The sequence below is a fragment of the Phascolarctos cinereus genome, unplaced genomic scaffold (genome assembly GCF_003287225.1).
Source record: "Phascolarctos cinereus isolate Bilbo 61053 unplaced genomic scaffold, phaCin_HiC Scaffold_5;HRSCAF=322, whole genome shotgun sequence".
NCBI classification, from domain to species: Eukaryota; Metazoa; Chordata; class Mammalia; order Diprotodontia; family Phascolarctidae; genus Phascolarctos; species Phascolarctos cinereus.
This window is the reverse complement of record NW_027555958.1, coordinates 21175493-21246022: the sequence shown is the minus strand read 5'-3', so window position 1 is coordinate 21246022 and position 70530 is coordinate 21175493. Positions and strand designations below refer to the sequence as shown.

The 70530-nt window shown below is 49.1% G+C and overlaps 2 protein-coding genes across 6 annotated transcripts in view; both read right to left on the bottom strand.

Moving 5' to 3' along the window:
- Positions 1–18156: 18156 nt before the first annotated feature.
- LIMK1 (LIM domain kinase 1) lies at positions 18157–50154 on the bottom strand. 2 transcript variants are annotated; one of them, XM_021005675.2, is made up of 16 exons: positions 50016–50154; positions 46474–46570; positions 38228–38366; positions 36821–36930; positions 35856–36062; positions 32946–33051; positions 32624–32811; positions 31526–31709; positions 30940–31026; positions 27183–27314; positions 26144–26203; positions 25602–25667; positions 24355–24511; positions 22068–22123; positions 21337–21494; positions 18157–21124 (listed from the first exon to the last, which is right to left on the bottom strand). In XM_021005675.2, exons 1-16 carry the CDS (start codon positions 50071–50073, stop codon positions 20962–20964), a joined length of 1968 nt encoding a protein of 655 aa, XP_020861334.1. In that variant the 5' UTR covers positions 50074–50154; the 3' UTR covers positions 18157–20961. The 2 variants fall into 2 exon arrangements, with proteins under 2 accessions (XP_020861334.1, XP_020861336.1); XM_021005677.2 differs by lacking the exons at positions 46474–46570; positions 50016–50154 and adding an exon at positions 43383–43487.
- A 7536-nt stretch (positions 50155–57690) lies between these two features.
- Positions 57691–70530, bottom strand: part of ELN (elastin) — a 72040-nt gene continuing 59200 nt past the window's right edge. For 3 of the 4 annotated variants that reach the window (XM_021005685.2, XM_021005681.2, XM_021005684.2), the window contains 9 exons: positions 69490–69576; positions 68722–68781; positions 67979–68101; positions 67380–67433; positions 66984–67055; positions 64591–64632; positions 63392–63421; positions 61399–61449; positions 57691–59276 (listed from right to left, as the gene is read on the bottom strand). In XM_021005685.2, the coding sequence (XP_020861344.1) occupies positions 59233–59276; positions 61399–61449; positions 63392–63421; positions 64591–64632; positions 66984–67055; positions 67380–67433; positions 67979–68101; positions 68722–68781; positions 69490–69576 (563 nt within the window). In that variant the 3' untranslated portion in view covers positions 57691–59232. The remainder of the gene's footprint in view (positions 59277–61398; positions 61450–63391; positions 63422–64590; positions 64633–66983; positions 67056–67379; positions 67434–67978; positions 68102–68721; positions 68782–69489; positions 69577–70530) is intronic. The other variant, XM_021005682.2, reaches the window with a different exon arrangement.

The following is a 70530-nucleotide window of genomic DNA, read 5'->3' as shown; positions in this document are numbered from 1 at the left end:
CCCCCCTGGTTCTTAATAAGAAGCCAATGAGATTTCTTGAGCAAGGAATTGTTGGAACTATACTTTAAGAATATCACTTTGGCAACTGAGTGGACAATGGAATGAGAATTGACTAATGGACTTTTGAGGCAGGAAGACCAACTAGGAGGTTACTGGACTAGTCTAAGCAAGAGGTGATGAGTGTCTGAATTAAGGTGGTGGCCATGAGAATGAGTTTTGCTCCAGTCTCAGAGGGTAAGGTAGTCTGCCATCTTGCCAATGGCAATCTCTCTACTTTTGCCCCAGACACCATCCACTCCTGCCTCCTCCAGGATCTTGCCTCATCAATCATCCCCTCTATCTCCCTAATTTTCAACATGTCCTTATCCACTGGCTCCTTCCTGCTGCCTTTAAAAACAGTCTAGATCAGTGGTGTCAAATTCAAATAAAAATGGATAAGGACCACATGCTGACTTAGAAAACCACAAATTAACATTATCTGCCATATTGTATTTTATTTATTTTGTCAAACATTTCCCAATTACATTAAAATCTGGTTTCAGAGAACTAAAGGGTGGTGAGTTTGACCTTCTCTGGCCCAGATTATCCCCATTCTAAACAAAAAACCAAAAAATCTTCACTGGACCTTACTCTCTCCCCAGGAAAACATTCGATGTCTTTACCCCTTTTCACAGCCAAATTCTTACACTCATGGAATCTACTTTCATATCTCTCACTCATTTTTCAATCTTTGTAATCAGTCTTCTATTCCCAAATCTCAGCTGAAACTTCTTTCTCTAAGATCACCAAAAATCTCTGTAGAAACCTCTCTGACCGACTCCCCCAGTTAGCCCTTGTACTTTTAGGTTGTGTCTCTGGAGGAGTAATTACTCTCAGGTTTTAGGCATAGGCCTATAACTAGCTACTCCTATTACTGTAGCTCTTGAGCCCCTACTAGTGCATTTCCCATTAACAATCAGTTTGTAGACTTCATCAGCTCTTAGCAAAGGCATTTATTCAAATGGCATAGCAAAATCACTAGTTAAAATAATACTCCTCCTCCAACCAAAACCTGGATTATACTTTCACACAAATGTGAAAGTAATATGGTAGTGAGCCACACACATATGGCCAAAGAGAGTCCTTAACTAATAATATGATGAGAATAAATTCTGTTACATGTATGAGACAGTTTGTCAAAAGAGCATAACAGAAGGGAGTCAAAACTAGAATCTGACAATATGTTGTTTACAAGAAACTTATCTGAAACTGATACACATGGAGTTAAATTAAGGGGCTAAAGTAGCATATATTATAGTTCAGCTGAAGGTAAAAAAAAGATTGTGGTAACAATCATGATCTCAAAGTAAAAGCAAAAAGAGAACTAATTAAAAGATAATCAAGGAAACTACATTTTGCTGAAAGTCACTATAGACAATGATTTAATATAAATATTTAATATATATGCACCAAATTGCACAGCATCTAAAATGTTAAAGGAAAAGTTAAATCAGTTAAGAAAAAAATAGACAGTAAAACTATACTAATGTGGGATCTTAATTTACTCCTCTCAGACCTAAATAAATCTAACCCAAAAGAAACAAACAAAAAAAAAAAATTAAGGACCTGAATAGAATTTTTGAAAAGTTAGATAGGATAGACTTCTGGAGAATGTTGAATAGGAATAGAAAGGAATATATCTATTTGTTATCTATGAATGACTCCTTCACAAAAATTGACCATATATTAGAGCATAAAAACCTCACACAAATGCAGAAAATCAGAAATATTAAATGCATTTTTGTAGACTAAAATGCAATAAAAGTTATATTTAATGAAGGGCCTTTGAAGCAAAGATGAAAAATTGATTAGAGACTAAGGAACTTAATTTTAAAGAATGGGTGGGTCAAAGAATAAATCACTGAAGCAATCAATAATTTCATTACAGAAAAGGACAATAATGAGACAACATATCTAAATTTTTGTGATGTAGCCAAAAGTACTTAGGGGAAAACTTACATCTGTAAACATTTTCATCAATAAAAGAGAGAAAGGGCAGATCAATGAATTGGGTATGCAACTAAACAAACAAATAAACAAACCCTAGAAAGACAAAATTTAAGACTGTCAAATAAACCCCAAAATGGAAATCTTAAAGATCAAAGAAGAAATTAACTAAATTAAAAGCAAGAAAAAAATGAATTGATAAATAAAATGATGGGCTGTTATTTTTTTTAAAAAATCAATGAAATAGATAATCTATTAGCTAATGTGATCTTTAAAAAAGAAAGAAGAAAACCAAATTTTCCAATATCAAAAAATGTGAATTCCCAACCAATGAAGAAGAAATAAAGGAAATTATTAGGAGATATTTTGTTCAATTATATCCTGAGTAAATTAATCATCTGAATGAAATGGATGAATATTTGCAAAAATACAAAATGCCTAGATTAATGGAACTGGAAATAAAAGACTTCAATAATCCTATCTTTAAAAAAGAAATTGAACAAGTCATAAATGAGCTCCCAAAGGAAAAAAAAAAACCCAGAACCAGAAGAATTTATAATCAAATTCTCCCAAATATCTAAAGAACAATTAATTGCAATACTACTTAAACTGTTTAAAAAATAGAGAAAAGGGGGTTCTATCAAGTTTCTTCTATGACTCAAATATGGTCTCTGTATCTCAACCAGGAAGAGTCAAATCAGAGAAAGAAAACTATAGACCAATATCCCTAATGGATATTGATGCAAACATTTTTAACAAAATATTAGGAAGGAGACTACAACAATATATCACTAAGGTTATATACTATGACCAGGCTGGATTTACCAGGAATAAAGCGTTAGTTCAATTTGAGGAAAGCATAAATATAATTGACCATATTAATAACAACCACGAAAACTTATCATTGTATCAATAGGTACAGAGAAAAGGTTTGGGGTTTTTTTTGGCAATTAGGGTTAAGTGACTTGCCCAGGGTCACACAGCTAGTAAGTATCAAATGTTTGGTCTGAGATCGGATTTGAACGCAGGTCCTCCTGACTTCAGGGCTGGTGCTCTATCCACTGTGCCACCTAGCTGCCCCCCAGAGAAAGTTTTTGACAAGATATGATACTCTTTTCTGTTAAAAATACCAGAAAGCATAGGCATAAATGGAGCTTTCTTTAATATGATAATACTATCTATCTAAAGGGACAACAAAGTAGTGCAGTGGATAGAGCATCAGTCTAAGAGTCAGGAAGATCTGACTTCAAATCCAGCCTTAGATACTTAACTAGATGTGTGACCCTGGGCAAGTCACTTAATCCCTATTTGCCTCAGTTTCTTTCCTATAAAATGAAGACACACTGGATAAGGAAATGGCAAACCACTCCAGTATCTTTCCAAGAAAACTCCACGGACAAAAGTCCATGGACTCATGTAGAGTCGAACATGACTGAACAACAATAATAACAATCCATTTAAAATGAAGAGCTGGCTCTATCTGTAGTGGGTATGAACTAAACTCTTTTCCAATAAGATTAAAGGTAAAAAAAAAATTAAAAGAATGTCCATTGTTACCATTACTATTCAATATAGTGCTAGAAATGTGAACTAAAGCAATAAGACGAAAAGAAAGTAAGAATGAAGAAAGAAAAAAGAAAAGAAAAAAAGAAATCAAAGGTTTAAGCAAAGTTGAAAAAGACAACAAAAGTATCACTTTTTGCAGATGGTAGAATGGTTTACTTAACCCTGGAAGGTCAACTAAAAAACTAATTGAAACAATTAACAACATTAGCAAAGTTGCAGGCTATAAAACAAACCTACCTTGACTGCCAGCATTTCTGTATATTTTACACACACACACACACACACACACACACACACACACACACACACAGAGTAGTTCATACACATCGGAACTATATGAACACAATTACCAAATAAAGGCAGATCTAAATAATTAGAGAAATATTATTTGCTTTTGGGTAGGCCAAGCCAATAAAATTAAAATGTCAGTACTACCTAAATTAATTTACTTATTCAGTGCCATACCAATCAAACTAAAAAAGGATTACTTTATAGAACTAGGAAAAATAATAAAAATTATCTGGAGGAAAAACGTATCAAGAATCTCAAGGGAAATATAGAAAAAAAAGTGATCACAAAGGAGGCTTAGCAGCACCAGATCTCAAACTATAGGATAAAGCTGTAATCATCAAAACAATGTGGTAACAGGTAAGGAATAGAAAGGCTGTTCATGGAACAGACTAGATACACAATATACTGAAGCAAATGTGTACAGTGGTCTAGTGTTTGAAAAATGCGAAGACCCTATCCATCAAAGCCAGAGCTCACTATTAATGAAAGACTTGTTGGGAAAACTGGAAAGTGGGCTGGCAGAACGTGGGTATGGACCAACGTCTCAGACAATGTAGCAAGACAAGCACTAAATGGGCATATGCTTTAGACATAAAGGGTGACATCATAAATAAATTAGAGGGATAAGAAAGAAATCATCTGTCAGATCTATGGGCGTGGGAATTGTTGTTCACTCGTTTTTGTCACGTCCAACTCTTCCTGGCCCCATGTGGGGTTCTCTTGGCAGAGATCCTGAGGTGGTTTGCCATTTCCCTCTCCAGCTCTTTTGACAGGTGAGGAAACTGAGGCAAACAGAGTAAAGTGACTTGTCCAGGGCCATGTAGTTAGTATGTGTCTATGGCCAGATTTGAACTCAGGAAGATGATTCTTCCTGACTCCAGGCCTGGTGCCCTATCCACTGTGCCACCTAACTGCCCTATGAATAGGAGAGGAGTTCATAGGGAAAAAGGGGGGTGGGGAGGGATAGAGAGTTTCACAGGAGGTAAAATGAACAATTTTTATTACATAAAGTTGAAAAATTTGTTCACAATTCTCCAACTGATAAATGATCAAAGGATATCAATAGACAGTTTTCAGAGAAAGAAAACTAAGCTATCAATAGCCCTATTAGTATATGTTAAATCATTAGTAATTAGAGAAAATGCAAATTAAAATAAATGAAGGATCATCTTACACCCATCATATTAACAGTGTTGACAATAAAGCAAAATGACAAATGCTGGGGGTGCTATGGGAAAACAGGTACACTAAAGTACTATTGGTAGAACCTTAACTGGTCCAGTCATTCTGGAAAGCAAGTGGAAGCTATGCCTCCAAAGTGACTAAGATATGCATGCCTTTGGGTCAGGCTATATTGGTATTTGATCTGCATTCCAAGGAGAACAAAGCAGGATGAGAAGGATCCAGATACACGAAAGTATTTATAGCAGCTTTTTTTTTCCAGGTGAGGGAGGGTGGGGAGTGTCAAAGAATTGGAAACTGTGAGGTTGCCCATCAGTGGGGGAATGGCTGAATTTGTCATGGTATGTGAACATAAAAGAAATGCTATTGTGTTATGAGAAACGTTGAAAGACATGGTCTCAGAGAAACCTCAAAAGATTTGTATGAACTGATGCAAAGTGAGCAGTATCAGGGGAACAATTTCTACTAATAACACCAATATCATAAAGACAAAGAACACTGAAATACTTAGGAACTCTGATCAACGCAATGAGCACCTAAAATTCCAGAGGACTCACGATGAAACATGCTACCTATCCTAGACGCAGAACTGATGGACTCAATGTAGGGTGAGGCATTTTTTTTTCTGGACATAGACAATGTGGGAATTCACTTACCTTGATTATGCATCTTTGTATTGGGTTTTGTTTAATCTTTTTTTCTCAATGGCAGATGGGTAGAGGAGAAGGAGGTGGGAGAGAGAGAGAATGCAGACCTAACAATCAAATAAAATTAATTTTTTGAAAATTAATTAATTAAAAAACAAAGAAGCTGCTTCAGTGGTTTCTGACTTCTCCAGCCACCCACAGCAGGACTAATGAGTCTGTTTTCTGTGCTAGCTCCCCTCCTGCAAGGGTGGGGGCATTCATAATTCAACCTCACCCCCCAGATCTGCATTCATACCCATCTCCCTGGTCTGACCACTTCTTGCACCCCTGACTTCCCAGGATGATTACAGGCGATACCCTGCAATGTTACTCTATACTCCACAGCAGACATCTGTGACCTCTGTAAGATTTTAACTCCACAGTTCAAGGAAGACCATTGTGTTTGGCCTCTCTATAACAAGAGGTAATGAAAAAGATTCAATCAATCAATCAATCAATATTTATTAAAAGCCTACTACATGCCAGGTACTGTGCTAAGCACTGGGGACACAAATGAAAATCATAATAAAGATGCTTCCTGCCCTCGTGGGGCTTACAGTCTAATGGAGAAAGACAACATAAAGAGGAAGCTATAAAGGGGGTGGTGGGGGGAGAGAAGATACCCTATGCAGGCTATACTGGAGACTTCTACAGAAATACCAAAGTGGCGTGTGCACCTCTTCTCCAACTCTTGCCCATGTTTCCACACCTCACTCTTCAACCTAATTATTCTCCTTTCAGCACTGGAATCCGCTCAACACTAACACTTCCTCCTAACCTACCAGATCAGAGAATTTCTTCCTCAATTAAAGTACTTTCTAGGACCTAGAACACAACCTTGTCCATCTAGACCTGGAAAATGCCTGATTTGCACACCACTCCCCCTTTCTCTTAGAGCTGATGCTCTCTCTCTTGGTGGAAAAGGAGGCCCAGCAGGATCCTCCTAACAGGAAAACTCCATTTCCCAGGGCTTAGAATGACCTTGGATCCAGAAAACTTCTTCAGGAAGTTCCTTGGAGAGGGGGATTGAAGGAGAGGCTTGGCCAAGGGGGAAACGTTACATCAACACCAAGGGTTTCCATTATGAACTTATTTTATTAAGTTTCTAGACCTAGGTAGTATTGGGATGGTGCAGGCCATTGTTGTAACTACTTTTATTGAGGCCTCTCATCATTCCATGTCTCCCAGGGCCATCCCTGGGCCACTTTTAAAAATTTTTATTAATTTATTTTGATTTATCAACTATCACTTCCATAAGCTTTGCAGTTTTAAATTTTTCTTTCCCTCCCTCCCCCCCTCCCCAAGACAGTGTGCAATGTGATATAGGCTCTACATATACATTCTTATTAAGCATATTTTCACATTAGTCATGTTGTAAGGAAGAATTAGAACCAATAGGAGGGACCATCAGAAAGAAGAAACAAAAGAAAACAGAAGAAAAAAAAAGAGCAAATAGTATGCTTCGATCTGCTTTCAAACTCCATAGTTCTTTCTTTGGTGGATAGCATTGTCCATCATGAGACTTTTGGAGATGTCTTAGACACTTGCATTGCTAAGAAGAGCTAAGTCTATCAGCATTAGTCATCTTATAACTTGGCTGTTACTGTATACAATGTTCTCCTGGTTCTGCTCACTTCACTCAGCATCAGACCATGTAAGTCTTTCCAGGTTTTTCTGAAGTCAGCCTGTTCATCATTTCTTGTAGCACAATGGTATTCCATTACATTCATATACCACAACTTGTTCAGCCATTCCCCAATGGATGGGCATCCCTTCAATTTCCAAATCTTGGCCACCACAGAAAGAGCTGCTATAAATATTTTTGTACATGTGGGTCCTTTTCCCATTTGTATGATCTCTCTGGGATACAGCCCTAGAAGTGCTATTGCTGGGTCAAAGGGTATGCACATTTTACAGCCCTTTGGGGGGGGCCACTTTTTAGAGGAGTTCCCACACCCCATTTCCCACCTCCAAGCCATTGTCCAATCTCATACTGTGCCCCCCCCTTTCCTCTCCTCCCATCTCTTCTCTTCTCATAGCCTTGTTCATGGACTGGGTACCTAGAGGCCAGAGCCCTTGTCTAGGAGAGTACATCAATTTCCTCGTTCTCCATGCCTCATTTAGGAAGTCTCTGAGATTCAGGTAGCTCCTACCTGGTGGCTCTTAAGGCTCAAGATGAGGAAGTTCAAAAGGGGTGGAACATGCAAATCTTGGCTTACCCAAGAGGCAAAGCAATGGGTAAGGGGGCACCCCAGAGTAGCTTTGTATTCAGACCAAATTGCTCATTTTTATGAGGGGGCTTCTTGACTTGCAGATTTGAGGGGTGATGTCCCTGTCAGCGTTTTGTACAGGAAAAACTGTGGTGAGTTGTGAAGGTATAGAATGAAGGGGGATGGCTGCATGTGGTTTAGAGACCTCCTGTCTCACCATGCCTTAGAGGCATGAGAGCCAAAGATGATCACCACTATGAAATATTTTATACAAATCGTTTTTCGTGTCTAAAGCCCATACATCTGTGATTGAAATTACTGTGAGTTTGACCTTGAAGAGGCATGTTAATTTGCTGGTTATAACTTTCACCTTATTTGTAGTAACGAGCCAAACACAACAGGAGGGCAGCTAGGTGGTGCAGTGAATAGAGCTCAGGCCCTGGAGACAAGAGGACCTGAGTTCAAATCCAGCTTCAGACTCTTATTAGTTTTGTGACTCTGGGTGAGTCACTTTACCCCCATTGCCTCCAAAACAAACAAAACAAACAAAAAACCCCCAGCTACATGGAGCTGGAGAAGTACCAGGGCTGTATTGAAGATGATGACATTTTTTGCATAACCAGGTTGCCAAAAGACCATTACAGCATTTGCCCAACAGGACTTGCCCTCGTGGAAGAGAACAATAAATCTTTTCCTTGTTAGAGGCCCTTCTCTGGCATCGGGGTGATACTTTCCCCTTCTTGTCACCAGAGAGTAAACCACCATTCAACAACAGTCATCAGCTGGTCCTCCAAGTGTTTCCTGGGAGGAGCTGCGCAGTGACCTCTAGGTACTGTGCTGGCAACAACTTGGAGTGGTCAGTCGGTTGTGGATTATAGTAAGCAAAGGACTGCCCAGCATGACGTGCCACGCGGGCAAAGAAGACGCTGTGTTCGAGCAGAATCGCAGCAGCTCAAAAGAGACGTGAGATGCTCAAATTTAGAGACGCCTTCGCTCCAAATGTTCACATGGAGTTATTTGTGCCCACCCTGGGTAGAGCCTTCCAATGTTGGTCTGATCAGCCACAGCTGGACAGGCTGTACCTTGACCCCAACATAGTGATGTCAGGATATTCATTTCTCCTCCCTGAAAAAAACTGGTTATCTGATTTGTTGCACCCTAAACCCGACAAATTGGCCCCATTCTCCTGTGGTGAATACACGTTGCTGTCGATTGTTTGAGCTGTGTCCAACTCTTTGTGACCCCATTTAGAATTTTCTTGGCAAAGATATTGGAATGGTTTGCCATTTCCTTCTCCAGCTCATTTTACAAGTGAGGAAACTGAGGCAAACAGGGTTCAGTGACTTGTACAGGGTCACAAGCTAGTAAGTGACTAAGGCTTGATTTGAACTCAGGTCTTCCTGATTCCAAGCCTAGCGCTCTATCCACTGTGCCACCTAGCTGCCCCCAGTGAATGCACAGTACCTGACTTAACCACCTTCCTCCTACTTAGGTTAAATACACAAAGTCTTGCTGTATACAGCATCCTTTAGCTGCACAAGCTCCCACGAATGTTTCACCCAACACAAAACTTAGGACTTTGCAGACCAGTTTCCTAGGAGAGACAGATGCCTCCCCCTGGTCCCTAAAATTCTTCTGGCTGGCTGTATATAACTCTAAATAGGCCTGAAAAAGTCAAAATCTGTAGCCTGTGGGCTGAATCTGCTACCTTCCAGCAAACAAACTCCTATACTTTGCTAATCAATTTCTTTTCTTTTCAGTCTAGCTGCTCATTTTATTTGTTTTGTTTTATTTTGTTTTTTAGGCAATTGGGGTTAAGTGACTTGCCCAGGGTCACACAGCTAGTAAGTGTCAAGCGTCTGGTCTGAGACCAGATTTGAACTCAGGTCCTCCTGACTCCAGGGCCTGGGCTCTATCTACTTCACCATCTAGCTGCCTCAACAATAAGTAGTTTTTGAATGAATAAATTAATCTATCTGGTAATGCTAATATGCATAAATAGGAGAATGCATCCTTATTTCTTATGTACCATATTTTAAGAGGCTTTAAATTTCTGTCATTGCTTCTCTTAGGAGCCAAATAAAGTAAGCAATAATATTAAATTAACAAGAATTTATTTAGCACCTACTATGTGTTCGGCAGTCAGCTAAGTGATAGTGATATAAGAGCAAGATAGTTCCTGTTTTCAAGGCGCTCACAGTGATGAAGTCTAGAGGTCAGGGGTGCTGGAATCCCAACATCATGACACGTGGGTCCTGCCGAAAGCATTCGACCCCAGCCTTCTTTCAGCCAAAAACAAGGTTTGTTGAAGATCTGCCATATTAGCTAGACTCTTAAGGAATCTGAGCATCTGCGGACTATTGGCTAGATTGTGAAAATCTGCGCAGTGGCGAGATTATAAGAATCCCAGCCTGCTCATTTTACGTGACCTTCAAGTTTGAGGATCTGTTGGTGGGTGAGATATTCCCAGGAGGCCAACTCCTTCCTCACTGTCAAATTCTGCAACAACACAGGTCCCTGTCTCTGGCCACTCTCCCACGCGCTGTAGGCAGGTATGGAGACAGGGCTCTACTACCTGCTAGCTGTGGGGTAGGCCATAGCCGGTAGTGAGAATAAGCTTCATTACCTGGATAAGAGAGTGGGAATAATTCTGTCAGTTTAGTGTAACTATTTTATGTAAGCACCCATTTTGTGCTGGAGCTGTTTTGAGTGAGCTGTTTTTTCAATAATAAGATAAGCGTGTATGGTATGATGTATTCAGTGACACGTGTGTTTTTAAACAACTGATAAATATGTTAATCTCTCTGGTAGGAGAGAACCCCAATGGAAAAATATGACAACCCACTTTAGCAGGAGCAATAAACTCCTAATCAAATGATATGGTAAATGAATTAGGAATGCCCATAGCTAAAAATTATAAGAAAAGCATCTGCAGGCAGGAAAGTAGAAAGTAGACCAAGCACTCCATTTCTATCTGGACAGAATTAGAGATAAGATTGTGTTCTGTGAAAGCTTTGAAATTTTTAGCCAAAAAGCTCTTAATTTTTCTGCCCTTTTCCCTTCAGCTGATTAAATCACAGGAAAAAGGAATTCTATACAGATGACCAAAGCACAGAATACAAATACTGCTGACAGGGGGTTATTATCATTATTATTATTAACACAGTTTATCATGTTTCAAGTCTTCCTTATATGAACCAACTCTGCATATAAACCCAACCTAGTGTGAGTGTAAAATCTTTCTAATATGCTGAAGCTTACTTGGTAATATTTTATTTAAAATTTATGTGGGCAGACTTCAGAAAAACCAGGAAAAACTTACATGAACTGATGCTGACGAAGTGAGCAGAACCAGGAGAACACTGTATACAGTAACTGCAACATCGTGTGATGACCACTGATAGACTTAGCTCTTCTCATCAGTACAAGGTTCTAAGACAACTCCAAAAGACTCATGATGGAAACTGCTACCCACATCCAGAAAAAAAGAACTATGGAGTCTGAATGTAGATTGAAGTATACTATTTACTCAGTTTTTTGCTTTGTTTGTTCTTTCTTGTGTTTCCTCCCATTGGTTCTAATTCTTCTTTACAATAAGACTAATGTGAAACTACATTTAATATGAGTATATATGTACAGCCTATATCAGATTGCATGCCACCTTGTGGAGGGAGGAAGGGAGCGAGAGGGAAAAATTTAGAACTCAAAATCTTATGGAAGTGAATGTTACAAACTAAAAATTAATTAATTAATTAATTTAAAAAGTTAAAAAAAATAAGATTTGTGTGTCAGTGTTCATTAGGGAAAAAGGCCCGTCATTTCCTTCCTGTGTTCCATCTCTCCTTGTTTTGGGTATTAAGAACATATTTATTTCATAGGAAAACATCCATAGTGTGTCTTCTATTCTTAATATGGCAAATAGTTTATGTATTTGGAGGAATGGTAGCATGTGGGGAGTTGTTTTTCCCATATAGATTATGTATGTCCACAAGAAGGCAAGAGCAGACGTTTCCAGGATCTTCTCCGCTGACCCTTCTTCAAGGAAGGTCTTCTGCCAGGAGAGGAAATAAGAATATGGGGCCAGAGGCTGGTTACTCTGCTCTGTTCTAAGAGGGGGATTACAGGATAAGAATTATGTGTATCTGCTCCCTTAAATATTATTAGTTTAGAGGACTTAATCTTCAAGGTAATCCCTTAATTACTATTTCTTAATGGGAAAGGAAAGCCCCAAGTTTTGTATTCAATGCTTGACTTCTTCCCACCAAATGCCAATTGCACGATCAATACACATAGCATATAGCATAGAAATCCATTTATCCAAGTCAATAGCAAAACAGTAATCAGAGAAAATAAATATATGAGAATATAAATATATGTGCCAGATAATGCAGATTAAATGAGTTTTCTCTTTGGGAGCAAGATAACTCATTTTAACCAAGAGAGAGATTCTAAGATCTCACCCAAAGGGAAATTCCCCAAAGTCTCTAGTGTAGGAAGCTGGGGATAGGGACATGATGGAGATTGCCAGCTCCTCTCATGCTGACTTCATTAGAGTGTGAGTTTCTTGAGATCAGGGACTGTCTTTTGCCTCTTTTTGTATCCCCAGCACTTAGCTCAATGTCTGGAACATAGCAGGGGTTTAATAAATGCTTATTGACTAACTGACATCCCAGAGTCTTTCTTTCCCTTCAAAACCCTGAAGAAAGGCTGGCATCATGGATCTTCTCTTTCAAAGCTGGAAGCCAGAAGAACCCCCGGATCTCACTTGGACACTGTTTTGGGGAGGGAGATGAAGCCAGGAGGACACAGGTGTTTTGCTTAGGAAATAGAAAAATATAAAGAGAGACAGAGAGGGGATGAAAGATGAGAGAAAGAGAGACACAGAGAGATGGAGAGAGGAGAGAGATAGAGAAACATAAAGAGAGAGAGATGGAGAGGAGAGAGACAGAGACAGACAGACAAACAGAGAGAGAGAGACAGAGAGGGAGAGAATGAGTAAGTCAGGGTTATACGCTGAAGGAAACTACAAGTTCTTGAAGGTGAGGAAGGTATGCATATGTGGGGAACCACATATGCAAATGCCCAGAGGTAGGAGATATAATCTTGTGTATACAGAATGGCTAGCAGTCCAGTTTGACTGGACCAGAGCCTGGAAAGGCAGGTAGGAAGCATGTTCTGGAGGACCTCAAATGCTTAGTTGAAGATTTTGTATTTTGTCCTAGGGGTAATAGGGAACCACGAAATTTTTATGGTGGGTGGAGGGGTAGGATTTGAATTTAGGTCTTCAGATTCTAAATTCCACATTCTTTGATTAGAGATTACAATTAGAATGTAAACTCCTTGAGGGCAGGGACTGTCTTTACTTTTGCTTCTGTTTGTATCCCCAGCACTTAGCACAGTGCCTGGAACATAACTAGTGTTTAATGCCAACCTGAGATGAGGACTGTGTGCATGGGACACAGCCAGGGTGGGAATGGTGGAATCACAGAATCTCAAGACATCCCAGAGACCATCTAGTCTGAGTTGCTATTTCTTTCTCCAGCTCATTTTACAGATGAGGAAACTGAGGCAAACAGGGTGAAGTACTTGCTCAGGGTCTCACATCTAGTTAAGTGTCTGGAATCAAATTTTGAACTCATGAAGATGAGTGTTCCTGACCCCATGTCATCAACAAGTGGCTGTCCAGGGGCAGCTAGGTGGTGCAGTGGAGAGAGCACCAGCCCTGGATTCAGGAGGACCTGAGTTCAAACCCGGCCTCAGACACATAACACTCACTAGCTGTGTGACCCTGGGCAAGTCACTTAACCCCATTGCCTAGCCAAACAAACAAAACAAAAAAAACAAGTGGCTATCCAGCCTTGGCTTGAAGACATCCAGTGAAGGGAGAACTTTGGTTCTGCTTTTTGTTACCTGTGTGACCTAAGGCAAGTACCTCAGTTTCCTCCTTGGTAATAACAATAGGCGTCATTAATGCAGCGCTTTAAGGTTCAGCAAAACACTTTTATGTTTTATGTTATCTCATTTGATTCTCACAACCTTCTAATGCTATTATTATCCCCATTTTTCAGATAAGAAAACTGAGGCTGAGAGTGGTTTGCTGACTTGCCCAGGGGCACACAGCAAGCCTTCCATTGCACTATCCGCTGTATCTCTATGGTTGCTCTGCCTCCAAGGGAGACACCTTTCCATCTCTAAACCTATGATCTGATGATTTTTTTTACGGTAATTGGGGTGAAGTGACTTGCCTAAGGTCATACAGGTAGTAAGTGTCTGAGGCCGGATTTGAATTCTGGTCTTCCCGATTCCAGGGCTGGTGCTCTATGCACTATGGCTCTACCTAGCTGCCCCTGATTTTAGGATTCTAAGGCAGCCTTGAGGATAACTCTAATTGTTGGGAAGATTTTCCTAGCCTCCCCACCTAACCTGTCTCACTGCGACTCGCTCTCATCATCCCTGGAAAGGAGGCTAGGACGTGGGTGTTGTAGGAGGCTGCTCTAGACGCACAGGATAAGGAAGGACCAGGAGCCTGGTGACTCAGCCCTGTCCTAGGACAGAGCTGGTAGCGTGGCGGATTTGCTTCTCTGTTTCTCCATCTCTCACCGGTCAAGGACCGTAAGTCTCCGCCCTCTGGTGGCCACATAGAAGGACTGCGGCATCCAAAGGGTCTAATTTAGAATTGTGGGGAGCCAGATGGACAGGGGCCTCAGTAAAAAGAGGATCAGAATAAAAAATAAAAACAAAAAACTGGGGAAAGAGAAAGGGGGCTCTTGGTAAGGAGAAATCTGTCTGCCAGTGCAGGTCAGCATCTTCTTTGCAGATTCACATGCAGCCCCCAGCCAGGATGGGACAGAGGCAGGCTTGGTGCACAGCCCTTCTGGCTGGAAGGCCCTGTCCTCCACCATGCTGCTGTGCATATGGCCTTGGACACACCATGAGGCTAACACGTTTTTGTTCAATTAAATTTCCACTTTCACAGGTGACACCTTGACCAACCCACTTCCTTTTCTAGTCCATTTCCTCAATGATGCCTCTTCATGGAACTTTTGGGGGCCATGGGTCATCAATCTGTCTCTTGTCTCCATGCCCTCCATACTCCATTGGCTATCTCCTACACCTGGAAGGCTCTCCTTCCTGACCTCCACATCTTAGAATAGCATCTTTTCCCACTCCTATTCCTCAGCTAGGTGGTGCCATCGTGCACAGAGTGCTTGGCCTGGGGTCAGAAAAACTCATCTTCATGAGCTCAAATCCAGCCCCAGACACTTAACAAGTTCTGTGACCCTGGGCAAGTCACTTCACCTTGTCTGCCTCAGTTTCCTCATCTGTAAAATGAGCTGGAGAAGGAAATAGCAAACCATGCCAGTATCTCTGCCAACCAAACACCAAAATGCGGCCATGAAGAGTTGGGCTTGACTAAACAACCACTACCCCTCAACTGCCAGGACCTTCCCCTCTAAGGTTACCTTATATCTGCTCTGTTTGGATCTTGTATGCACCTAGTAAGTAAAATCACTCCCATTAGAATGGAAGCTCTTGGAGGGCAGGGGCAATTTTTCACTCTTGCTTTCTATCCCCAGTGCTGGTCACATAATCAGGGCTTTATAAATGCTTAGGGGATGAACTCTCCCATTAGAATGTAGGCTTCTTGAGGGCAGGGAGTGTTTCACTTTAATCCAGGTTTCCCCAGGTTTAGCCCAGTGCCTAACTCATAGAAATGATTGGTTTATTGGTTATAATCTTGTTTCCCCAGTGACTATGATTAACTGTGACCCTACCCTTCCTCATGCCCCCTGTTGCTGTATTTTTTTGTCCTTTGTTCTCAAAGAGGACCATGACATCAGGGAGGTGATGCCATCACATGCAAGTGAATTAGATTTAAGTGAGGGAGAGCTGTGCAAAGTCACCAGCCTCACCTTCTCCTCTGGGTCCAGTGGCCAGATATGGATCAGGATAACTGGAGACGGCCCCCGGACTGTGTGGGGGACCTTGGCCTTTTCAAGCTAAGGTCTTTAACAGTAGGTCTTAGCTTGAGGCAACACCCATTCAGTTGATTAAGGCTTAATAAAATGAGGCAAAGAATGGTCTCTTAAAAAAAAAAGATCTGGGAGGGAAAGACCCTCAGGATTTCTGGCCAAAACAGAAACAATTGTTTTTTACATTCATTCTGAGTTAATCAGGACCCAAACAGTGACCAAGTAGGGCTTCTTCCGGGACCAGAGTGATTTGGGGTTAAGGCTGGTCTTTAAGAGGAAAAACTTCTCAAGATAAGCCACAGGCTCCTATTTGTACCTGAAAAACGCACCCCACGTAATATGCTTTCCTGCTGTTACTAGCCAAGCTGTGTGACCTTGGGTAAGTCATATCTCTTTGGGTCTCAGTTTGCTCATCTATAAAATGAGTGGGTTGGATTAAACAGATCTCTGTGACTTCATCCCGCCCTAAGTGGGTGATCCCATGAACACTGACCAGTCAGTCTGTCTCCTTTTACATGCAAATGTTTCCCCAAAGCAGCTGCAATGAACTTGGACACCTTCCCACCAGCCTCTTCCATGGCAGCAGGAGAGAGCCCAAGGACCGTGGAACATGATGGGTTTCTTCAGGGTGTGGTGGAATTTAGGAATTATAGATTCAGAGCCGGAAGGGACCGTGGAGGTCAAATCACCTCCTCCCACCTACTGGCAACATTCTGGGAAGGAGGATGGCCGTGTGGCCACATAAGACCTGGCTTTCAGACACCTTCTCCCTTGGTGAAGGGTGGAGGACATCTTTCCCCTTTCTGACCGGCAAAAACCTATTTGTTTTTCTCCCTGGGTCCGGTGTCTCCCTCCCATACCTGCTTGTCTTTTATGTTTGAATGTTATGGGCACCTATGTGGCACAATGGATAGAGTGTTGTGTCTGGAGTCAGGAAGAACCGAATTCAAATGTGGCCTCAGACACTCACTGCCTGTGTGACCCTGCGCAAGTCACTTCATCCTGTGTCTCAGTTTCCTCATCTGTAAAATGAACTGGAGAAGGAAATGGCAAACCACTCCAGTATTTGTCAAAACAACCCTGAAAAGTGGAAAATGATTGAAAAACAGGAACAAAGCTCATTTTTTTTTTTGGCTAGGCAATGGGGTTAAGTGACTTGCCCAGGGCCACACAACTAGTAAGTGTTACGTGTCTGAGGCTGGATTTCAACTCAGGTCCTTCTGAATTCAGGGCCGATGCTCCATCCACTGCGCCACCTAGCTGCCCCCAAACTCATCATTGCATTGGCCCGGAATTGAACCTGGGCCTCCCGCATGGCAGGCGAGAATTCTATGCGACTAGGAACAAAGCTCATTTTAAAGTGAACCATTTTCCGCGCAGGCCCACATTGCTCAGATCACCAACTGTGGATAAACAATACACAGTCAACTCACTTCTTAAACCCACTGTAAGATTCAGGGGAGATGACTGGAAGCTCCACAAGGGGCAGGGCCTGGGTTCATTTTTCATCGTTGACTCTCCCGTGATGGGCGCAGAATGGACGCACAACCAATATTTGTCCAACTACTTTAGGGGAGAAATGAAACGTTGGCTAGCGAAAAGTGCCCTGGATTTGGAATCCTAGGACCTGATTTCAAATCCTGTCTCTTCTACGATCTGCTTCACCTTGGACAAATCACTGCCCTCTCTGAGACTGTTTGCTCTTCTGCAAAAGAAAGGGCTTGGCTGTTCCAAGGTTGTAAACCCAGAATCCCCCCTGGTCCCCCCATTAGAACGGGAGCTCCTTGAAGGCAGGCACTATTTTTTTGGCTTAGTACAAGAGTCTGGCAAACAATAAACACTCAATACACCCACGTTTCCTTCCTTTCTTTGAATACTTGGCATGGCCCCATCGTGCAACTTGGACCAGATTAAAATTGGGAAATATTTAACCAAATTAAAATATAAAACAGAGATAATGTTAATATGTGCTTTTCCAAGTCAATATGTGCCTGCAGGGATCTTTATGTACAGCCTAGTGACCCCAATTTCCACCAGAGTTTGTCCCCACTGGCGTAGTGGATGGGACTTGGAGTCCGGGAGCCACTGGTGATCCAGGGCAAGTGCTTCCTCATCTGTAAAATGGGTGACCTGGCCTCCATGGCCGTCTCAGCTCTAGCTCTAGAGCCGAGAACTTCCCAGCACGTGAATTCTCCTGGCCAGGCCCCATGCCCATGTCTAGACACCCAGAGAAACAGGAACACACTGCCAAAAATCAAAGGCTGGTGGGTGGAAAGTATGGATTTTATTGTGTGTTATCACAGGTCTGGAGGGTGCACTTCCCACCTCCTTAAAGAAATATCCCATTTCTAGGGTTTTTTTTTCTTTCCAGGCCAAAGTGCACTGAGAAATGCATCACAGTTTCAATACTTTCCTGTAAGCTCAACTGAGGCAGAGTGGGAAAAAAAATAGCCCCCTAATGAAAGAAAAAGATACCCCTTCTCCCCCTCAAAACAACACCCCCCAATTCCCCCCACCCCTATAGCCCCTGTATGAAAAAATAATACAAACTCTTTTTAAAAAATATATTACACAAAAGAACCTGGGTAAACAGTAGCATGAAGACCCCCCCTTGCTCCTCCACCTGCCACTGGTCCAACGTCGGGGGAGGTTAATCAAGGGCAGGGCCAGGAGGGCCGAGATGAAGGGCTTTGGACGATGCCAGCAGATACTCGCTGATTCCCTTCCCATCTCATCATCCCCAGCCTCCCCTCAGGCCTCTCCCAGCTCCTTTTGGGGTCAACATTGAGAAACTGTGCCACTCCTGGCTTCTCAGAGCCCCTCGGCCACTCCCACTTAAACAGCTGCCTGGGCTGTGCTGAGACACAGAGGGATTTAGTAACTCTGATGTGGTTTCAACGAAAAGAAAATAAGGGGAGGGAGGGGGGATACTCTAGCTAAAGGGGGTTCTTTCCCCAACGATCAGTACCTACTGACAGAGAGGAAGGGGACCCTTTCTCTGTGCTACAGATGAAGGCAGTAAACAGGCCCCTGCCCCAACTTTCCAAATAGCCCCTGGGGTGAGGGAGGAGGGCGGCTAACGAAACCTAAGCTCTCAGGCTGGTGTCCTGGGAACATTAGCTCCCACCTTCATGATTCAGATAGGACAGGCAAAGGTTGGGGCTTCCTAGGAGACAAGGTTCCCAGGCACTGGACTGGCCTACCCTTTCTCTCCCACCGCTCTGGCCCTGGTTCCACTGAGCTGCCCAATCTGCCTCCCCTTGTATCCAAGCAGTGACCACACACACACACACACACACACACACACACACACACACAGAGTTGGGTTCTGATCTTGGCTTGGCCACAGACTCCAACTAGAGTCTCCTGTCTGTACAGAGGGCCCAGCGTGCCATCACTGAGAGAACACAGGGAGTCAGCTCTGACCATGACTCTCTGGGTGATCTCTGGACCACATGCTTCTCTTTCCTCATCTGTGAACTGAAGGGCATGAGATGATTTCTGAGGTCCTTTCTGGCTCGGACCTTCTATGCAATATGGCTCTAGTCCCAGTTCGGCCACCAAGCCCTAGGTGTGACCATGAGCAAGTGCTTTCATCCACCTGGGCCTTGGATTCCGTATTTGTACAATGGGAATAATAATGCCTAACGTGTCTAGACAACAAAGTTGTTGTGTGGCTCAAGTAAGTGAATGAACGTGAAAGAAAGGGCTTTGAAAGGTAGAGAGCGCCATGCAGATGTTAGATGAGGTTGACCATTGAGACAATCCATATGTGCATTTCCATCTAGAGGGGTGTGCAACTACACAGAGCAGACCTTCATGTCTGCTTACCTATATCTAACACGCACACATACATGCGTGCACACACACCCCTTCTGCAGTCCCTGAAACAAGGCCACACTTTCAGCAGCATGGGGGATGGGGAGAGAAGTCATCCTAAAAGGTTCAACCACAGGGAACACACATTTGGAGCAAAGCCCTATAAAACCTTATGAGCAATTCCTGGAAATTCTATATTTGAAAAAAAAAAAAAATAACAAAATGATAAACTAAGGGTTTTGTGCCTCTACCCTGCCTCGTTCCCTTCCGGTGCAAACCCCCTCAAGCCCAAGGCACCACTCAGCTAGGAAAGAACATGCCAGGGGCGCTGGAAGTACCAGTGCTGGTCCCTTGGCTCTCTCTCTCCAGGGACAGGGCGACCCCTCCCTCATTCCTCCCACTGGGGAATTAATAGGGGTGGGGGAGGGGGGGCAGCTTTTCTTCCTTTCCCAGGCCCCTTACCCTGTCCCCTATCACCACCACAAGTGAGAGGGAGAGAGGATCACAAGCGGGGGCTGGTGGTAGGAGAGGGGAGCACGGCTCACCAAGCAGGGCCAAAGCTAGTGAGAATAAAGGACCGCCACAGTAGCATCACCTGGACCAAGGTGTCAGTGAGGGCCACGCTTTGGGCCAATCCCAGAGATGAGGGGCAGGAGACGTGAGCTACGGGCAAGGCTAGGGGGAGAGCAGCCACTACCAGGAGCCAAGGGCAGTCACAGTGAGGGCGAGGAAAGAACACGCTATGGGAGGTAACCTTGTGAAAGGGTTGGTAGAGAGGGGTTGGTGGGTGGGGGGAAAGATGGGGGAAGGGAGGTATGAGTGCTGAATCGTGAAACTGGAGTGGTCACCAAAGGCGACTGTTTCTAGGAAGGTGCTTAGGCACTCTCTCTGCCCCCTCCCTCCCCCCAGATTTCACAGAGTAGGGTCTTGAGGGGGAGGTGACCCCCCTGCCCCTTAGCCCCAGGAGATCCTGAGCTGCACTGGACAAACCTGGCTTAACCTCCTCAAAGAAAGGACGGGCTCCTGAGTTGGGGCCAGACCCCAGGGTGTGGCGAGCTGCGAGAAGATGATGACTGTGCATTTTAGGGGGGCTCGGATGGCTCCCAGGAGGGAGCCAGGGTGGGGATGGATGGTTCTCCCTTTCCCTCCTTCCTGCTCTGCTGTCAATGTGAGCGGATGCTGATGCTATCTGAGACGGGGGCTCCTGTGCGGGACGGGGCCAGGAGGGCTGGGGCTGTCCAGGCGGGCTCAGTCAGGGACCTCTGGGTGCATGGGCAGCCCGCTTTCGCCCCGCCTGTGGGTCTCCCAGAACCCTTTATCTAGCTGTTCCAGCTGTGGTCCCAGGGGGAGATGGATGTCCAGGTGCATGCGCAGGGTCTCGAGCCACTGCTCCAGCTTCACAAAAGATGGCCTGGGGACCCAGAGGAAGGGATACTTGGGGGGGTGGGTGCTTCTTCACTTGCAGAGGCCCTACCCGAGTGGGGGCACTGCCCCTTCGGCCTGCCCAGCCTCAGAGACGCCCCCACCCTCCCTTCCCTGTAGTTCACTTTTCCTCCATCCCCCCAGGCCCTGGCTGCTCATGGGAACCCGGCCCTCCCTTGATCTGCTGACACAGCCACTCACCTCTTCTCAGGGTCAAGGTCACAGCAGCAGACAGCGATGGGGAAGAAACTTGGTGGACAGCTGGGGGGACAGTATCGATCCAGGAATCCCCGTACGTTGAGGCCGAAATCCATCGTGCGGGGAAGGTAGTCGGGGTCGGCGTTCACCCGGCCGATGATCTAGCAGACAGAACGTCCTAAAGTTCTCTAGATGCTGCCAGCTGGTCATTGCAATGGCCAAAGTACCAGTGTTTGACGTCTCCCTGGCTAAGCAGCTTGGAGAGAAACAAGCGTCTTCCCTAGAGAGATGGGCCCTCGACATCCCTGAAGCTCCCAGGCTGTCTGAGCTGGAAGGCACCTGGGAGGCCACTGAGCCCAACTCCTTCATTTGACAGGTGAGGAAACTGAGGCACAGTAATTATAATCTCTGATTATAAGAGGGACCAGATTAAGAGTATAATAGAGTGGACAATTTGGTTTGAGGCAGCTAATGGGGGCATGTGATTAAGAGCACTGGAACGGACCTGAAGTCAGGAAGACGCCAGGAGGTATCTTCATACTCCACACTCTATACGTATGGAAGAAGGCTCATCCTTAGAATATTCAGATAGGACCCCTTCTCCCCTGAGGTTGCCCAGGCCCTCTCCTTCCCTCAGCAGGCAAAGCCCTTGTGAACTTGAGGCTGTGCCAGACCAGGGACCCTAATGCTACCCACTGACCCCTCCCTGTTCCCCAGCACCCAGAGGAACCTACCTCACAGAGGACAATGCCAAAGGAAAAGACGTCCACCTTCTCGTCATAGCTGTGCCCTGGGTGAAGAGATGGAAGCAGTCACCCCCAAAGCTGGCCACAGCTTGGACCTGGGAGAGTGGGGAGATGCCCCAGGATGTAAGCCCCCATAGGTGTTCCCAGCAGGTGGAGGGGAAGAGCTGGATTGAGACCCTGGCTATAAGCATCCCATTAGACTACAAGCTCCTTGACGGCAGGACTCATCTCACTTTTACTTTTGCATCCTTGGTGCCTTGTACTGTGCCTGGCAAACAGAAAGGACTTAATAAATGCTGGTTCATTGGTTGTTTAATTCAATATGGCGGCAATCCACGATGTCATCTCTTCAGGCCCCGCCATCATTGGGGCAGCTGTCAGCTCCCTTCACACCTCATCAGGGGACAGGCTTCAGGAGTGGACAAGGCGAACACAATTATTCATCACTGATGGTGAACGACGCTCTGACTTAGCTGTCACTGGAATTTTGAGTCACTCCACCCCTCGCGGATTTCCTAGGCACTGTCCTGGCTCTGGCTTCACTTTCATCCTTTCATAAGCCTGGCCTACCCTTGGGAGTCCTTCATCCCCTTCGCTGCTCGTTTCTTTCCAGACCCCGACTACAGATTCCTTCTGCCCTCAGCCTTTGCTCCTGCCCTTGGGCTTTCGAACTTTTCTAGAAGGAGCCATAGATCTGCTGACCAGACTGTCCACAAACCATGGTGTCCAGTCTCCTGCAGGCCCTCCCTGCTGCATGCCGATCTTTCTGCTCTTCCCTGACTGACCATCACTTTGGCGGTAGGAGAGGGGAGCACGGCTTTGGATACTCCAGACCTCTCCTCATGCCACCTACGCCACCCTCTTCTCCCCTCTCCCAACATTCACACTTTGCTCAAAATACTAAGGCCATCAGTAGTGAGTGAGTGAGTGAGTCACTCGTGTGTATTTATTAAGCATTTACTATATGCTGGGCACTGGTAAGCCCTGGGTGTACAAAGAAGGGCAAAAACCAGGTCCCTGCCCTCAAGGAGCTCACAGTTTAATGGGGGGAAAGGACGAGGGGGCAAAATACCCGCTCTCCTCCAATCTTCCACCTCCAATCCCTTCAGCACCAGCCCCAACCTCTCCTGCTCTGCCTTGATCTCAGAGGCTGAGCTGATTAACTCTTCTCCCTGTCAACACCAACCCCTTGATTTAAGACCCTTGACCCCATCCCTAGGCACCAATCAATCATTCCCTCGCCTCAACTGTCTTTTCTTTCCTTCCCTTTTTTTTTTTTTAACAATTTTTATGGATGGCTCTCATTTTAATAGTATTGATATTTAAGGGAGCTAATTATTTCTTTACTGCCAAAGTCAGCAGGACTTTTTTTTCCAAGACCCCATCCTTCTTGACCTCTTGGCAACAATCCCCTCCTTCTGTATTCTCTCTTCCCTTGGGCTTAGATTTTTCTCTTACAGTTTCCTTCCTACACGCCCAATACTTTTTAGTGTCCTTTAAGGCAGGCCATTAGAATGGAAGCTCCCTGAGGGCAGGGATAGTTTTCATTCCTGGTATTTTTTTTTTCTTTTGGCTCCAAACGAGGATTTCGCCAGCATGGGGAAGGCCTGACGAGGAAGCCCCTTCTAGCAGAGGAGATGGGCACCCGCTCTTAAAATCAGAATCTTAGGAAGATGCCCGATTAGTGAGAGATGCCCTGTCCTGCCCGGGTGAGCCCGGGCAGTACAGCTTAGAGATTTGGTCAACCCTCTAGCCACTCCATCATGCTATGCAAATGGCACACATTAGGTGCTTAATAAATGCTTATTGGTTGATTGATGGATAGAAGGCACACATTTCACAGATGGGGCAAGAGCCCCAGAGACCTGCCCCAGGTCACATCTAGGTGTTAGGTACAGAGATGGGATATGAACCCTATGTCCACTGACTTCAAATTGGGTGCTCATTCCCAGTGGGCCACAGCCTCACGGCAGAGAGGTGATGGTAGCTGGGGTCACTCTGCCCGAGCAGGGGAGCTTGAGAATGCTGGGCTGGGTGCCTAGGACTTGTAGGCCCTCTTTGTAGAGCCCTGGCTTTTCCTGAGCCCAGCTAGAGATGCTGCCTGGGAAGGGCAGGGGAGGAGGCAGGAGGGAGGAGGGAGATAGGAAGAGAGAAGAGGGAGGGGGAGGAGCTAGGAGGGAGAGAGGAGGAGAGAAGAGGGAAGAGGGAGGAGGCAGAAGGGAGGGGGGAGGAGGGAGGGCCCCCCCCCCCCCCGGCTCCCTCGGCCAACACTCGCCATTGATCATCTCAGGAGCCATCCAATAGGGGTTCCCCACCACGGTATATCGCTTCTTCCTGTCTGGCTTCTTCAGGCTCGGCAGCTGGTCAGGCTGGTTCTTCTCATCCACCATGAGCCGGGCCAGCCCAAAGTCGGCCACGACCACATTTTTGTTCTGGGGGCAAAGAGAGAGGACTCCTAGGATCCCACTGGCATCCAATTCCAAGAGGAATAAGTAGCAGATCTATGACACTGGGTTCAAAACCTGCCTCAGATGCTTCCTGATCTATCAGATGAGGGGCCGGCCTGAATGAACTCAAAGGTCCCTTCCAGCTGTGACATCCCGCCGCCCCTGCCCATAGGAATCACCGGGAGGAAGGGGGCAGAGGAGGCCAACAGAGTCTGCTCCACAGCCGGGGTGTGTTCTTTGACGCTGCCGGGGCCTTCACCCTGCCCGTAAGGGTCCCTCTCGTCCCTCAGTGATGGTGAATGAGCACATTCAAAGGGGGCGAGGGGCCCACTTCACATCCCGGCCCCCTCATTTTCCACATGAGGTCGTTATTCCTGCCTCCACTTCCTCCCAACGTGTCCCTTACTGAGAACGCCCACCTCTTCCTTCCTCTCTCTTCTCTCCCCGCCCAAATCTGACTGAACTTAGAATGGCCTCCCCTCCATCCCCATCTCGTCCAGGAAGCCTTCCTGCATTACTCCGGCTTACGCCGACCTCCTCTCTTCTCGGCTGAGCCCCCAGTCCAATGCTGGGTGCTGTCAGACGTTTTGTGAGTCATTTCCCACCTAGGCTTGGGACTTCCCAGGGGGCAGGGACCCTGCCCCTTACTTCTCCTGCCTCCCTCACAGACTTGTCTGAGCAACGGTACAGTCCCTAGAGGAAGTTGGGTGGAGTGCAGAATGGAGGGAAAGCCCAGCAGTTTTGGGGATCCCACTTGGACACTGTTCTGAAGCCAAGAGGCCACAGATGTCTTCTGTGGGAAAGAGAAAGACACACAGAGAGGCACAGAGAGGGAATGAAAGTGAGGGAAAAGGGGGGGAGGGAGAGAGAGGGGAGAGAGAGAGGGAGAGGGGGGAGAGAGAGGGAAAGAGGGGGAGGGAGAGAGGGGAAGAGAGGGGGAGAGAGAGAGGGAGGGAGAGGGGAAGGGGGAGAGAGAGAGGGAGAAACGAAACAAAAGCGAAAGACAGACGAGGTTCACGAAGCCTCTGGCTCCCGGCCCTGCCACCCCAGCTCCTCTGGCTGTCAGTGACCTTACCTCTCGCACCAGGCAGTTGTGGGAATTCAGGTCTCTGTGAATGATGTTCATGGAATGCAGATAGGCCTGTGTGTAAAAGGAAGGTGGGGCTCGGCTTGGGTTGGGATCCCTCTTCCCTTGACCTTGGCCCAAGATGACAGGGATCCCCAGGTCTAGGCCTCTGCCCCCAAATACTATCCATCCCATCCTACTCCCAGGGCAGATGTAACCCAGACCTGGCTGCCTTGCCCCGCTCCAGCCCTGCACTCCACTCCCATTTCCTCACTGCAGACCCAACCCAGGGGGAGCTGCTGATAACCTCATGAAAGAATTTACGGGTTCCCCACCTCAGGGAAAATGTGCATGTTAAGTGGAGATCTTGGAGAGAGAATGTGGTCCCCAAAGGAGTGAATCCCTCATGGTAGAATTTCCAGTGCTTTAAAGACCAATGAAGAGAGGACAATGGCAGGGAGTCTTCCTCGCTGTCACCCAGGGGCATCGCTCCCCCTCCCACAGCCGTCTCTGTCTTGTTCCCCCTTTCCTTCTGCCCTCTGCCCCTTTACCATTCCAGAGGCGATGTCCTTGGCAAAGCTAACCCGCTGGCTCCATGGGTACTGGCTGTCCTGTGGGGACAGAGAGGGGGTTGCCACTGAGCTGTGACAAGAGATGGATGGCCGGGGTATGAGGCAGGGCTAGGAGGGATGCAGCAGAAGGACAGCTTCAGGCCAAGCTGCAGAGGCCAGTCATCCCTGGCCTCCCTCTCAATCAGCTTGGGGATCTCAGGGGGATCAAGGCAACGCTCTTGGAGGCTAACTGTCCCGGCTCTAAAACAAGGCCCATTTTTGCCTCACTTCTTTACAACCCTATCCCCTGGCTGCTGGCCGACCCTTTCATTTGGCCCTGACCCTTGCCCCAGACTGACCCCTTGACCCCTGCCCCAGAATGACCCCATTGCCCTTGGCCCAACCTCCTTCTCTCTTCGATGGGTTCTTCCTGGAGCCTACATTTTGTAAAGGGGCCCAGGGCTGCCTGCCTGCATGGCCCTCCTGGCCTCGTTCCTGACTTTCTGGACTTCAAAGTTATGCCCCTGTGCTGAATAGTTTCACTGCCCTGCTCCCCTCTTCAGGTCCTTTTCATGCCTCATCTTCCCCTATCAGAGTGTAAGCTTCTGGAGAGCAGGGACTGTCTTTCTTTTTGCTTGTATTTGTATTAGCACAGTATCTGACACATAGCAAGTGCTTATTTCCTTTCTTCCTCATTCCTTCCCCAGACTGACCCCTTGGCTCTGGGCTCAGACTGCGCCCTTGACCTCAGCATCCAGACTGGACCTTCAACCCTGGACAAATCAATCCCATCACCAGATACAGACCTGGGCCCTAACCCTAGTGTAGGACTAGCCTCCTGGCCTCTGCTGACCCCAGTCAGCTGTCTCACAAATGCTACTGGCCACCAAGGGGCTACTCGGTTCTTGGCGCAGGGCAGTCCATAGCTGTAGCTCTGAGCCCCCACCCTCATTGTAGCACTAACCACTATAATACACTCACCATCTATAGCTCTGAGCCCCCATCTCCATCGTAGCACTAACTGCTATGACACACTCACCATGCTCTTGATGATTCCCCGGAGGGTGCCGCCCTTGATATATTCGGTGATGAAGTTCAGCCTCTTGTCCTTGTAGAGCACTCCAATGAACTTAAGCACATTGGGATGCTCCAGGCACCGCATCACCTTCACCTGAGGAGTGGACAAAGGGCAGGTACTTGAGATGGAGCTCCCGGTGCAGAGGGTAGAGAGTGACAAGCCCATGGCCTCCTGTGGTACCTGTGCCCATTTCCCCAGCCCAACCTTCCTGTCTTCCATAGGCCTTGTGAAACCTGTAACCAGGAGAAGGCTGTGTGGTACAGGAGAATGAGAGATGGATTTTGAGTCAGAGGATCCAGGTTCAAATCCTGGCTCTGCCATTTCCTACTTCTATGACCTTGGGCAAATAACAAATGTCACCTCCCCGGGCCTCAGTTGCCTTATCTAGAAAATGAATGGGTTGGAATAGATGACCTCTAACATTCTTTTTGGCTGTAAAACTGATCCTTTAGATTTGTGTGGGTGGCAGAGCTGGACCCAGGACTCTGGTCCCTTGGCTCTCAGCCCAGTGCTGGATCTGCTCCATCCCAGCTGTCTGTTCCCCAGGTGAGTGACTCTGGAGATCACAGGCATACAGTAAGTGCTTAACAAGGGCTGGGTTGAATGACTGTACTGTGCCACTTCATGGTTATGGAAGGATTGTACAACATGAGAAGGTGTGGCTAAATTACAATCTACAGCAGCTGAGGGAGTCTCCATGGGTAAGATTACAGAGACAGCAACTATCCAATTATCACAGGTATTATTGATAATCTCCACGTATGAGGTGCCCCACAGCAGAGTCTAATCAGATCCCGCCGATTCAGGACGAGGGGCCCCACTACCCATCAGAGCTAAAGGCAGAGGCCACCTGAGCCCAGGGAATCAAAGGCCCGGGGTCAGAGCAACTAAAAACATCCTCCCAGATGATCCAACTGGGACAGGAAGCTGTGAGCTTTGGATTGCATTAATGATCCAAACAGCCCCTTTAGAAAAGGTTACTATAGTTGGAAACTCTGGGTGATTTGGTGAAGAGTTCCACCCCCCAGCATCCAGGATTCCTCCCTCGACTGGCTGTCTCAATGAGTCTGTGCATCTCCCTCAGGGTTGGAGAATTAAGTACAGGCATGAGGAAAGAAACATTCTGTTCCTGGGTTCCCAGGAGAGGAGGGGCCCCTTGTTCAGGGAAGGGAGGCTGGTCTGTATCTGAAGAAAGGGATGGTGTCAGGCAGCTAGGGAACCGTCGCTGATGAGAGCTAAGGGCAGATGAGGCAAACAAGAACAGAGCTCTGAAGCTCCCCATCTCTGCTTTCAAAACCCCTTTTCAGAACCCCAAATGTTTCTGAAAGGTAACTTTTCTAATCAGTCTTTACGGATGCTTAATGCTGACAGACTTTGGCTAAATCGCTTATGTCTCTGGGTCTCAGTTTCCTCATCTCTAAAATTAGGGGGTTGGGCTACATAACCTTCTAGCTCTTTGGAAATCTATTCTCTTGCTGGAACCTCCATACGGCGATAAGGCTCAGTGCTGCTGCTCACTCTCCCTATCAGCTCACCTCCGGCCTGCCCCACCTCAACCCTGGCTTCCAGCCCCCCTGGCAATGATAACAACCTGCTTGACCTCATTCCTCCATGATAAGCATATTCCAACCCCGTAACACTCTCCCCAACTCAATGATTCTGAAGCCCCAGCTGTCATTGTACTAGCTTTGTTACCCATCCCTCTCTGCCGGCTCCCTTGTACCCCCAAAGCCCCCACTCCTTCCTACCACTGTCCCACTCAAGATCACGGCCTCCCTCACCATCCTTTCCCCCAACTTGCTGCTCGTGGTGGGAAAATTGGAATAATCCTTGCTCTCCACTGCCACTTCCAGACTCTCCCTCTCCTACCATCACACAATAGCCACCCCACCTTGGAGATTCATTCATTTTTTTTTCACCCAGTCAAGAACCTGGCAGCTGCCATTTATAGATCCCAGGACAGTCTCCTCCCTCCCTCCCTCCACGAGGTCAATGCCTGGCTCACAGTCTCTCTTCTGCCCTTATACTCAGTCTCCTTTGGTGGACCTTCCTTCAAGTCATGCCTGCTAACCATGAGGGTTCCCCTCTTGGCCCCTTCTTTTCTTCCCTCTCGATGCCATTTTACTTGGGGATCTCATCAGCTCCCATGGATTCAATCATCATCTCTATGCTGACGATTCTTCACCATCATCTCTGTGTAGGTTTGGAAACGCTGTTGTAGTGAATGGGATTTCCAGCCCTAACGGGCAGTCTCCACTCTCCAAATGCCTACTGGACACCTCCAACTGCACGTCCCACTTTCCTCTTAAACTCAATGTCTCCAAAACCGAACTTGTTACCTTTCTCTTCAAATTTTCCCCTCTTCCTAACTTTCCTATTACTGCTAAGGGCATGGCCATCCTCGTTGTCACCCAGGCTCACGACCTAGAGGTCGTTCTCAACTCTTCATTATCTCTAGCACCCCCTGCCCATATCCAGTGTGCTGCCAAGTCCCGTCCGTTCTACCTTCCCAACATCTCTTGAACATGCCCCCTCATCTCCTCTGACACCAGCCACCTGGTGCAGACCCTCGTCACCTCACTGCTGGACTAGCTGCTGGTAGGCTTCCCTGCCTCAAGGCTCTCCCCGCTCTAGGCCACCCTCCATTGACAGCCACCAAAATGGCCTTCCTGAAGTGCACATCGGACCATGTGCCCCTTCACCCCCTCCCCTATTTAATAAACTCCAGGGGTCGCTATCCTCCAGGATTAAACATAATGCCCTTGCTTTGGCTTTGAAAGCCCTGTACAACCTGGTCCCCTCCCAACCTTCTAGTCTTCTTCTACCTTACTGCCTTCCACATATTCTAGGATCTGGTGGCACTGGACTTCTTGCTATCCCTCCAACAAGACAGCCCCTCTCCCGACTCGGTGTCTATTCCTGGTACTCCCGGCTTCCTTTGAGTCTCAGCTACAGTCCCACCTTCCACAAGGGGCCTTGCCCACTTCCCCTCAATGCTAGTATCTTCCCTCTGCTGCTGATCTCCGTTTTATTCTGATTATATCTTGCTCGTACATTATTGTTTGCATATTGCCTCCCCTGTTGGAATGTAAGCACCTTGAGGGCAGGGGCTATTTCGGCCTTTCTTTGTATCCGCAGCATTTAGCACAATGCATGGCACGCATTTAGCACAATGCATGGCATGCAGCAAGCACTTAATAAATGGTTATTGAGATTCCTACCAATAGATTTTTCCAAGCTAATGAACAATATGGGTGGGTTTTATTCTTTCCCCTTTAGTGGAAAGATCCCAGTGGCTCTGAGGTCTGAGGGTCCCGTCTCTGTGACGCTCATGGCCTGTGGGACATTGGCCAAGTGACTTTACCTCTCTCCATGAGGCGCTTCATCTGTAAAATGAGGGGCTGGATTAGATGGCTTCTGAGGTCACTTCTGACTTTAAGTCTTTGATCTCAAGGTCCTCCCCTTATTTAACCTCTAGCTCACAAGACTCTACATGATCTACAAATTGGATAACCAAGGCTTGGAGTTTTTTGGGTTTTGGTCTTTTTAAAGCAGTAGAGAGGGGAGGTGGGAAGAAGAGAATACAAACCCAAGAACAAAATAAAATTGAATTAAATAATTAAAAAAACCTAACCCAAAACTGAGGTTTGGTTTGAAGTGAGATTGATGCCAGTAAGGGTTCACAAAGTGCTTGTAGGCCCCTTGGAGACAGACTGACCTCTTTGAGAAACGTCCTCTGCGTCTCCTCATCGAATCGGATGAGCTCCTTCATCACCATCACCTCACCGGTCTCCCGGTGAGTCACCTGGAGGAAATCACCATGTTGGGCTTGGCCCAGAGGGAAACCATCAGAAGGCCCTGCTCCAACTCCTCTGGAGAGGAAGGCAGCTCAACAGAAAAACCTTTTGCATAACAACCAAGTAACACAGAGGAACCATGGTAGAAGCAGGAGAAATGAAGTCAACGATGGGCTTTAAAATCCTTAGTGCGGCACCAACATAGTGGTATGGGGGAAAGAAAACTAGTCCAAGAGTTGAGAGGCAGATTTCACTTCTTCATTCTGGTTCATGCTGTGTAATCCCGGGCTAATAACTGAGCCTCTCTGTGTCTTAGTTTGCTTATCTGTTAAGGGAAGGCTATGGCCTAGTGTAACTCAAATGGTCCTAGATTTAACATGCAATGATTTAATGCTCTAAATGTAAGGGAAAAGGTTGAAGAGAGGGGGATGTTCAGTATCTTCAGCAATCCTTCGCCTGTCCATGGCCTCCCTCCCACTCACCCTGGGGCAAAGTGAGAGCCCATACCTTGATGGCTTGTCCAAAGCAGCCCTTCCCCAGCACTTCACCATGAATGAGGTCAGAGGGCCGGAAGATGCGGTGGGTTCGAGAGACGATTCGGAGGGACTCAGAACGGCCCAGGTCCTTCCGCTGGGAGGCAGGGGAGCCCAGGGAGCTGCCACAGGGTGATTTGTCAATGCTGCAGCTTCTCCTGTGGGCACATACAAGAGAGACTTGTAGAGACTGGGGCAGAACTCTTCTGCTCCCTACTTCCCACCTGTGTGGGATGAGGGTGGGGCTAGAGTCTTCTCCTGCCTCCAGAACCATCTCCTCCCTCCTTCTACCCTCTATCCTTCCTACCATAATGATTCTCGCCTACCACCCCTCCATCCATCCATAGTAGAGGTATATTTAAGGCCATTCCTCAGCAAAATGATCAAATTATGCAAGCCCAATTCTAATTGGAGTCCTTTTCCCCTTTGGGATGGCTCCTACCCTCACCTAAGGTGCTCAATAGTCTCGTATTTCTGCCCCTCACTTTATTAAACCCTGCCCATTTCCTCACATCTTAGTGTGAATGAGTGCTTATACTCCAGCTGCAGGGATATCTGAATCTGAGTTTGGGTCCTAACTGGGCGATGTAAGCAGGGGATATTTCACTTCCATCCTTCTATCTCCAGGACCCAGCAAAGTGCTATGCACATGGTAGGTGTTTAACAAATGTTTATTGGTTGTCTAATATCAGAAGAAGGTGGGGGACAGGGGGTCTTCCAGGTCTTGATGAATTCATACCAACTGTAGTGACTTCCTACCTTGTCTGCCTATAGGTAAGGTTAGTCCAGGGACACCATGTTTTAAGCTATCTGGTTTCCAAAAGGGCTTAGCTACACACACAAGGAAATGGCTAGTGAGGTCATCACGTGCAGTTCCCAGCTGAAAAGTTGCTAATTGTCAGCAGAGGGAGCTATCTACAAAAACAATTTTTTCTTCATTAGGAGCCTACGGTTTATTCTCAAATTGGGAAACAGCCAGAAAAAGCAATAGTGGGAGATGGTGGGCCTTGTTTTCTGCCATGGCCTTTGTCTAAAGGCCGAGAGCTGAGGGGTAATTCTGGAGATGACTCACAGGACAGGTCTCTGTCGGACAGGCCCTCCTGCTTCTGTGTTGGGGGTTCGGGCTGGGGAGCACAGCGGGCTTCGAAGATCTGCCAGAGGGCTGGCCTCTGGAGCTGTGCCATGGGCCAGGACATCATGGGGGTCATGCTCAATGGTCAGCTGGAGCAAGCGGCTGGTCTCTTGGATCAGCAGGTCGATCTGCAGAGAGCAAGCATGGGTGTGCTTGAGCAGGAGGGCATGAAACCTTTCAGCCCTCCCCTACCCATCAGCCCTCCCTTTACTCCGTCCGCCCACCTCCAGCACAGGCTGAAAGACCCAACTGTAGGGAATACCTCATCTAAGGGGACGTTCCGGATGGGAGTACCATTGATTTCTAGGATTCTATCTCCAATGTGGATGGAGTTCTTCACATCTGGACTGATGCAATCTGGGTCCACTCTACAGGGCACAGAATAGAAGAAGTTGTACAGACCAGGAACTGCCATGCAGTCATGGAATGTTAGAATGGATAGCGACCACAAGAATCATCTGGACCAGCTCCCGCATTTAGCAGAGGAAGGAACCGTCACTGGGGAGCAATAAAGGCCTTGGATGCAAACCTTAACTGCTGGCAAAAGCCAGGCTATCTGCACCAACAACTGGACACCCACCAGGAGTCCTGACAATCAGACCACTGCCAAGTCCACTGTGGGATCATGATCTGCTAACACACAGAGGAGGGATTCGGTCTATTCCTTTAAGCCCCCAAAGGAAGGGCCAGGAGCAGCAAAGTGTTTCTATTTCCAATTGGCAGGGCCTGGGCCTAGAGAGAGGAAGAGGAAAGTCTCACAACTGCCAATCAATCTCCTCCCTTGCCCAGTTAGGGCCCAGCCACTTAACTGAGTCTCACCTACCAAGGCCTTCTAGTCTCAGGGATCATAGATTCCCAGTTGGAAGGGTCGTAGAGGCGCCCTAGTCCACCCTTCTGAATTTACAGATGAGGAAGCTGAGGCCCAGACAGGGGAAGCGATTTGCCCAAGGTCACACAGGTAGTAAGTGGCAGAGCTGGGACCTGAACCCAGGGCTCTGATTCCAAATCCCACATTCTTTCTGCTTAATCATGCTTCCAGTTAATTAAAAAAAAACAACAACACACAAAAGATGCATTCATCGGAAAAGACTGAGAAGCTATGGCTGAAATGCATTTCCTTCTAGGAAGCTTTAGGAAGGGAAGAGGTTAACAATCCTTAAGGCTCCTTCCCCAGACTTAGAGAAGTCGGGGTGCCTGAGGTCAGGCCCTGCCTCCTTCCCAGCCTTGGCTTATTGACTTGTGTATGAACATGCTGTCTCCCCCACTAGAGTCAGCTTCTCAAGGGCAGGCAAATTTCATTGTTTGTCCTTTTCTCTCCAGTGCCCTGGCCAGAGCAGGTAATTAATAAAAGTGCTTGTCTATTGGCTGAGAGTTGGAAGAGGGGCGGGGAATGCTCATCGATGGGCCTGGGAGTATCGAGAGTGGCCAACAGTGGGCATGACTCTCGGATCTCTCTCTAGTGTGACATGATTGGATTTCTAAGCTTCTTGCCCCTGCCCAGCCTCCGGTCTGGGGACAGAAAGGGTCAGGAATTGGGGAAATCTTAGAATTGGGAGAGACCTTCAGAGATCATTTAGTCCAACTTCCTAACTATGCAGGAGACCCCTCCATGGCACTCTCTAGCGTCTGCTTGAGTACTTCCAGTAATAGGAAGCTCACTACTTTTTTTTTTTTTGGTTTTCAGTGAGGCAGTGGGGGTTAAGTGACTTGCCCAGGGTCACACAGCTAGTAACTGTCAAGTATCTGAGGCCGGATTTGAACTCAGGTCCTCCTGACTCCAAGGTTAGAGTCACCTAGATGCCCCCAGAAGCTCAGTACTTTCAAGAAGTGCCTAAATCTACTGTTGGATAGCTCTCACAGTCTGTACATGAAGGACATACATGTTTCATTCCCTAGAGTCAGGAAGACCTCAGTTCAAATCCAGGCTCAGACACTTACTAGCTGTGTGACCTTGAGAAAGTCACTTAACCGCCATCTGCCTCAGTTTCCTCAACTGTAAAATGGGAATAATAATAGCACTTACCTTCCGGAGTTGTTGTGAGGATCAAATGAGAGTCTATTTGTAAATGCTTAGCACAGTGCCTAGCACAGAGTAGATATTTAATAAATGTTTATCATTAAATCATCTTCATGATGGCTTATTATATTGAACCAGTATCTTCCTCCCTGTAACTTCCACCTACTGTTCCTAGCTCCACTCTCAGGGCCAAGCAGGACAAGTCCTACTCTTTTTCCAGATCACAGCCCCACTGGCATTGAAGACAGCTTCCATGCCCCATGTACTGGGCCTCTCCCAGCTCCCACCTGCCCCACCCCACATCTTTTCTTCTACAGTCTAAATATCCCTACTCCGTTCAACCAATGGCATGGTTTCCAGACCTGGCAACCATCCTAGCTGTCCTCCCCTGGACATCCTCCAATTTGTAAGTGTCTGTGCTCAGAAATGGAGATGCTACCCCAGGTCAGAAGGCAGCTCCTTGCTCCCTCTGGAGGGTGATGGGGCTGAGCTTCTAGGAATCACGAGCTGATGGTTCTACTGTACTCTGTCTTGTTCAGACTGCCTATGGTGTACTATGCTCAGCCCTGGGCACCACAGTTTAAGACGGACGTTGATAAATTGGAGAGTGTCCAGAGGAAGACAACCAGGACAGTCAAGGGCCTTGAGTCCATGTCACATGAGGATGGGGTGGAGGAAATGGAAATGTTTAGTCTGGGGAAGAGAAGGCTCAGCAGGGACATGACTGTTCTCTTCAGGGATCGTGTGTGTGTGTGTGTGTGTGTGTGTGTGTGTGTGTGTGTGTGTGTGTGTGTCCTTGCTTAGGTAAGGGCTGGGCAACCATGGTCAATGGCATTCTTTCCAACCCTCAAACTCTGCAGTTCCAAGAGTCTGGGATCTTGCATGCATGAGAAAATTCCCTGTACGAAGAGAAGTGAACCAAGGCCCTGAGGCCAAACACTGAGAGTTCTGAGTTTTTACTCTCTCCCCAACACTTAGCCTGAATCTCCTACCTGTGGTTCACAAGAAGTCCTTACTCATATTTTCAAAACCCCTGGTCCCAGGCCAGTTCCTTCCCTTCTAGTCCTGGGCTGACATAAATGCCACATGAGCTGTACCCTTGGTGTGACTCACCTTTGCCTCCCACCTCCCGAGGGGCCCAAGAGGAATGCTCACCCACGAACTCGGACCGTGTGGGAGTGCTCAGAGCCACAGCCCTGCTGGCCATAGGGTGGGTCAATGGACACAGAGAGCCCTCGCTTGCCATCGGTGGAGGCTGGGATGGACACCAAGGTGACTGTATGTGGGAGGCGGGACCCCGGCGAGTCAGGCAGGATTTGCTCGATGACTGGAGTCACCACCATTTGGTAATAGCAATGCCCGCTGGGGAGGGCACAGGCAGTCAAGAGAGAGGAGGAAAGACGGAGATCAGGCCAAGGGAGAAAAAAGAAACCACAGTATAACGTGTCCTAATTAGGCCCAGTCCCCCAGCCTGCATTGGCATGGGAGAGCTGGAAGGGCCCTTAAAGACCAGCTAATCTACTGTTTTGGGGATAAATTGTCATGGATCTGCAAAAAACTTCATTAAGATAAGTACATAATTTCTAAACCCTATAAACAACTGATTCCTTTTCCCCCCAATCTTGGGCTTCCTCTTTTTCCTTCTTTCTAGGTCTCCATTTCTTGGTCTAACCCCTTCCCCTCAAGGGCTCGGGCCTTCCCTCCCACACTACTTTGTGCATTTGTGCATGTATTTAATAACTTTGTAATTGATGCTGTATATATTTTCACAGGGACTCGTCTTCTCCATTAGAACACAAGCTCTTTGTGCATAGAGACTGGTCCATTCTTATACTTCTGTCCCCAGTGCCTGGCTTAATAAACGCTTGTTGACTGCCTGAGAGCTCTGGAAGACTCTCAGTGGTGAGGACAGGAGGCCACGGAACATTAGCTATTTTACCAGTCTGCAAGATACCTTGGTTTGGGAAACAATAATCTAGGTTAGCCTGTCCCAGTTCACAGAGTGGGAAAACTGAGACCCAAAGAATGACATGCTCAACAATATGCAGGGAACTTGTTGGCAAGGCCAGAGCTAGAACCCAGAATCTTCTGTCTTCGCTGCTCACTGGGCCTGAACTCACCAGTAGAGCTTGGATCGTTCCACCAGGGCATAGGTGTCCCCGTCTCCAATGAAGGCCCCACATGTGAGGCAGATGAAACATTCCGGATGGTACTTCTGGTCCCCTGCCACCTGCAGACACAGAGAGAAAGACCAGAGTTTGGAGTCTGCCCTCTTTCCCCATGATGGATACGTTCTTGTCCTCCATGCCCTTCTCCTAGCCACTGGCCTCCACATTTTCCTCAGTCTCTGCCAATCACTGATTCAATAATGCAACTTAATTCACCCATCTATCCATCCATCCAATCATCCATCCACTCATCTATTCACCCATCCATCCAACCACCCATCACCCATCTGTCAAAGCATCCATCCAACCATCCATCAACCATCCATCCATTCATCCACCCAGTCATCTATTCATCACCCAAATATTCATTGTCCGTCAATTCCATCCATCCATCCATCCATCCATCCATCCATCCATCCATCCATCAAACCTTCCACTGAACCATCCACCCACTTATCTATTCATTCAACTAGCCATCATCCATCCACTCATTTCACCCATCCATCCATCCAACCGTCCATCATCCATCTGTCAAAGCATCCATCCATCCGTCCATCATCCATCCACCCATCTATTCATCACCTAAATATTCATTATCCATCCATTCAATTATCCATGCACTCATCTATTCATCTAAACATCCATCATCTATCCATCCATCCATCATTCATTCATCCATTCATCAAACCTTCCACTGAACTATCATTCACTTATCTACTTATCCAACTAGCTATCATCCAGCCATCCATCATCCATCTATCCATCCATCCAATCATTCATCCACTCATCTATTCATCATCCATCCATTCAATCATCCATGTACTCATCTATTTACCCAAACATCCATCCTTCATCCATCCATCAATCCATCATTCATTCATCCATTTATCAAACCTTCCACTGAACCATCCATCCAACCATCCATCAATCTGATCATCCTTGTACTCATCTATCCATCCATCCATCCATCCATCCATCCATCCATCCATCCATCCATCCTATAGACCTTCATTAAGTAGCTACTACGTGCAGAACTAGAAGAGACACAAAGTTCAGATGGGACACAAGCCCTCCCTTACAGAGACCAACAACTCTGAGAAGGCGGAGTCAGATTTAGGCTTAAATCCTCAGGTCCTTAAACACCCGAAATTCTGAAAGGCAAACTATGGACACAAAGACAAAGGACTTTACCACAGGCCAGAGCAGAGCCAGGCACGGACAAGAAAGAGACTGAGTGTGCACTAGAAATGGGGAGGGAAATCCAGGGATAGAAGAGCCCCCAAGATTTGTGTGTGTGTGCGTGTGTGTGTGTGTGTGTGTGCACACGTGCATACGTGTGCGCTCGTGGTAGGTACTCACCATGACCAGCCCTTTGGTGATCTGCTCAGAGCAGCCATGGCATGACTCGCCATAGCGGACCCAATAGTCCTTCTTACAGTACAGCTGCCCATCCTTCTCATAGTACTGGTGGGAGAGGGAGGCACCACATTCACAGCACCTGGATCGGAGACAAGAAGGAGGCTCAGATGGATCCCTGCCTCTGGACCACATCCACCCATGTACCTGCTCACATGCTGACCCTCCAGGAAGAACCACTGCCCAGCAGCCAGGTCTTCTGGTCCATCAGCATTTGGAAGCGGGCACTCCCAGTCTACATTGGCACAGCACACCACGAGGAAACAACAAAGGCCTTGGAACCAGACTGCATTTGGGAGGGGTGGGGGAGAAATGCCAGACCTAGATAACCAAACCACAGAACTTTAGTACTGGAAGGGACCTAAGAGAAGATCTAAATTCTTTGGCCCTTTGGTCCTAAGATTTCGAGTTCTCAAGCACTTGAGTGAATGTCTGATCTGATCCCCTCATTCTACAAAGGTGAAGTCAGTGGTACAGTGGAAGTGAGACTAAGGAGCAGTACCAAGGTTCAAATCCCAGCTATGCTGCTTACTTACTACCCCTGTGACCTTGGGCAAGCAGCCCTTGGCCTCAGTTTCCTCATCTGTAAAAATGAGACACTTGGAACAGAAGCCTCTGAGGTTGCTCCCTGCTCTAGATCCATGAGCTGAAAACTGAAGTTCAAGAGACATTAAAAAATCTGTCTGAGCTGGCCCTGGGGCGAGAGCTAGAGTTAAAACTCAGGTCCTTTGACCCCAAGTCCTGGGCTATCTGTGCTGCTCAGTCTCCTAGGAGGCTTTGGAGACGAGTGACTTCAGATATCCTCTGCACTGAGGCTCTTGGAATTTGTTTTTAAAAATCACCTATCACCGTATTTCAATAGTTTCCTTTGTGATGCTATGGATTTTATTTTGTGCATTTAAACATGATTCAGGGAAGGAATCCACAAACTTGAACATACTGGTGGTTTTTTTTTTTTGGCAAACAAACAAAAAAGCCACTAAGAGCCGAGGCCCTGGTAGTCTCCTTATTTACAGACAAAGAAACTTAGTCCAGAGACAAACTCCCCCAAGGAGAGAAGCAAGTTTCCCCTCCCCGAGGCCTTCAGTAGAGGATCACTGGCTGGGGGTGTTATCGGGGGCAGAGGCTGACTGTGACGCAGGGAAGAGCAAAGTGGGACCACAAATCCCACCTAGACTTTTCAAGGTCATCTCAACAGAATATCAGCACCCTAGAGCTGGAAGGCACTGCAGAGGGCAAACCCTCATTTTACAGATGGGGAAACCAAAGTGGGAGAAAGCTGCTCAAAGACTTGCCCAAGGTCACACACCTAAGCTAAGGCAGAGCTCAGGTCTCTAGACTCCAGTTTTTTTTTTTTACCTGCATTAAGCTAAAGGGATGCACAAAGGTGGGGAAAAAAACAGAGCTGGGGAGGATGGGGATAGATCCGGCCCCTGAGGCTGGAACGAGATCTGCCTTGGCCGAGCAGGAAGCCAGGTTGATGACATCAGCAGTCAGGCTACTGCAACTTGAGATCCCCCCTTGAGTTAGGACCCCCTGGGCTCAGGCCTGATTAAGTAGCAGAGCTGGAATTCTACATGCTTGGGGGAAAGGGGGACGAAAGGGGATAGCTGTCTGGCCAAACAGGAAGGAAGGAGAGAAGGAGGAGGGAGAAAAGGCGGGGGGAGCAAGAGAGGCCAGGCAGGAGGGGCTGCGGCATCCTAGAGCCAGCGATGGCGAAGCGTTCTCTTTAAGGGGCGGACAGACAGTTCCTCATTGTCTGGAAGCTGAAGCGCCTCCCTGCTCCCTCCCCCCAAAGAGCCCAGGAGACTGAACACAGAAGCTGCCGCAGTCCTGGGCTGCAGATGGGGCTCCGAGGGGAGGGGGCGGGGGCTGTCCACGCCTCTGCCCAGCCAGCCCCTCCAGGGCAGAGGAGGGGGGAGGGGAGGCACCAGCCCTGCATTGTATGGGGGGAGCCCGAGGCAGCAGAGGCAGCAGAACAGAAAGGAGATGCCTGGGAGAAGGGATGTGGGGCGCACTGGGGCTGCCTCCCTACCAGGGAAGCCAATAGTGCGGAGGGTGGGTACGGCAGGTGGTGGACAGAGTAACACAGGTGTGCTTGGGGCCCCAAAGCTGGGCACTGGGGGAGGGGGAGAGAAGAAACGTGGCCTCCAGGAGTCCTCCCCCTCCAGTGCCATGATGTCATCCCAGAGCTCAATGGTGAACTTGAACCCAGGCAGGGTTGGCCTGGCCAATGGAGGTTTGGGGCCAGGTGGGGGTGGGGGGGCCGGGGGCGGGGCTCGGCAACTCCATTAACTCCTGGAAAGCTGTACCGGGCTTCCTCCCCACCAGATCCCAAGTGGGGCTGGCTCGGGGCCCACTCTCACAAATAAGCCTCATCTGTCTGTGCTCCCCCTCCCCAAGCCTCTGCCAAGAAAGGGCTGCTCTCAGGATACCCAGCTCTCCCAGAAATCCCCCGAGAAAGAGGCCTGGGTCTGGGAGGAGGAGAAAAATGACTGGGGGTCCACAAGCGAATGTCCCACCCCAGAGCCAGACTTTCTTAGGCCCTTCTAAGAATGACAGCTGGAGAGCACCGCTACCCTCACATCCCTTGGCTTACAAAGAATGTGAGGATGCCGGGTACCCAAAGCCCGCTTGGTACCCAGTCCTCCAGCTCCTGGCCCCTCTAACAACCAAGTGCTTCCTTGGAAATCGGGGAGCCCAGAAGCCTCCACATTCAGAATCCAATCTTTAAAATCTTTCTTCACTTTCACTCTGCTGGTATATGCTGCACTGTAGGAAGGGGGTGACGTCACAGCCTCCCACCCCAGACAGTGAGGACACATTGAGAAACCGGATGTGAAACACAGGAGCGTGGGCCCCATCCACAGCAGGCAGTCAGGGAAAACCCAAGGCATCTCCTTCTGTTGCCGAAAACAACCCTATAGATAGCCCAGTCCCTCCCACTATGAGAAAGAAACTGAGGCCCAGAAAGGAAGTGACTAGCCTGGGACTGCCCAGCTGGTAAGGGTCAGAACTAGGAATGCAGCCTCGGTTTTCTGCAGCCCAGCTTTGGGGTCTTCTCCACTAGGCTACCCTTGCTGGGATCCCTGGGAGACAGGCTGTTCTTTTTCTAAGCCAGGTCAGCCTTCCCATATGATGCGTCTCTCATTCATTCACTGCTTTACTCCAAGACCTTTCTCCCACCTGCCCCCTTCTCCCTGGTCACCGGCAGACACCTGAGTTCAGGACCTCAAGAAGTCTCACCTGGACTAGTTGTAACGGCCTCCTAGACTCCAGCCTCTTCCCTTCCCAAGTCATCTTTTCCATACCACACAGTTATTCCTAACACCTAGGTCTGACAACGCCAGGCCTCTGCTCAAAAACTCCAGACGCTCCCTACAGCCTCAAAGTTCTAAGACAAACTTCTCTGGTTAACCTTCTGAGCCCTTTCCCATCTGTCTCAGTGCCTGAGGCCACACTTCCTGCTTGTCCTGTCCCTCCCTATCTGCCTTTCCCCAGCCCTGGAATGTTCTTCTTTCTTGCCCGTCTCCAGGAACCCCTGGTTCTCTACAAGATTCAGATCAAAGGTTCTCTTATCTATGAAGTTTTTCAAGATTCCCTCAGAAAGCGCTTTTCTCTCAAAGAGGATATAATTCCCTGCCTCTGAGGGGCTTACACTCTTAACTCCAACCCCTCCCTCCAGGGAATAGGGCTTTTCCACAGAAAGGGAGCTGGGAGGGTAAGGTCATTAGGAGAAGCAGCAGCAGCAGCAACAGCAGCAAGGGGCTGGCCCCAGGGCACAGGGCAGCCTCTGTCTCCAGTGGGGTGAGCCATCATCTGCGATGCCTGATGCTTTTTGCTTGGCAGCCAACGGGATCTTGCTCAAGCCTGCCAGATAGCCTTGGCTAAGAGTAAGCAGAAAGCTGATGGGGAAGGAGGGGAGGGAAGAGGTCAGGATCACTCAGGCCACTGGGCTGGTCACCAGTCTCCTGGCAGATCAGCCTAGAGGTGGAAAGACAAGAACCCAGCTCCGCTAATTATTCTCTGGGTGACCTTGGGTCAATTCCTTCCCTTCTCTGGGACTCCACAACCTTTCCCATAAAATGAAGGGGTCAGAGTCAGGCCTAAGGTAAATAATATCAGGGCACTGGGTGAGGGAGTAAGATAAGCTAAGATAATAAGATGAAGTTATTATCCTCCAATCCAGAAGGTAGAGAACTGGGCCAGAGGCTGGCCAGCCAGCCAGCCAACACTCAGGAGCACTGCCCCAGGTCCATTCATGGCCCAATGAGAGGCTCTGATTTCACAGGTGTGAGTGGCTCTCCAGCAGGAAAGAAGGCCTTCTCTGAGAGCAGGTCAACAACTCTTCAGCAACCTAGTCTTAGGAGGGTTGCCTGAGGGTTCTGCGGCTAAAGACCATGCTCCAGGATGGGTCAGACCAAGGGTGTCCTCCAGGCTCTGAGGCTACCCATCCTTTACAGCACTCACATATCACCTAGCCTTACCATCTCATTTGTAGACATGCTAGGATGCCCAGTGCAGAGCTGGAAGGCCCTCACAGGCCATGGAGTCCAGGGCTGACCCTGGCTCAGAATCACATTTATAAATGAATAAAATAGAAACTAATTATGCCATACAATTCTCAAAATATTTTTTAAAAAAAGTTCACAGAGCACAGATGAAGAAATGCTGATCTAGGCCAGCCCCTTAGTTTTACAGACAAGGAAACCGAGGGACTTGGCATTGGAGGTGAGATATGAGCCAGGGCTTCTGACACCAGACCTCCATCACATCCATGAAGGCAATGGATCTGACCAGCCCTAGTGTCCCTACAAATGGATGAGGGGAGTGATCCCTCAGGTCAGCGCTGTCCAGGACATCTGGGAGGGGAGAGGCCTGGGTCAGTCCACATAACCACTTGTCTCCTTCATCCAGCCGCCATGTTTCAGTTCTCCAAGGCTACCCAGACCTGGCCCCCCCTTCCCCCTCCTCCCTCCCTCCGCTCCAGTCCTGGGTGGGGGGGGCTAAGGAAGGGCACAGGTACCTCAGATGATGAAGCCCCAAGGCGGCCGCCCCACTGGGAGCTGGAGGGGGAGAGGGATCTGTTAGGACTTACTTGGCCCTGGCCAGGAAGTAACGTCTCCTGAGGGTTGAGGCCAGCATCCTCGGCAGCTGTGGCCTCCAGGGGGGTCAGGGACCAAAGAGGAAGCTAAGGCGTGGTCAGGACTCACAACTCCACCCCCGCCTCCAGCCCTAGTCTATGCCCCTAGAAACCACACACCAAGGGGTGGGGCTAGTGTGGCCTCAGGCTCAGTGAAAGGCCAGGGAAGGGAGAAAGGAGAAAATGTGGGCAAGGGTTCTTCCCCCTCCTCAACTTCTCAAGGAGGGTGGTTAAACAATACCTGCAAGTTCCTGCAGTGGGCTATGCTCTAGAGGAGGAGGGGTGGGGCAGAGGCCAGGCAGGAGCTCCCAGGTGCCCAGCCTTACCCCAGGCTCAGGAGGGTAGCCTCTCTTGACCACCCCCTCCCCTCTCACTTCTCACTTCTCTGACCACCTGATCTAGCACCTGTCTCCAGGACCACAGATTTGGGACTGGAAGGGAGCTCAGAGCCCACAGCGTCCAAACTCCTCATTTTACAGATGGGGAAACTGAGGCCTAGATAGTGAAGGGCCAGTTCCAGTCCTTGGTCTTCACAGGATCATAGCTTTAAAGCCCACCCCCTTCATTTTACACATGAGGAAACTGAGGCCCAGAGAATGCAGTGAACTTGCCCAAGGTCACACAGGTGGGGTCACAGAATTGGACCTGGAAGGGTGTTTAGAGGTCATTCAGTCCCCCTCATTTTACACATGGGGAAACTGAGACCCCCGAGCGGGTAGTCCGAATGTAAACCCAAGGTATTATTTTATTTATTATCAGTATATAATTTATTAAATTGAGTTTGTTACTATTAAACTCAAATTCAATAAAATGGAAGAAAAGAGTATCCTACAATTGTCTAATGCTGTTCAATGTGAGTTTGTTTAGTAGTCAATAACACGATTATTTTCCTGGGTAGGAATTCAGCACTGGGTGGGCTATCCTGTGGGGGTGGGGGAGGGGAGGGAGGGATCCACAGACCACAGATGACAGGCCTGAGGCTAGAAGGGACCTCAAAGGCCATTTAGTCCACCCCATCCCTCATTTTACAAGTGAGGAAACTGAGGCCCAGAGAGGGCCCAAGGCCACACAGGTAGGAAGGGCAGTGGAAAGAGTGAGGAAAAACACTGACTTTGGAGCCCGAGGAACCAAGGTTCCAATACAGACTCCTTTGGTACAAATGGAATGAGCACCAATACTGGAGTCTGAGGGCTTGGGTTCGAATTTTGCCTCTGATATTTACTACCTGTGGGCCCTTAGGCAAGCCCCTTCTACTCTCTGGGCCTCTGTTCCCTCGTCTCTAAAATGAAGTGACTGGAATAGATGCTGTCTAGGGCCCTTTCCAGCTGTCCGTCCTGTGATCTGCACTTTGTCTAGGGTAGAGCAACTGAGCTCTGCCCACTGGATCTGGCCTGGGGGGGCGCTATCGGGACCCCAGGAGGAGGGAAAAACTCTGGGTTAGCCTGAAATCCTTGCTGAGATGGTGTGTGTGTGCCAGGCCCTCAAGGAAAACTCCAAGCCCGGGCAGGCACGAGACAGAAATACTGGAAGCCGGGAAGGCTGCTCTCCCCAAGGCCGTTCAGGATGGGGCCCGGCTAGAAGACTCCTGGGTCCCTGGCCATCCTTGCCATTCCGATCGTCACAACACCTGAGCTCTTCTGGGGGGAAGCTTCTCCTTTTCAAGAGAGGAAAACCAAGACCCAGAAGAAATGACTCACCCAAGGTCTCACAGCGAGTCAGTAACACAGTCTGGACTAGGACTCAAGCTGGGTTCTCCCCATTGCAACACCCTCCTTTCCCGGGCCTGGCACAAACCACCCGTCGGCACGGGCCACAGGCAAAAGCAGAGTCAGGTTCAAATACTGCCCCTGATCCTCACTCCCTGTGTGACATGGGCTAAGTCACAGCACCTCTCCGTGCCTCAGCTTTCTTCTTTATAAAATATGATGACCTCTGAGTTCCCTTCCAGGTTATAATAAACAGAAGGTCCGTTCCTTTGCCCGTGGCCACGTGGAGGGAGAACAAGGACCCAGACCTCCCACCTTCGGGTCCACGGCTCCCTCTTCCACATCCAAGCCCTAGGGTACTCCATCAGAGATCTTTTTCTGGTTTGACCTGGGCCAGACCAAGGTCATTCTGAATTCATCCCCACTGCACATCCTTCTGCTTCGTCCACTAAGACCAAGGGTCCTTAACCTGGGATCTATGAACTTGTTTTAAAAAATATTTTGAAAACCATTTCAGTTGCATGAGTTTATCTGTCTTTTATTTGGTGCTTTTAAGAAGAGGATTCTGAGAAGATCCACGGGGTTCACCAGGCTGTCTGCCAGAGGCCTAGGACACACCAAAAGTGGAACCCCCAAATGAGAGGCGGGTGCGATGTGTCCAATACCTGGGTGAAATAATAGCCAGTACATACATGTGTGTACACCTCTCTCTACCTGATTTGTAAAGCGCTTTACATATGTTCACTTGTGTGATCCAGATAAACGGTTTCTCCAGGACATCCCAGCTCGACCAGGTGGACGTGAGAGGCCACCTAGTTCATTCTTCTCTGCTTACAGAAAAGGAAACTGAGGCTCAGACATAGCAGTTCCTCTGACACAGGGAATTTGGGGCTGAATTGGGTTGACAGCCTGCCTCCTTTCTACATCGCACTGACTGTTCTAAACACTTTGTTTAGGGGTATCTGCTTAGCCATCGAGGTGCGACCTGGGGGTAGTGGGTGATCAGCTAGCTGTCCTCAGACACAGGAGGTCTTGGGTTCTGAGTCTTGCCTCTGGCATATCCTGGCCTCATAGCCCTAGGCCAGTCACTTCACTTTCCAGGCGACTTTCTAAGACTGCAGACTACCAAAGGAGGAGCAGGGCTGCCCTGATGGACGGAATTCTTTCATGGGGAGCTCCCTATATCAAAGCAATCTGAGGCTGGTCCTTGTCCAGCCCCCAGGGCATTTTTGAGTTCCGCTGGGAATCCTTGGACCTAACAAGTACCAGGAGAACATCTCCCCCTCTTCCCCTCTGCCTCCCTCTCTCCTGCCCACCTCCCCCCCAGCCCCCAGCCCTACCTGAAGCAGTCAGAATGCCAGTCAGCATTCAGGGCCTGGAGGTACTGGCCATCATAGATGCTCTGGCCACAGCTTGAACACACCGGCAGATCACTTCCTGGAAGGGGTGGAGCAGATGGGAGACAGAGAGTGAGTGACTGCTTGGCATGGTGCCTGCCCCTCCTCCACCCATGCCAGGCTGGGGCCAAGCAGGACCCTGTGCTAGGCCATCTGTACCCAGGCTTCAGAGAGGATTAGTCAGGGAAGGGGAAAGGGAAAGGGGGTGGAATCAGTCAATCAATCAGCATTCTTTCTGTGCCTGCCGTATGCCAGATAAAACTAACACATTTCCTACCCTCGAGGTTTATGGCTCACCTTGACAAACAGGAGAAATGAAGATAAGGGGAAGAATTCTTCCCTGGGCCAACACATCCATTCTTCCTCTCCCTGCCCATCCATCCCAAGGAGAGCCAGTGTGTTAGTACCTAATAATCCCTGGGTGGTCTGGAGTCCTTGACTCTGGGGCCCTTGGGCAAATGCCACTATGGAATCATACCTACGGGAAGGCTCTGGAATTAGAGGGTGGGGTGGGGTAGGTTTGGGCCTGTCATATTCCATCTCTGGGCCTTAGTTTCCTCTATGAAACACGAGGGTGTCAGACCAGCCAGGGTCTGAGGTCTCTACCACCTCTAGGTCTATAAGCCTGCGATTCATTTCCAGACTGTGGGAAAAGAGGCAGACGCCTGAGATGTGTCCCTGGCCAGCCTTCCGTCGAGCCGGGAGAAGGGGATGTCAGAGAATGAGGCTGAGAGCACCTGAGGGCTCCTCCTGGGAGAATTCTGGGGAGAAGCAGGAAAGAAAAAGCCTCTGCCAGCAGTCCATCCTTATTTGCTTAGTCATCCCCCCAGCTCTCCCCATACTGGCCGCAGAATGCTGGAGATGGTGAAGCCCTGAGAGATCAATTGGGCCAATTCCCTCACATTATGGGGAAGGGACCTGCGGTCCTGAGAAGGAAATGATAACTGATGTTCAGGATTGCAGTTAGCGCTGGAAAGGACCTTCTGACCCTTTTCAAACATTCGTCCTCTCACTGGAGTTTCACTACAATGCTTCGAGGTAGATGTAACGGGCCTTCTTTTCCCCATTTTACAAATGAGGAAACTGAGGCCCAGAGAGCTAGTGACTTGCTCAAAGTCACCCTACGTGACCCAACTCCCAGCTTTCCCAGCACACCACATTTGATTTTCTATGACAATAGACTGGGGAGCCATGGTGTGCCTAGTTCAATACATCCAACTACCCTCATCTTCCTTCAGTTGGTTTTGGAGAACCTAGCAGGGTAGGGGTGGATTGGCCTCAGAAACATGCTTGTCTGGATACATACTTGAAAGTGTTTGGGTTCCTTGAGTCTACCCTGTTTGTGGCTGGTGGTGATATATTTGGCAAAGGGCTTGGGGGCACAGGGGAAAGTCTTGGGGTAAGAATGGAAGGAAGCTGCCTCTAGATTAAAAATCAGCCTTGTAAACTCTCCAATTCTACGTGTGAACATGTGTGTGAGACTTCAAGAAAATCACTTAACTCTCTGTGCCTCAGTTTCCTTATCTGTAAAACGAGGGGTTTGGACTCAGCTATCTCTGCAGTCCCTTTGAGTTCTAAACTGATGACCTTATGAGCTTACATGATGCCAGCCACCAGTCACTAATCAGCTTGGCCCTAGGGGCCAGGAAGTCTCCATACAATGGGGGATAACCAGAATAGCCCCTTGCCCCCAAATGTGTCCCCTACCTGAGGCCTGACTCCCTAGAAGGGACCAAAGTCCTCCATTCCCCTGACAGGTAGCAGGACAGGAAGGCAGGTAGCCTTGGGAAGAACATAGGTCCCACCGAGGCGTAAGGGGCTTGCATCTCAGCTTTCCTCCAGAGCCTGGTTTGACATGAGGAAAGCCAGGCATCCTGGAGATGTGGAAAGAAGCAGGAGGAGGCCTGGCAGACAGAGGGAAAGGGCCCAGAAAGGGGAAGCCAGGGATGCCCTGACTTCACCTACGTCATGGGTTTGCTCTGCCCAATCCCCCACAAGAGGCGACATTCTGCCTGCCAACATGTGGAGCGTGTCCGTGGCATAGGATGTCAGAGCTGGACGGAACCTTGCATATTCTTTTACTCAACCCCTTCATTTTCAGAGGCGGAAACTGAGGCCCAGAGAGATCCCATGGAAAACAAGACACAGAGCCAGAATTAGTCTCTGAGTCCCCTAATGTAATGAGCCAGCTCCCTCCTTCATTGTGGGCCTCCGTGGAGGCAGGTCTGGGCGCAGGGCTGAGAAGCGAGGGCGAAACCAACAGCTGAGAGCCAAGAAGGTGGCGGGGAAAGGAGAGGCCGCCCAAAATTTGTCAGGGGTGGAAATCTGTCCAGGCAGAGGGGAAGGGCCTCTGAGACAAGGGGATTCCAACTGGAGGCCTGATGGCAGACCACCTAGGAGAAGCTGCTTAGTAGGGAGAGGGTGGGACAGCAGGGGTGGGAATTTGCCCACTGGATCCTCTTGTCCAGTTGGTCCAATACAGGACATGCTTAAGATGGACTGGAGGATGGGATGAAGGGATGGAGGCAACAGGAACAGCAGGGAGGCTGTTCAAAGGTGGGGGGCCATAGGGGCTAGGGACAGGTTATGGGGACAGCATTAGGCATAGAGGACAGGAATGGTTACTGAGGGGCAATCAGGGAAAGTGAGGTGATGCTTAGGGTCATTCAGAGCTTGGAGGTCATCCAGTCCAGCCGCCCTGATTTACAGATGAGGAAACTGAGATGGAGGCAGGTGTGCCTTGCCCAAGGTCACACAGGCAGTGAAACAGCAGAGGGAATTATGAACTCAGGCCCCTAATCAAGAGGGCAGCGTCGGAGTATGCAGGGAACACCGGAATTGGACTCACAGGGCCTGGATTCAAACTCTGGCTTTGCAGTTTGCCTGCCTGTGTGACCTTGACTAAGTCAATTCACTTTTCTGGATCCCAGTTTCCTATCTGCAAAACGGGGAGGTTGGATTATGGGGTGTCGGGGGCCCTTCTAGCTCTGAATCTGTGATCCCATGACTTGTTGGGGGGGTGTCTTTCTATTACAGGATACTCCCGTTCAGCGTTATGGATGGGGGTGGGGGTGGGGTTAGGGCATTAGAGGAGATAAAAGGTCTGGGATGGGTAGGAGCCGAGGCAGTCCGAAGTCTGGAGGGGATGAAGAGAGAGGTCGTCACGGGCACAGGAGGATGGAGATGGGGATGACATAGGGATGGGGTTCAGGGGATGGGCGCTGGGACTGTCGGGCTGGGGCAAGGCAGGGAAGGGAGAATGAGGTCAGGGGAGGGCCGGACGGGGGTGCGAGCAGGACAGCGGGACGGGGGGGGGGGGCGGACGATAAGAGGGTAGTCACGCCGAGAATGCCGGGCGCGTGGCGCCGCGCGGGGAGTCGGCCAAGGGCCCCCGGGGCGCCCGGGGCTGGGGGAGGGGCCGGCCCCCGAGCGTCCGCCTGCACACTCTTACACACTCATGCCCACTCTTGCACACGCACGCTCACCTTCCTCCTCTCCCATACGTTCTTCCCTCCAGGTGCAGCAGAGGAGCATCAACCTCATGCATTCGGCAGGGCCGGGGCCGGGGCCGGGGCCGGGCCGGGCCGGGCGCCCAGCGCCGCAGCCACCAGCCCCGGGCCGGGCCGGGGGCGAGGGCCGGAGGTCGGGGTGGGGCTCGGGGCGCCCCGCGGGCCGGGCGCGCCGCCGCTGCCGCCGCCTCTGCTCCGGCTGCTGCTGCCGACTCCGCAGCCGCTGCGTCGCCGGGGCCGCCGCTGGGCGCTCCGGGCTCCAGCCGCTGCTGCGGGGAGGGGAGGGAGGGATGCAGGGCAGGGGGCGGGCCTGCGCAGCCGGGATCCCTGGGACGGAGCTGCGGCGGCGGCGGCGGCGGTGGCGGTGGCGGCTGGGCCCGGGCCCGGGGCGGGGGTGGGGACCCTGGCAGCGCCGGCGCGGAGACCTGGGGGCGGGGTCTGAGCCCGGGGGCGGGGCCTGGGTACCTAGCAGCGCGGCGCGGATGGCCTGGGGGCGGGGCCGGGGAACCCAGCGGCGCCGCTCGGATGGCCTGGGGGCGGGGCCTAGGCCGGGAGGCGGGGCCGGGGACCCCGGAGGCGCCTGCGCGGAGGCCTGGGGCGGGGAGGGGGCGGGGCTCCCACGACCTTGGCCACCGCCCCCAGTCCGGGTCCCTCCCCCTGCGCTCCCAAGTCCCGGGAGGCCAGTCTCTAGCAGCCCCCAGCCTCACTCTTCCCCTTGGTACACAGTAGGCGCCTCATGGATGTCTCGCTGATCGATGGGTCTCCCCTTGCTTGGCCTTCCGCGCCGTCCCCCTCCCCAGGGCGCAGGGAAGGGGCCAGCCCGGACACGGGGCCGCACCAAGAGAAACGTGCCCGGGTCGGAGCTTCTCCGGTCCTTGGCATTGTTCCCCCCAGCGCCTAGTACAGTGCTTGGCACAGGAGGGGATTCATTGACAGGAGACTCCCGGGGAGGAAATCCTCTCCACCGGTGCAGAGCAGCTCCTTCTCTGTAGCTTGTTGGGAGAGAACCCCGGGGCCCCGAATTGAGGGGCTCAGGGACTTGCCCAGGGGTCTCGGTCTACAAGGGCGTTTGACCCTGAGGACAGGACAGTCTCCATCCTGTATTCTAGGTTCTCCCCGAGTTGTGCTTCATGGAGGTTGATTGCTTGATCGTCTAATAGGGGATGGAAATCTCTTGTCTCCCGTAGGAGTCTCTTGGGAGCTTTTGCTTCGCCTCCCCCTGCTGTACCCAGGACAGGAGCAGCTCTGGCCCAGCCTCTCCCTAGAGCCATCGATTTAGGGCTTGGGAAGGACCAGTGGTGCGTTTAAGCTAACCCCTCGCTTTACAGAGATGGAAAAGGAGGCCGGTGGAAGGAAACTGTTTGTCCAAGGTCACACAGGAAATAATTAGCAGCCTCCCAATTTGATAATAGGCTTCTGCTTCCAAGGGCAGCATTTCCCCTCCTCTCTCTGCTACTCACCTCCCCCCTCTGCTTTCCAGCTCCCATTGAAAAGTGTAGCTGTCTGTTGGACTTCTTTCTCCCTAGCCTAGACTTTATAGAGCTCATCTTCTAGTTCTTCAAGGTCAGGAATGGGGTCCTCAGACCCTCTGGTTTCCACCTCTGAGCTGGCACAGAGCCTCAAATAGAGTAAATAAAGAGCGCTCAGGAATTGAGCTTGGAATGATGTCTTCAGCCTTCATTGCTCTTCCCGCAGGCCACTCAGGCCCAGGCTGAATGAGGCCCAGCCTTGCACCAGGGGGAACCATGAGGTCTTTCCCTCACCCATCTCTAACACGTGGCCAGGGTGATTTGGCTTGGAAAATCCTTGCAGAAATGTTTTGTGGTTCAGGTCAATGGGCACTAATTAAATCAATTTTTTTGTCTGAGCCTGGCTAAGCCAGTTGGTTAGGGAACCATGCTCAAGAGGAGTATGTGTGTGTGTGTGTGTGTGTGTGTGTGTGTGGTGAGAGAGAGAGAGAGAGAGAGAGAGAGAGAGAGAGAGAGTTTGTGTGTGTGAGTGTGTTTGTGGGTATGAATGTATGTGTATGAGAGTGTGTGTATGAGCGTGTGTATGTGTGCATGCTCAGAACAGAGACTCTGAGGTAAGTCCTTCAGTTGGATTGAGGAAAGCCTGTCCCAAGCCTCTTCCCTGTCCCAGCTGTAACTTCCTCCTCTAAAATGAAGAGGTCAGGCTAGACAGCCTCTAAGGTCCCTTTTAGCTCTTGACACTTTATGGCTCTGTCCTGCTATGACTGGCACTGCCTGTGTGACCTTAGGCAGGCCTCTCCCTAGCCTCAGTTTCCTCCCCTGTAAAATGAAAGGGCTGGGCTGGAAGATTTCTGGTGTCTATGGTTCTATCATGAGGTTGTAACATAATTTTGGATGTTATGCTTTGATGTGTTTTGGCCCCATTGGGGATGGGACAGGGATCGGTAAAGCATTGGTGTCTCCTGGTTCCCCCACGATGGGGAGATGCATCCGAGAGAATTGGTCACTGAGCCGTGAAAAACAGCTAGCTCAATAGATCTTAAAAGCAGTGACTGCCCTCTGACCTTTTTAATCTTTCTTCCTCCTGAATTCTCTCTGGGACTTCCCACAGGATGAGGGGGATGGAGGGGATGGAGGGGGAGGGGAGCCTCTCTACCACCCCTCCCCCTTACTAATGGTAGCCGCTCCCACACAGCAGCACACATTTGTTGTGCCCAGGTGAGTCCAAGCCTGGGACAGAAGGGCTGTGCCTTCTGCTTTGTGTTTCTCCCTCTGAGCCTGTGACCAAAAGTCCATCGTGAGAGGGGTGTTTCTGATCTTGAAGGAAACCTCATGAGTTTGGGAACTTTGGGATTTCCCACATGCCTCGGTTGGTCCCAGTTTCATTGCAGAATGTCCTCCTTGCTGCCATTACAATCACTTTCAGGGGAGAGGATGACTCCAGACCCAAGAATGGGCCCAAGTCCTGTCCTGGCTTGCTAGAAGACATGGAGCTTGAGGGAGCTGTTTGGACAAAGCAGAACCACCACGAAGGTGGAATGACCATTTAGCAGTTTTGCTAAATGTTCCATGTTTCAGCGTGGAATTATCCACCAGTCAAGAGCGTATAATAAGCATTGTGGTTATTACATTATATTGTAAGACTTTTTTTTGTGAGGCAGTTGGGGTTAAGTGACTTGCCTAGAGTCACACAGCTAGTGTCAAGTGTCTGAGGCCAGATTTGAACTCAGGTCCTCCTGACTCCAGGGCTGGCGATATTGTAAGACTGTGTTAATATACTACGAGTCTTTGGTATTTTAATTGGTTTTTTTGTGTGGAGGAAATAAATAGCTGTCCTATACCTAATCTACATTGTGCACTGAATGCCTTTCTACTTCTCTTTGAGGAGACCCTAAACTTGAGTTAGACTTTAGTTTGAAGTGGTTTGGTCCTTGGGCTCTGGGGTAGAGTGTAAAGCAGAGGTGGGGAATCTGTGGTCTTGAGGCCCCACGTGGCCCTCTAGGTCCTCAGGTGCAGCCCTTCCACTGATTCAAAGGCTAGAGTCAGAGAATATGAGAGAGCCAGACTCCCCCAGAACTGAGCATGGTCTGTGAGAGCTCAGCTATTGGGGTTTCTTAGTGTGAGATGGCAAGTGCCCCTATCCTTCCAGGGCCTCTAAATTCTGCTGTTGCAGTACACCAATAACTGTCACAAGATGACCAGCTCATCCTTCTGGCTGAGGAGCAGATCCATAATGAGGATGCAGTGGCCAGGTCTTGGGCCAGGGCACCAAATTTAGCGGGTGGCTGTCAGCCTTACTGACCTTCCTTCAACATTGCAGGAACAACCGGATATAGGGCCAGGTTAGCGTGACTCACAAGTTAAGGTAGGGAGCAACCCAAATAAATGCCCATCCACTGAGGAATAGCAAACCAAACCGTGGCACATGGAGGGGATGGAATGTGATGGCTCTATCAGAAGCAATGAATACGATGGCTATAGAGAAGTGTGGACAGATTTACATCAACTGCTGCTAAGTGAAGTAAGCAGAACCAGGACAACAGTCTGTTGTTCAGTCCTGTCTGACTCTTCGTGATTTCATTTGGGATTTTCTTGGCGGAGATCCTGGAGCAGTTTGCCATTTCCTTCTCCACTCATTTTACAGATGAGGAAACTGAGGCAAACAGGGTTAAGCGACTTGCCCAAGGTCACATAGCTAGGAAGTATCTGAGGCCAGGTTTGGGCTCAGGAAGACGAATCATCCTGACTTGGCACTCTGTTCACTTTGCCACCAGGAAAATGGTATACACAACAACGAAAACAGAAAAAAACAAAAACTACAAAGTGATTGAAGGTGAATTTTGAACAATGCCACAGAATAAACTTGGCCCCAAGGAGGAGATGTGAGAAGACTCATCCCTCCGTTCCTTTGCTGAGGTGGGAGGTCTACAGGTGTAGAACGTTGTATACGTTATCAGACATTTTTGATCTATTAATTAATTTTTTTCCTTTCTTTTTCTTTTTCTTTTTTTTTTTTAGCTAGGCAATGGGGCTAAATGACTTGCCCAGGGTCATGCAGCTAGTAAGTGTTATGTGTCTGAGGCTGGATTTGAACTCAGGTCCTCCTGACTTCAGGGCCGGTGCTCTGTTGACTGTGCCACCTAGCTGCCCCTTATTGATTAATTTTATGAACTGTTTTTTCTCTTTTTCCTTAAAAAATTTTATCATATGGGATGGCTCTGGGGAGGAGGGAAGGAGGAGAAAGATACGGGAGGAACTGTAGAAAATGTGAAAACAAAAGATGTCAATGAAAATTTATTAAAAGGAAAAAACAAAAAACCAAACTAATGATAGAAAGCTACCCCATGGCAGACTTCCTCTCCAGGACCTGCACTCCTACTGAGTTCCTCCTAGGGGCAGTCTAAACTTGCCCCTCCTCACCAGCAACCCAAGGGTGTCCTGGGCCCCTTCTGGTCCTCAGTTTCCTCCTTCATAAAATGAAGGGATTGGAAGCCATCTTCCACCTCTGACATGTTATGCTTCTGTGATGCTCTGGCTCTTGCATGAGAGTGGCATCACAGGGTCCCCAATAGAGCCTGGTGGCCCAGAGTCTCCTGCTGAGACCCCCTGAGTGAATTTTCCTTAAAACACTGGGGCAAGGGCACATTTATCTTAGGCTTGCCTGAGGTGCCACAGGCAGGGCTTCACCAGATAGCCTATTAAGCTTCACGGGGGGAGTTTGAACCTGGGCCCTCTGAAGCTCCAGAGATGTGGAGAGTGGCCCAGGTTGAGGAGAAAGGGATGGGTTATGAAGTGAATCCACATGGAGCTCACGGACTCACTGAAGGCTTATGTTACTACCCAGCTCCTTCCCCAAGTGTTCTACCAGCATGGTGGAAGAAGCCTTGAGTTCAATCCAAACACAGGGAGGATTTCCTATCAAGGGTGATGTCCTCCTGGGTGGCTCAGTGGAGAGAATGCTGGATCTGGAATCAAAAAGATCTGAGTGTGAATCCTGACTCAGAGGCTTCCTTGCTGTGTGACTCTGGAGAGGGTCAACCTCAGTTAACTCACCCCTAGAATAGGGATAAGAACAGTACCTATCTTGTAGGGTTGTTGTGAGAGTGAGATGAGATATTCGTAAAAAACTTAGCATGTGCCTGGCACGCAGTAGGGCACCATATAAATGCTTATTCTTTTTCCTGAAGGTTCCATTATGCGAATCTCATCAAACCCTAGAGCCCTAGAAAGAGGCTTCCTTAGTGAAATCCACAAATAACAAAGGTCAGTCTCTATACCCATATGGGAGTCAGGGGAATGAAGTAGGTGAAATATTCATATTGCCTTGATGATGATATGAAGCTGGAGTGAAAGCCTGTCAACCTAACCCACCGAGAAGGGCCTCTCAGGCAAGGCTGTAGATGGAGGACATGGCTTAGAGGCATTTAGAGAAGGTGCCATGTTCTGTCCACTCCCAAGCAGCTCTCCCTGGAGAAAGGCCCCCGCTTTTAACTCTAATATTTTCCTGGCACTTCTCCAGGAGACCTTTCTTGCCCACCCCGTCCCCTATCTCCCTTCTCCAACATGGCTAGTGCCTTCCCTCTGAGATGACCTCGGACATACGGTCATCCCTTCCACATCACAGGCTTAGGGGTACAGCACCCTGCTGTCTGGAAAATCAGCATAAAATTTTTTGGCCCTCTGTAGCAGAGAAGAAGTCTGAATTTTTTTCTTTTTCTTTTACGCTGTTTTTACAGTATTAAAAGATAAAATATATTGGTGTTGCACAATACTGTACATATATTTTATGCATTTCTGAGTTCCTAAACTTTTCTGTGTTGTCTGCTGGCCTTCGCATGTTGTCTGTGGCTTCCACAAAACTACCCCCAAATTCCCATTTAATTTCTTATGCCAACCTGTGAAATAGTGAAACCAAGATGGGAAAGTCTCAGTGTGGAAGGGATGACTGCATCTTGTTTGTACATGGTTATTTGCATGCTGTCTCCACCACTAGAATGAGCTCCAGGAGGGAAGGGACCACGCTTTTGCCTTTCTTTGCACTCTCAGCTCTTAGCACGGTGCCTGATACACCCCATAGTAAGTACTTTTGAAATGCTTGTTAATCGATTGATTGCCTATATGGCTGTGGATCCCAGAACACCACAGACCTCAAGGGCAATGGAAAGATGTCTAGAAATAAGGGGACCTGGGTACAAATCCTGACTCAGACACTTAGCTCCGGCCGGATCACTTAACCTTTTTGTGCTTCCTAAGTAAAATGACATGGCTGGACTTAATGACCCTTCGAGTCCTTTCCAACTTCCAAACGAGGCTCCCATGATCCCACAGATGGCGGGCAAAAGCAGGCTATGGTATGTTAGGGTGGAACTGGAACACGGCAGAGGGGAGAATAACTCTGGATCTGGAGTTGCAGATCTGGATTCAAGTCTGAGCGTTTCTGCTTACTACCTGTGTGAGCCTGGGCAAATCCCTCAGCTGCTACATTTGCAGAAGGAAGGAGTCGGACAAGATGGTCTGGGCTCCTTCCCAGTTCTAGATTTCCGAGCCTTTAATGTCAAATGTTCCTTCCAACTCAAAAATGGAGTTTCTTATGAACATTCTCCTCTCATCTGGTACAGTGGCAAAGAGTCAATGGTTTGGTGTTGGAAGACCCAGGTTCAAATCCCCCCTTCTCCCTGTGTGACATCGGGCGAGTTACCGTCCCTGAGCCTCATCTGTTGGACTAGATGACCATGGGGGTCCCTTCTGGCTCTAGATCTACTATCCTGAGGTTTTTCTTGAGTGTCTAAATCCGCCCATCCTTCCATTTCCCCCTTCCCTTTTTCTGACTCCTTATAGCACCCAGAACGAAGCAAGCAGTTGTTTTCTGGGCCATTAGTATGTAAGCTCCGTGAGGGCACGGATCATTTTTTGTTCTTTCTTTGTGACCCCAGCTCAGCACAGGGCTTAAACATAGTAAATATTTCCCAACTTCTTGTTAATGGACTTGGGTGAGTCTGGTTTCCTTCACTATCTGGTATGCTCCTGGAGCCTTAGGAATGTCCCATTTCTCACTCCTATCCCCCATAGCTCCTAGCTGAGGTCTGGTCACACAGTAAGCATGCATTCTTTGGGGGGGTGGTGGTGGTATTGATTGACAGATTGCAAGAGAATGAGGTAAGTCAAAAGAGGCCAGGACACCATTTCCTTTAGAAGGTTTTCATTTATTAGTCTGTTTTCTGAAGCAGTTACTTTCCTTTTCTTATAAAAAAAAAGTGTGTTCCATCCAAAGTGATACCAAAGTGATTAAAATGAACACAGGGGGGGTCAGTTCCCTCTGTGGGGATACAGCTCCCCAAACCAGAAAAAAATTTAAACACACACCCCAAAAACAAAATCAAACAAAAAAAATCCCAAACCAAAATAAACCCCAAGTATCCAGGACAAAAAATAAAATATTTATTGATCTATCACAGCGAGACACGGAGACAGGGCCTGAATGTTGGGAAGAGTTGCTCCGACGCCCGGGGCTCAAGGGGCTGAGGATACAGTACTGCTGTGTGAGATATACCAGGGATAGGCGGGGAGCTCTGGGTCCTCATTTCCCTCTGATTCCCCTCCCGCCGCAGCCCCACCCTCGGGCCTCTTGGGGTTCTCGGCAGTGGTGGCTGTCCCAGGCCTGGTGGGGATGGAGTCGCTGTCAATGGTGAATACATGCATGCGTTCCCACACTGCCGATGGCAGGGGTCTCCCCTTGCCACTGGTGTGTGTGAGTGTAGGTGGTGGCAGGGCTGGGGTGAGGGGTAGAGGTGGGAAAGACCAGGACAGGTCCTACAAGGTGGAGGGCATCACTGAAAGACATTCAAGTCCGCTGGGGGCAGGAGCCTCTTGCCAGACTGGGTGGTAAACTTTTTTTGGGTGAGGGGTGGACGGATGGATGGAAGGATAAATTCCGAAAAGATCAGGGGCATGGCTGTCCCCAGTCTTCAGGTGTTTTGGCTCCATGGATGGATGCGAGGAGCAGCAAGGGAGAGACTGAAGGGACAGCCCTCTGGGGTGGGGGGGGGGGAGAGGTGGCCAGATCTGGATGGGTCACAACCAGGACTGAGGCTGATTTGAAGTGCTCGGGTACAAGGTAGGGCAAGCAGACCCAACCCCAAAGACTGGTCATCCCAGTGGGAGAGCATGGCTGTGGGTCCTGGGCTGACCTTTCCTGGTGGGGGTAGGGTTGGATGTCTTGAAAATCTCCAAGGCTGTGCTTAGAGGAGCCCCCAGGCGAGGGGCTCCTCCAGGGGGTCCCCCTCTTCCCTCCTCCCTCACCCCCAAGAAAGTTATAAGCACCAACGAGTAGCACCATATTTCCCTCAAGATCACGAACGCAGAGGGGAGAGCTCCTAGGTGGGAATGGGGTGGTGGTGGTGGTGATGGGGGAGGATGTCTGATCCCTCCCCTTAGCCAAGCTCCTTTAGGGAAGGGGACAGACTTCCAAGCTGGCCCCTGGTTCTTGTGTTTGCTTGCCCCGTGGGCCCGTGCCTCCACCCCATCCCCTACCCCCACCAGATGGGTGGGTGACTGTAGGAACACTCCAGTGAGAAGGATCTGACCCTGGGAGAAGGGTGAGGAAGGGGGGGAGGGGAGGGGAGGGCAGAGGAGGGAGGGGCGAGGGAGTCACTCAAGGTATACATTCTAGACTAGGCAGTAGCACCAAAGTTCATGAGGTCGCGGGTCAGGTGTCCTGGGAAGATTTACTTTCTCTTCCGGCCACACAGTTTCCCCAAACAAGCCCCGCCTGCGAAAGAAAGAGAGCAATATTCCATGAGGCCAGCCTCCTTTGTCTGGAGGAAGAAGCGAAGGACCAGAAAGAGGATGTCATTTACTGTTGGTCACAAAGATGTGAAAAAGATTGGCCCTAACTTTCTTGTGGATCAAAAGTTCCTGGGAGGGCAGAGGTAGCTCCCACGGTATTAATAATAACAATGATAATTACATAGCGGTGAGGATGATGATAGCAGCTGATGTATGTTACTTGGGCTTAGCGCAGTGCCTGGCACATGGGAGGCACTTCATAAAAGTTTGATCGATCGATTAAAATTTGCAGACCACTATTCACACATTCACACGAGCACACACCACATTGCGCTTGAGCCTTACAACTCTGTCTCTGTGAAGTCTGTGCATTGTCATGCCCATTTTAACATGTGAGAAAGCTGCATCATAGAGAAATGAAGTGACCTACCCAGAATCACACAGCTAGTGACATTGTGAGACAGGATTCAGGCCGGTCTTCCTGACTCTGTAGCAGGAGTCCTTAACCTGGGAGTCTGTAAACTTGCTTTTTAAACATTCTGAGAGCTGTATTTCAGTACAAATGACTTCTGTTCTAATCCTGTGTATTTTATGCCTTTCAAAACATGATTCAGAAAAGGGGCTTACCCTAAAAAGGTAAAATAGCCTCTCCAAGGGGACCTGTGAAGGTTGAGAACCCCTGGTCCAAGGCTAAGGCTTCATCCATCAGGCCAAACTGCCTCCCAGCCTAGGGAGTTCAAAGCAACAATCCGGAGCCTTAGGAAGGTCTTTTGTGGAATGAGCTCAGCCATGCATGAGAAAGAAGTCTCTGGCCAGGCTGTGCATCCTCTGAGGATGCAGGAGAAGCCATGAAAGCGCCGTCTTCTCTCTTACCTCATTGGCATGGAAGAATGGGCCTCTTGGACTCATGTTTATTTTATTTGATCATTTGTTTTCATCCATTCTGATAAAAGAATGTTCCCCCCCCCCCCCCCATTTAAGGAGACCTGTAAATGAGTTGCTGAGATCTTAGGACAGCGAGGTTCCTGCTTGGTCCTGTGTGAGACTCTTTACTACCACCTGGTGGCAGCCAATGTACATGCAGGGAACAGAGGACCAGCCTTTCTGACCACCCCTATTCTGGCTCCTGCAGGCTAGCTTGTGACTTTGCCCTCAGTGCCTGCTTCAGGTGGGATGGATGTGAGAGGTCTAGATCCTAGTCTCGGGCCTGTCCCCTGACTGACTGACTCCCTGTGTGGTTGGGGCAAGTCATATCACACTCAGGTTCTGCACCAGTCAAATGGGGCTAGGCATGTGCCGTGGCCCTGTGAGGAGCCTTAGAGATAATGCGGGGAAGTGCTTTGGGAAATCAGCAGTGCCTACGGATTAGGGGGCTGGGGGGAGAGGAAGGGGGGAAGTGGATGAGCAAATGTGCTCCCGACAACCAGACACTCCAGCTCCTTCTCACCACACTCTGCACCACGCATTTCTCTCCCGTTCTCTTTCCCTTTCCTTCTCTTCACCTATTCCCTCCTTTTTCCTTTTTCACTATCTTCCTTCTCTCTCCTTTAACTTCTTCCTCCCTTTCTCTTCTCTTTTCTTTCTCTCTGTCTTTTCAGTCTCCTCTCTCTGTCCTTCCTCCCCTCTTTTCTTTTCTTCTCTCTCTCTTTCCTCTCCCTCCTTCTCTCTCTCCCTTCCTCTCTCTCCTCTCTCTCTCTCTCTCTCTCTCTCTCTCTCTCTCTCTCTCTCTCTCTCTCTCTCTCTCTCTTTCCCCTCTCCCTCCCTCCTTCTCTCTCTCCTCTGCATTCCTTTCCTTCTTCCCCTATTCCCTTCAGAAGTGGGTGCTGAGGAAGATGGGACCCAAAGCCCTCTGGTCTGATCATAGGAGAGGACAGCCCTGTAGGAAGGAGGGTCCTGGAAGGCTGGCTGCCCTGGAAGCGCCCAGGGAGCCAGACCAGGGGGAGTGGCTGGGCTGGTGGACTCTTGCCATTTATTCCTGTCTATTTGGGCTTCAGGGACATTCTTTTCCTGACCTACCTAACCCACCCGAGGTCTAGGGGATCCCAGCTTTTGATGAAATAGACATTTACCTTCCCCCCCACCCCATCCCCAATGTCCTCACATACCTCGATATCCCAGGGCTCCAAGGGCGCCGCCATACTGTTTGGAAGGTTTTCCTGTGGAAGACAAAGTGAGGGCAGAGGCACTTGTGAGTCGTGGCAGCTCCAGGTTCCTTCCCCCTTCCCCCGCCAAGCAGTCCCAATGCCCAGAAGCCCCCGTGCCTCTAGGCACCTCAGCCAGCGGGCAAGGCACCCGAGGGGAGGCCATCGCAGGTCCTCGGCTCAGGGGACTGTTTGGGCAGACCCAGTTCCTTGGGGCTCAGGGTGGGTACTGATTAAGGAGAATCCGAGCCTTGTCACAGAACCACAGATTTAGAGCACTGGACCTGAAGGCCAGCTGGTCCAATCCCTTCATTTCACCTATGAGGAAACTGAATCTGGGGAGATTAGGTGACTCATCTGAGGTCATGCAGGTGGCAAACACCAGAGGTAGGATCTGAACCCAGACCCCAGAGCTCATCTTTTTCCTTTCCTCCATATACCACTGTCAGCCTAGTTACACCTGGACTGTTGTAAGTCTCCTGTGGACTGGTTTCTCTATTACCGGCCCCTCTTCTTAGAATCTACTTTATGCCCAACTGCCAGGGTGATCTTCCTCATGTACCACTTGCATAATCTCACTCATCAACCTTCAATGGCTCCCCATGACCTACAGTATCAATTCTCAGAATATAGTCTAAGGACCTCTGGGGGCAGGGATGTGCTGGTAAATGTTTAACAGCCAGCCCTCCAGGGAGAAGAAAATGTATTCATGATACACTTATAAGTTTAGTCTGCATTATTCACATTTCCCCCAACCCTTTAAGAAGACAGTCAACAGAATTATCAATGAAGCCTTGGGCTCATTTCTGAGGTCTAAATGTGAACACTGAATGAACATTTAACAATCAGTTCTCAGCTATTTGTACCGGTTCCAGCACAACTCTACCTGGGGGGCCCTGACACCCTTTCAGGGGGTCTGTGAAGTCAAATCTATTTTCATAGTAATACTAAGACATTATTTGTCTCTAAAATATTCTTCCCTTTGCCAACGACATGTCTGTATGAGGCTAGATTTTCTTCATGTACTATAACCAAAACAACTTATCACAACAGATTGAAGGCAGATACGAGAATCCAGCTACCTTGTATTGATAGTGGTTCAGGAGATTTGCAAAAATATATTTAAAAAAGCCACTCTTCTCATTATATTTTCTTTTTGTTTTGGAAAATGTAATTTTTCACAAGTATATATTTCATAAAATATAGTTATTTTTCATAAACAATGTATATTATTGTTATTTTAAAAATAATTAATAAAAATATTTTAAAACTTTACCAGTTTTAATCTCTAACATGGTAAATATTGATAGATAGAACCCACATTTTAAAAAGCCCTTTGGGGGGGTCCTCAATAATTTTTAAGTGTAAAGTGGCCAAGAGGATAAGATCCAAATTCCAGGCGCTCCACAATCTGACCTTGCCAGCTTTATCTCCCATTGCTTAACCTGCATGTGTCTGCGCCTGCGTCTGCGCTGTGTCTGGGTCTGCGTCTGGGGCTGCGTCTGCGTCTGCATCTGCATCTGTGCTGTGTCTGGGTCTATCTCACTGCAGCTTCTGGGTCTTTGTCCAGCCCAGAATGTTCTCTCTTCCTTCAAATCCTACCCATCTGTCAGGGCCCACCTTTTCCAGGAAGTCTTCCCTGATCGCTCTAATCCATTGCTCACTCCTACGAACTCCTATGGGCTTTTGTCCCCTTCACTCTCTGCCTTATATTAGAGGTCACCTCTGGATTCTATGTCTTACATCTCCTCTTAGACTACAAACTTCTTGAATGTGAGAACTATGTCTTGGCCATATTTAGATCCCTCATGGCATCAAGCCCAGTGCTCTATTGTAAGGGATTCTCAACAAATAAACAGCAAAAAGCCCCCCAAACCCTAGCAAATGAAATTAGATTTCCTAGGTCCCTCTGAATCCAGGGACACGGGTGCTGCCATCTTGGTATAGGTTTACTTACCACCAAATCCCAGACCACCAGCTCCACCACCTGCAATGCAAGAGATCAGGAAAATGAGTCTACTCATTCAGTCAACAAGCATTCAGCCCCATCTCCCATCCTGCCTAGAAACAGGGACAGAGAGGATGGAGCCCAAGGCCTGGGAAAGACAGCTGGAGAAGGATGTCTGGTAGACACAGTAGTCTGGCTCTGCCGTGAATTTGCCACTTTGTGACTTTCCCTGTGTCACTTAATCTTTTTGTGACTCAGCTTATCTCCTCTGTAAAATGGAAAGAATCACTTCTGTACTTCCTACTTCACAGGGATCTTTGTGAGGATGTGTATGTGTATTAAAGATAATATGTGAAAAGTGCTTTGGAAAAGTTAAAAAGTGATTGAGATATGTGAGGACAAAGGAAGGGAAGAATTAGAAGGGAAAAAGGGAGAAGAGACAGAGATGGAAGGAGTATGGGAGGGAAGAATAGAATTACAAAGAGGGAAGGGAAAAAAAGGAGGGAGAGAAAGGAAAGAGGGAAAGAAGAAGAATGAAGGAGATAGGGAGGAAGGAATGAAGGGGAAGATGAAGGAAAGAAAAAAGGAAGGAAAGAAGGACGAAAAGAAAAAAGAAAGAGAGGGAAGGAAAGAGAAAAAGAGGAAAGTAGAGAGGGAAGGAGGGAAAAAGGGAAAAGAGGTAGAGTTGGAGGCAGTATGGGAGGGAAGAGGAAAAGAAGAAAAGAATGAGGGAGATAGGGAAGGGAGAAGGGAGAAGGAAGTAGGAAGATAAAGGAAGGAAGGAAACAAGGAAGGGATGAAAGTAGAAAGGAAAGAAAGAAGGAAGCAAAGAATGGAGGGAGAAAAGAGAGAGGGGGCGCTTTACTGATGTCCAGCCTAAATCTTCATCCCTTTTGTCAAGATCTTGGAATGAGGGCAGCTCAGGCCCCCAGGGCATGTTGTCTGTGCCAGGACCCTGAGATCCAGGAAAAGGAGGGGGTGTGTTGGGGAGCGAAAGCTGCATCTTGCATTTGTAGCACTTTAAGGGTTAATAAAGGTTTTCCTCATCCCAGTCCTGGGAGGGAGGTAATAGAATAAAGATTATTATTCCCATTTCACAGATGAGGAAGCCGGGGAGTGGTTTGCCAGTTAAGGGGGAGGGGGAGAACTCCTGGCTTTCCTCAGTCTGCGAACATTAATGGAGGGTGGGCCTTGCCAACTTCACCTACCTGGGAAAATAGGTGAAAGTCCATAGCCAAATGATGGGGCACCTGCAAAGAGGAGGAAGCAGGGGTTAGTGATGGCTGAGATAGGGTGGGATTAGAGGCTGCCATGTGGTCCAATCCCCTCATTCTACAGATGAGGAAACTGAGACCCAAAGAGATAAGTTGACTTGGTTAGGGTCATTCAGAGAATGACTGACAGTGGGCAGGTGAAGCTGGGTTCACTAACTCCAGCCTAGCCATACAACGCAGCGGGGGGCTCACAGCCAGAGTCCTGTGAAGCTTCACTCCCCCCCCACCCCACCCCAGTGCCTGGCATACAGTAGGTGCTTAATCTATGCATGTTGATTGATGGATAGCACAAGGGATTTTAAGAGGTGAAGTTGAGGATGAAGGACATCACAGGCATGGGAGATAATCAATGAAAGGCACAGGAGAAGGGAGATAGAGCCATGCATGGGAAACAGCAAGAAGTCCAGGTTACCTGGGTTGCATTGTGGGAAGTGGAGAACAATAATAATTATCATAGCTAATACTTATCTAGCACTTACTGCGTGTCAGGCACTGTGCCCTTTACAAATATTATCAAATTTAATCCCTACAACAGCCCTGAACTTGGATGCTCTTACTATCCCCATTTGACAGATGAGGAAACTGAGGCAGACAGAATACAAGTGACTTGCCCAGGGTCACACAGCTAGTAAGCATCTGAGGCTGGATTTGAACTCAGGTCTTCCTAACTCCAGGCTCAGCACTCTATCCATTGTACCACCTAGCTGCCTCTAACATAACAGTTGGAAAGGAAGGTGGGGGCCATGGCTTTAAAACACAAGCAAGAAATTGTGTATTTTATCATAACAGTAATAGGGAGCTATTGGAGTTTATTGAGTAGATGAGTGACTTTAGGAACGTCACTTTGGCAGCCACAAGGAAGCTAGACTGGAGTGGGGAGAGACTGCCAGGGAGCAAGAAGCAGGGAGGCTGAGGAGGAGGTGATCGTAATAGTCCAGCAGGGATGTGACTTTAGGCAAGGGCTGTAAATGGAGGGAGGGGACGGAGGGAGGACACTCTGTAGAAGTAGACAGGAGGAGATCTGGAGGCTGATTGGATTTGGGGGAGGAGGTGTGTCTTTGACAGAAACAGGGATATTTGGACTCCCACTCTAACCTGGCCTCTAAGCCCCGGCTCTGCCTGCTCCCCAGGGTTGTTGGGAGGGTCAGTAAGAAAACAAGCCCCTGGCCTCCTGGGCCAGGCCAAGAAGGAGAGAGAATCCCTATTTCTACCCTATCATGTCTCCAGAGAAATCCTGGCCCTCCCTTTTGGAGCTCCTGGACCTCAGCCTGGTCCCTGCCCTGCTCACCACACCCTCTTGCGAGGGCCTAATTTTGTTCCTGGGCCTGGAGACCCGGCCAAGGTCTCTGACCCCAGCCTTTCGGGCAGTGATTGCCTTGGTGCCAAGGTACTTCCCAGACAGCTGCCTCCCATCATCCTCATTGATGGAGTTGAGTGGGGCCCCAAGGGTGGCTCTGCTCCCCCATGTTGGGGCAGCTGCAAGTGTGAGAGCCTTTCCCTGGCTGCCCTGGGCTGGAGGGCAATGAATGGGCACTTGTCTGTTGGCCTGGGGAATGGGAGGGGAGGGGGGCTGGCTGGAAGAGAGGGAGGGGAGGATCATAGCTGTCACTGCTGCTCCCTGCTCAGGGTCAATTTGGGCTCCTAGACATCGTCTTCCCTGCCCTCTATGCTCTCCTGTTGACTCTGCTGAGCTACAGAGAGGTTATAGATCTTTTTTCTCATTTGTCTGTCCTGATGTTGGGGGTTCCGTGTTTTCCCCCTCAGACAAGGGACTTCCTAAAGGCAGGCTCCTCAGATGGGGGCTTTCCAACTATAGGAACTGTGTGTCTCCCATCAGACCAGGAGCTCTCTGAGGACAGAGGCAGGGTCTCCCTCTACATCAGCCCACAGGTTCTCCAGAACCCCAGAGGATGGGGACGATGTCTGTCTTCCCTTGGTCCCTCCACTCTGTGTCCAGGCCAGTGCGACTCAGGGCACAGAAGGCCCCAGGGAACAAGTCCTGGCTTGTCTCAGAAGGGTCCCTACCCTTCCTCCCCCCTCCCTGCCTTTCTCCACACGTGCACGCACTGCCCTGTGCGCACAGGAGCTTTGGCAGGGCTCAGAAGCCAATGGCTCCTGGCAGGCTGGTTCATGAGAAACCTTCAGGGCTGGTGGAGTCCTATCCTGTTAGAATGTAAGCTCCCTGAGGGCAGGGACTATTTTTGCTTTTTTTTCCCTTTACTCCTGGCACTCAGTACACTGCCAGGCCCAGAGTAAGCACTCACAAAAGCTTGTTGATTTCTTGACTTGGATTGAATCACAACCATGGTCTCGGAGAAAGGACTCACCTGCCCCTGGCAGCACTTGGGGCCCTGGCAAACCTCCAGCTCCTGGCACGAGGCCAGCTCCACCAGCTGCACCTAGAGCAGAGGAAAACTAGAAGTCAGGCCCCAGATCGACAGGGGCACGCCACGATCATGGGTCGGGGGGTCCCTGCCTGAGGGGCTGCCTCTTCTTCCAAGGCAGCCACGGCCTCCGCCCAGAACAGGGGGCACATTCCACCTGAGATGCTCAAAATCACTGGGCTCAGTGGGGCTGCCCCTCAGCCCCAGCCTTCTGTGCCCTTCTGCCCCCCAGGGCCCTGTGCTATTCTGAACAAACACCCCATGCCTTCTAGATGTCTCCTCTTCACAAGCCTTCGATTTGTTGGGGTTCCCTGAAACCTAGCAGAGACGGGCACTCACCGTACTTAGCTGCTTTGGCAGCGGCTTTAGCAGCTGCAGCTGGACTGACCGCTCCTGTGGGGCAAAGAAGAGAAGGCTCAGACTTCTACTACCATCCGGAGGCAGCCTCTACCTGTTCGAATTCATCCATTTATTCATTCTTTCACTCATTCACTCATCCATTATCACCAGGCTTGTTCAGTGTCTGTTGTCTCTAGAACCTTGTGCTAGATGGGCTGGTAGAGACGAAAGAAGGGAGGACACAGGCCCAGACCTTGAGGAGTTTATAGTTTGTGTAAGAAGGGAAGAATGAGGCCCATGAGGAGATAACTGTCATTGCGAGTTGGCATCTGGTCCAAAGGACTGGGCAAGGCAGGTGGGGTTGAGGAGGCTTAGAGGAGGGGTGATCGATGAGGCTGGAGTGGCCGGGAAAGTCTTCCTGGAGGAGGAGGCACCCACCGCTTGGGAGATGGTCATTGGGATTTGCTGAGGTGGAGGGGAAGGATTTCCAGGTTTTGGGGACAGGTCTGAGTTGAGGGTTGGAGGAGGATTGGACAGGATGTATTTAGGGGAATACAAGGAGGGTCTATCCACCCACAGATTCAGGAATGACAGCTCACCGGGGACCCCTCCGATGCCGACGCCTGGGACCCCTCCGATGCCGACGCCTGGGACCCCTCCGATGCCGACGCCTGGGACCCCTCCGATACCGCCAACTCCTGGGATGCCTCTGCCTCCCAGGCCTGTGGAATGTGAAGAGAGTAAAGCTGTGTTATCATCAGCATATGAGTCAGACTCATAAACTCACAGACCCTGGGAAAGTCATTTGACTTCTGTCTGCCTCAGTCTCCTCATCTGTAAAATGAGGATAATGATAGTACCCACCTCCCACGGTTGTGAGGATCAGATAACTAGAAAGTGTTTAGCACAGTTCCTGGCACGTAGTAAGCACTACAGAAATGTTAGCTACCCTTCTTCTTTCTCTTGCCCAGGGTCACACAGCGAGTGGAGTGGCGTCAGGAATGAAAGCCAGGCTTCCTCACTCTCAGGCCTATGTTCTTTCCACTACCCCAAGTTCTTGGGGACATCGCTGTAGGAGGTGTGGGGAGGTAGTGACCACAGGATTGGGGAAGGGAGAAGGGGACGTGCTGGGGGGTGCTTAGCAGTAAGATTGAAAGCTGAGGACATCTCCCACGGAGCAGAGGACTTTGAGGCAGCGTGGCTCAGTGGGCACATGTTCAGGTTGTTAAATTGGCACACTTGTCTGGTGGAACCTCAGACACCGCCTGAGAGTGGGCGTTTTGGAAACACACACAAACCTGGCCTGGAGGGCTGGGGACGGCTGGGGGAGCAGGACACTCACCATACTGGGCAGCCTTCGCAGCGGCCTTGGCAGCTGCAGCTGCAGCTGGGGAAACTGCTCCTGGAAGGACAGACAGAAGAGCTAAGGGACTAAGGCCCCTTCCCCAAGGATGCTCCTCCTGCCACCATCTCAGCCCTGGACTGTTGCAGTCACCACGGCTTGGTCTCCTGGCCTCCATCCAGCTATGAAATGATCTTCCCAAATCGCAGGTCAGACCATGCCTGCCATTCAGTAAATTCCAGCAGTCTCCCATGGCCTCCAAGGTCAAATATAAGATCCTCTGGCTAGCTTTTAGAGCCCTTCAGAACCTGGTTCCTTCCTACCTTTCCAGACTCCTTTGACCTCACTGCCCCTCCATGCACTGTATAATCCAGCCACACCGACCTCGCTGCTGTCCCCTTGAACAAGACGCTCCATTTCCTGACTCAGTGCATCTTTACTGGCCTAGAGGATTATGTCTTCATCTTCTCCAGGCTTCCCTAGCTTCCTTCAAGTCCCAGCCCAAATCTCACCTTCTGCAGGAAGCCTTTCCCCATCCCCCTTAATGCTTGGGCCCTCCCTCTGGTAATTATTGCCAAATTATCTTGTTTGTACATGGCGGTTTGCATGTCACCTTCCCCATTAGACTGTAAGCTTCTTGAGGGCAGGCACTTTGGTTTTTTGTTTTTTGCCTTTTTAGCACAGTGCTTAAGCACAGTGCCTAGCACATGGCAGATGCTTAATAAATGTTTGCTGGCTGCCTGACAAGGCCTGCACTGCTTTACTCACCTGGAACACCTCCTAGACCCCCGACTCCTGCTCCTGGGACTCCAGCCACACCAGGTACCAAGCCGCCTGCAGGCCCTCCAGCTGCTGCTGAGAGGAAGGAAGTCAAGACCCCATTAGCACTGAGCCTCAGGGGTGGAGGGTCCTCAGCCCTCCCTGCTCCTGCCCCCAGAGTGAGAGACATATAGTAGAGGAATAAAGCAAGTCAGAGGCTGAACAGCACGTTTTTCTTCCTTCCTCCCAGCATCCTCTCACTAGGGCTGGAAGGGGCCTCAGGAATCACGGAGTTCGACACCTCCACTCTACAGCTTCTGGGCTCATCCACAGGCCGAGGACTAGGAGGAACTTTGGAGGGCTTCTGTCCAACACCTGCCTTCCGGATGAGGAAACTGATGTCTTGGAATAGAAGTGATGGGCTTGCCTAAGGTCGTACAGGTAGTAAATTGTCAGAACCAAGAGTCCAACCTCTTGACTATTTTAAGTTTTGTTGATTAGTCACGTCTGACTCTTCGTGACCCCACGTAGGATTTTCTCAGCAAAGATATTAGAGTGTTTGTTATTTCCTTCTCCAGCTCATTTGACAGATGAGGAAACTGAGGCAGACAAGATTAAGTGACTTGCCCAGGGTCACACAGCTAGGAAGTATCGAGGCTGGATTTGAATTCAGTTCCTACTGACTCCAGGGCTTGCACTTTTTCCATTGTGCCACCTAGCTGCCCCTGGTTTCGTCACCTGTAGAAGGTTGTGGGAGGAGAGAGGGTGATAGGGGAGAATCATGCTGGTCCCTGCCTGCCTTACAGGGCTATATATATATTTTTTAAACCTGGAGAATCAAACAAAAACTTTAAAACGCTAAACAAAAGCAAGGAATACTGACGGATGCCCCACAAAACAGAGAGAGGCACCCTGGGCTTAAGCTCTGGGAGCTTCTATTGCCCCAAGGATAAAATACAAACCCCTCCTAGAGACTATAAGTTCCTTGAGGGCAGGGACTGTCTCATGGGGAGAGCCAGGAGGCCTTGGGTAAGTCCCTTCCCCTCTCTG

Coding starts and splice junctions, on each gene's coding strand:
- LIMK1 (XM_021005675.2), bottom strand. CDS start 50,073: ATGAGGTTGATGCTCCTCTGCTGCACCTGGAGGGAAGAACGTATGGGA. Junction 31,710..32,623: donor GTCCGACAGAGACCTGTCCT/GTGAGTCATCTC, acceptor ATGTGCCCACAG/GAGAAGCTGCAGCATTGACA. Junction 27,315..30,939: donor AGAGGACGTTTCTCAAAGAG/GTCAGTCTGTCT, acceptor TCCACTCCTCAG/GTGAAGGTGATGCGGTGCCT.